Here is a 72,089-nt window from a genome sequence, read left to right on the forward strand (position 1 = left end):
CCAGGCCCACAAGCTAGAGCTACAAATAGAGATGCTTAGTATTAGACATGCCAGACTTATCAGAACTGTCTGAGACCCAAACAGCGAGACAGACACCCACTCTGCTCTCCCTCCACAGCGCTCTACATTCATCCATTCATTCATTCATCCATTCACACAATTTTCATTATCTTATCCTCTCAAAACTCTGTGTATGTATTATTTGCCACACACAAAAAACAAAGAAAAAAGGTGACAAAAAAAGGAACTTCACCCCTACATGTACAAATTACCTTGAATAACCTGTACCCCCGCACATTGACTCGGTACTGGTAACCCCTGTATATAGCCTCGTTATTGTTATTTTACTGTGTTACTTTTTACTTTAGTTTAGTTGGTAAATATTTTCTTAACTCTTCTTGAACTGCACTTTTGGTGAAGGGCTTGTATGTAAGCATTTCACGGTAAGGTCTACACTTGTTGTATTCAGCGCATGTGACAAATAAAGTTTGATTTGATTTGAACAAGAGGTATTTTTGTGCATTGCGTTCCGCGCCTGAACTACAAGTAAAAAGGACAGTACACTGCCTGTAACCCTTCCAATCAATGATAGAGGAAAACCAATGACATACCTATCACATTTGCATCATTTACCAGACACTCTTATCCTGTGTAACTTACAGGAGAAATTAGGGTTAAGGGCTTTGCTCAAGGGCACATCGACATATTTGATCAACTAGTCGGCTCGGGGATTCAAACCAGCGATCTTTAGGTTACTGGTCTGATGTTGTACAGGTTGGTTAACATGATAGGGAAACTCAAAAAACAACAACCAGGACTGTGTAATGAATATTTGTTGGTGTAGCTTACTGATGTACAAAATCAGGCCAAATAAAGGCATTAAATGCCTTACAGAAAATGCTTTATTAAACCAACCTATACTTAGTCAGCTAAAGCAAGCACACGTTTTCTTCAGAAAATGCACCTTTTCTAGTGATTATAAATCAGCATGTACAGAAAACATATGAGAAATAAATAAAAAAGCCTCATACAAATAGAAAGGCCTTACACTTGGGTTTGGCTATTTGGAGGTGGGACAATGGGCCTTCTCATCTGCCTGACCCTGTATATGCAGTTGAAGTTGGAAGTTTACATACACTTAGGTTGGAGTCATTAAAACTTGTTTTTCAACCACTCCACAAATTTCTTGTTATTAACAAACTATAGTTTTGGCAAGTAGGTTAGGACATCTACTTTGTGCATGACACAAGTAAGATTTCCAACAATTGTTTACAGACATATTATTTAACTTATAATTCACTCTATCACAGTTCCAGTGGGTCAGAAGTTTACATACACTAAGTTGACTGTGCCTTTAAACAGCAGAAAATGATGTCATGGCTTTAGAAGCTTCTGATATGCTAATTGGCATCATTTGGGCCGCCTGGGCCGCCCCCAGGTGGTGAGGGTAGGCAACAACATCTCCTCCCCGCTGATCCTCAACACTGGGGCCCCACAAGGGGGGGTACTCCCTGTTCACCCACGACTGCGTGGCCATGCACGCCTCCAACTCAATCATCAAGTTTGCGGACGACACAACAGTGGTAGGCTTGATTACCAACAACGACGAGACGGCCTACAGGGAGGAGGTGAGGGCCCTCGGAGTGTGGTGTCAGGAAAATAACCTCACACTCAACGTCAACAAAACTAAGGAGATGATTGTGGACTTCAGGAAACAGCAGAGGGAACACCCCCCATCCACATCGATGGAACAGTAGTGGAGAGGGTAGCAAGTTTTAAGTTCCTCGGCATACACATCACAGACAAACTGAATTGGTCCACTCACACAGACAGCATCGTGAGGAAGGCGCAGCAGCGCCTCTTCAACCTCAGGAGGCTGAAGAAATTCGGCTTGTCACCAAAAGCACTCACAAACTTCTACAGATGCACAATCGAGAGCATCCTGGCGGGCTGTATCACCGCCTGGTATGGCAACTGCACCGCCCTCAACCGTAAGGCTCTCCAGAGGGTAGTGAGGTCTGCACAACGCATCACCGGGGGCAAACTACCTGCCCTCCAGGACACCTACACCACCCGATGCTACAGGAAGGCCATAAAGATCATCAAGGACATCAACCACCCGAGCCACTGCCTGTTCACCCCGCTGCCATCCAGAAGGCGAGGTCAGTACAGGTGCATCAAAGCTGGGACCGAGAGACTGAAAAACAGCTTCTATCTCAAGGCCATCAGACTGTTAAACAGCCACCACTAACATTGAGTGGCTACTGCCAACACACTGTCAATGACACTGACTCTACTCCAGCCACTTTAATCATGGGAATCGATGGGAAATGATGTAAATATATCACTAGCCACTTTAAACAATGCTACCTTATATAATGTTACTTACCCTACATTGTTCATCTCATATGCATACGTTGATACTGTACTCTATATCATCGACTGCATCCTTATGTAATACATGTATCACTAGCCACTTTAACTATGCCACTTGGTTTACATACTTATCTCATATGTATATACTGTACTCGATATCATCTACTGTATCTTGCCTATGCTGCTCTGTACCATCACTCATTCATATATCCTTATGTACATATTCTTTATCCCCTTACACTGTGTATGACAGTAGTTTTTTTTGGAATTGTTAGTTAGATTACTTGCTCGTTATTACTGCATTGTCGGAACTAGAAGCACAAGCATTTCGCTACACTCGCATTAACATCTGCTAACCATGTGTATGTGACAAATAAAATTTGATTTGATTTGATTTGATTTGATTTGATTGAGTCAATTGGAGGTGTACCTGTGGATGTATTTCAAGGCCTACCTTCAAACTCAGTGCCTCTTTGCTTGACATCATGGGAAAATCAAAACAAATCAGCCAAGACCTCTGAAAGAAATTGTAGACCTCCACAAGTCTGGTTCATCCTTGGGAGCATTTTCCAAATGCCTGAAGGTACCATGTTCATCTGTACAAACAATAGTACGCATGTTTAAACACCATGAGACCACTCAGCCATCATACTGCACAGGAAGGAGATGCATTCTGTCTCCTATAGACAAACGTACTTTGGTGCGTAAAGTGCAAATCAATCCCAGAACAACAGCAAAGGACCTTGTGAAGATGTTGGAGGAAACGGGTACAAAAGTATCTATATCCACAGTAAAACAAGTCGTATATCAACATAACCTGAATGGCCGCTCAGCAAGGAAGAAGCCACTGCTCCAAAACCACCATAAAAAAGCCAGACTATGGTTTACAACTGCACATGGGGACAAATATCGTACTGTTTGGTCATAATGATTGTTATGTTTGGAGGAAAAAGGGGGAGGCTTGCAAGCTGAAGAACACCAGCCCAACCGTGAAGCTGTCACGTCCTGACCTTAGTTCTCTTTTCATGTCTCTATTTTAGTTTGGTCAGGGCGTGAGTTGGGGTGGGCATTCTATGTTTTCTGTGTCTGTGTTTTACCATACAGAACTGTTTCGGTTTTCATTTATTTCTCTTGTTCTTTTGTATTCAGTGTTCGGTGATATTTCATTAAAATATGGAAACTTACCACCCTGCACATTGGTCCGATCTTTCCTACTCCCCCTCAGAAGAGGAGCCAAACCGTTACAGAAGCGTGGGGGTGCTTTGCTGCAGGAGGGACTGGTGCACTTCACAAAATAGATGGCATCATGAGGGAGGAAAATTATGGGGAGATATTGAAGCAACATCTCAAGACATCAGTCAGAAAGTTAAAGCTTAAAGTTAAAGTTAAAGCTTTCGCAAATGGGTCTTCCAAATGGACAATGACCCCAAGCATACTTCCAAAGTTGTGGCAAAATGGCTTAAGCACATCAAAGTCCATGTATTGGAGTGGCCATCATAAAGCCCTGACCTCAATCCTATAGAAGACTGAAAAAGCCTGTGCGAGCAAGGAGGCCTACAAACCTGACTTAGTTACACCAGCTCTGTCAGGAGGAATGGGCCAAAATTCCCACAATTTATTGTAGGAAGCTTGTGGAAGGCTACCCGAAATGTTTGACCCAAGTTAAACAATTTAAAGGCAATGCTACCAAATACTAATTGAGTGTATGTAAACTTCTGACCCACTGGGAATGTGATGAAATAAATAAAAGCTGAAATAAATCATTCTCTCCACTATTTTTCTGACATTTCAAATTCTTAAAATAAAGTGGTGATCCTAACTGACCTAAGACAGGGAGTATTTACTAGGACTAAATGTCAGGAATTGTGAAAAACTGAGTTTAAATGTATTTGGCTGTATGTAAACTTCCGACATCAACTGTAGCTACAGTAGAGATCCTATTACCTATTTAGGGCACTATTTTTGAAAGAGGCCTATGGACTTAGTGGACTAAATAGGAAATAGGTTACCATTTGGGATGCATTCTGGATAGACAATCCCTTAGGTTCAACCCTCACAGAGAAAACCCTTTGATCAACTCAAACACTCTGACATAGGGGAGGGAGGGAAAAAGAGAATGAGAGAGAGAGAGAGAGGGGGGGGGGGAGAGAGATGGACGTATGAAAATAGGTCTCTGAGAGAAGGATGGAGGAATGACTGCAAGTTATATGTTGTTGACATACACAACGTACAATCACTACTAATGTTCCCGGGCTCCCGATTGGCACAGTGGTCTAAGACACTGCATCTCAGTGCAGGAGTGCTAGAGGTGTCACTACAGTCCCTGATTCCATTCCAGGCAGTATCACATTCGGCTGTGATTGGGAGTCCCATAGGGTGGTGCACAATTGGCCCAGCATTGTCCGGGTTTGGCCGGGGTAGGTAGTCAATGTAAATAAGAATTTGTTCTTAATTGACTTGCCTAGTTAAATAAAGGTTAAAAAAAAGAATACGCTCACTGAACGGGATCGCCGAGTGCTGAAGTGCATAAATATCATCTGTTCTTGGTTGCAACACTCACTACCGAGTTCCAAGCTGCCTCAGAAAGTAACCTGAGCACATGTCAGCACAAGAACACAAGCCTAAGATCACCATGCACAATGCCAAGTGTCAGCTGGAGTGGTCTTGGACTCTGGAGCAGTGGAATTGCGTTCTCTGGAGTAAAGAATAATGCTTCACCATCTGGCAGTCTGATGGACTAATCTTGTTTTGCCGAATTCCAGGAGAATGCTAACTGCCAAAATTCATAGTGCCAACTGTACAGTTTGGTGGAGGAGGATAAATGGTCTGGGGCTGTTTTTCATGGTTTGTGCAAGGTCCCTTAGTTCCAGTGAAGGGATATCTTAGTATCCGCTGAATTGCAGAGTGCCAAATTCAAATTAAATTACTAAAAATATTTAATTTTCATGTAATCACAAGTGCAATATGACAAAACACAGCTTAGCTTGTTGTTTATCCACCTGGTGTGTCAGATTTCAAAAAAGCTTTTCAACGAAAGCATACCAGGTGTTTATGTAAGGACATCTCTCTCAGCAGACAAAACATTACAAACAGCTAGCAGCCAAGTAGATTTGTTCACGAATGTCAGAAAAGCAATAAAATGAATTGATTACCTTTGATGATCTTCAGATGTTTGCACTCACGAGACTCCCAGTTACACAATACATGTTCCTTTTGTTCAATAAAGATTATTTTTATATCCAAAATACCTCCATTTGGTTGGCGCGTTATGATCAGAAATCCACATGCTCGAGTGGTCACGACAGGCCAGACGAAAATTCCAAATAGTATCTGTAAAGTTCGTAGAAACATGTTAAACGTTTTTATAATCAAACCTCAGGTTGTTTTTACAATATATAATCAATAATATTTCAACCGTACTGTAGCTTCTTCAATAGGAGAGAGAGAGAGAAAATGTCTGCTCCACTCTGTTGGCGCATGCAAAACGCTGCTGGCATCCAGCCATCCAATGACGTGATGTGATCTTTCTCGCTCATTTTTCAAAATAAAAGCCTGAAACTATGTCTAAAGACTGTTCACACAATCTGGAAGCCATAGGAAAGGGAATCTGGTTGATATCCCTTTAAATGGAGGATAGGCATGCAATGGAGAAGGAAGATTCGTTTCTCTTAGGTACTTCCTGGTTGGATTTTCCTCAGGTTTACGCCTGCAATATCAGTTCTGTTATACTCACAAACAATATGTTGACAGTTTTGGAAACTTTAGAGTGTTTTCTATCCTAATATGACAATTATATGCATATTCTAGTTTCTGGGCCTGAGAAAAAGGCAGTTTCATTTGGGTATGTTTTTCATCCAAACATCAAAATACTGCCCCTTCCACTCAAAAGGTTAACACTACAACATACAATGACATTCTAGATGAATCTCTGCTTCCAACTGTGCGGCAACAATTTGGAGAAGGCCCTTTCCTGTTTCAGCATGACAATTCCACCGTGAACAAAATAAGATCCGTGCATAAACTCACTAATGCTTTTGTGGCTGAATGGAAGCAAGTCCCCGCAGCAATGTTCCAACATCTATTGGGAAGCCTGTTATAGCAGCAAAGGGGGGACCAACTCCATATTAATGTCCATAATTTTGGAATGAGATGTTCGAGCACTTTTGGTCATGTAGTGTATTATAATGGCCAAGTTTGAGACATACGTCTAAGAAATGTTAGAAACTGTACTAGGATATGCAGGGCACATACACACATACACACACACACACATCTCTGTGTCTCTCTGTCTCTGCATTGCACGTGAACATGCACTTAGGGCTGTGGCGGTCATGACATTTTGTCAGCTGGTGATTGTCAAGCAAATAACTGCCGGTATCACGGTAATTGACCGTTAATTAACGTAAACACATTTAGCAGCTCCTGACTTCCACAAATAGCCTACAAGCCACTGATGCACATCTTTGGAACATCTACATGACCATTCAAAAGTTTGGGGTCACTTAGAAATGTCCTTGTTTTTGAAATAAAAGCACATTTTTTGCACATTAAAATAACATCAAATTGATCAGAAATACAGTGTAGACATTGTTAATGTTGTAAATGACTATTGTAGCTGGAAAAGGCTGATTTTTTTAAATGGAATATCTACTACAGAGGCCCATTATCAGCAACCATCACTCCTGTGTTTCCAATGGCATGTTGTGTTAGCTAATTCAAGTTTATTATTTTAAAAGGCTAATTGATCATTAGAAAACTATTTTGCAATTATGTTAGCACTGCTGAAAACTGAAGCGCTGATTAAAGAAGCAATACAACTGGCCATCTTTAGACTAGTTGAGAATCTGGAGCATTAGCATTTGTGGGTTCGATTACAGGCTCAAAATGGCCAGAAACAAAGACTTTTCTTCTGTAACTCATCAGTCTATTCTTGTTCTGAGAAATTAAGGCTATTCCAGTGAGAAATTGCCAAGAAACTGACGATCTGGTACAAAGCTGTGTACTACTCCCTTCACAGATCAGCGCAAACTGGCCCTAACCAGAATAGAAAGAGGAGTAGGAGGCCCCGGCTCACAACTGAGCAAGAGGACAAGTACATTAGAGTGTCTAGTTTGAGAAACAGACGCTCCACAAATCCTCAACTGGCAGATTCATTAAATAGTACCCACAAAACACCAGTCTCAACGTCAACAGTGAATATAGGCCGGGAAGCTGGGATGCTGGCCTTCTAGGCAGAGTTCCTCTGTCCAGTGTTTGTGTTATTTTCCCCATCTTAATCTTTTATTTTTATTGGCCAGTCTGAGATATGGCTTTTTCTTTGCAACTCTGCCTAGAATGCCAGCATCCCGGAGTCGCCGCTTCACTGTTGACTTTGAGACTGGTGTTTTGTGGGTCTATTTAACTCTGGGATATTCGGGACCGTAGCGTCCCACCTCAACAACAGCCAGTGAAAGTGCAGGGCGCCAAATTCAAAACAACAGAAATCCCATGATTAAAATTCCTCAAACTTACAAGTATTTCACACAATTGTAAATATAAACTTGTTGTAAATCCAACCGCAGTGTCCAATTTCAAAAAGGCTTTACGACGAAAGCACACCAAACGATTATGTTAGGTCAGTACCTAGTCACAGAAAAACAGCCATTTTTCCAGCCAAAGAGAGGAGTCACAAAAAGCAGAAATAGAGATCAAATTAATCACTATCTTCATCAGATGTCATCAGATGACACTCATGTTTAAAAATATATATATTTCACCTTTATTTAACCAGGTAGGCTAGTTGAGAACAAGTTCTCATTTGCAACTGCGACCTGCAACTGCGACCTGGCCAAGATAAAGCAGTTACACAATACATGTATGTTTTGTTCGATAAAGTTCATATTTATATCCAAAAATCTTAGTTTACTTTGGCGCGTTACGTTCAGTAGTTCCAAAACATCTGGTGATTTTGCAGAGAGCCACATCAATTTACAAAAATACTCATAATAAACATTGCTAAAAGATACAAGTGTTATGCATGGAATTTTAGATCGACTGCTCCTTAATTCAACTGCTGTGTCAGATTTCAAAAAAGCTTTACCGAAAAAGCAGACCATGCAATAATCTGAGTACAGCGCTCAGACAACAAAACAAGCCATACAGATATACACCATGTTGTGGAGTCAACAGAAGTCAGAAATAGCATTAGAAATATTCACTTACCTTTGATGATCTTCATCAGAATGCAATGCCAGGAATCCCAGTTCCACAATAAATGTTTGATTTGTTCGATAAAGTTCATCTTTATGTCCAAATACCTCCTTTTTTGTTAGCGCGTTTAGTAAACAAATTCAAACTCACGATGCGCGAGCAGACGAAAAGTCCAAAAGTTCCGTTACAGTCCGTAGAAACATGTCAAACAAAGTATAGAATCAATCTTTAGGATGTTTTTAACATAAATCTTCAATAATGTTCCACCCGGAGAATTCTTTTGTCTTCAGAAATGCAATGGAACTCAAGCTAACCCTCACGTGAACCCGCGTCACCAGCTTGTGGCACTCTGCCAAACCACTGACTCAAGAGCCCTCATTCCCCCCTCCTTCACAGTAGATGCATCAAACAAGGTTCTAAAGACTGTTTACATTCTGTTGGAAGACCTAGGAAGTGCAATATGTCCCCATAGACACTGTGTATTCGATAGGCCAAGAGTTGAAAACTACAAACCTCGGATTTCCCACTTCCTGGTTGGATTTTTTTCTCAGGTTTTTGCCTGCCATATGAGTTCTGTTATACTCACAGACATCATTCAAACAGTTTTAGAAACTTCAGAGTGTTTTCTATCCGAATCTACTGATACTATGCATATATTTATTAGCAACTGGACCTGAGTAACAGGCAGGTTACTCTGGGCACGCTTTTCATCCAAACGTGAAAATGCTGCCCGCTATTCCAAACAGGTTTTAAGACTTTGTGGAGGGTAGCGGCAGGAAGAACTCTCTAGCTAGCTGCACATTGTTACTACCTCCTGTAGCAATGCGACCCAATGCAATCAGATGGAAGCCATCAAAAAAGAGTGAGAATATCCCCCCCTAAATTGTATAACAATTTGTCACTAAATTAACTATTATACTGGCCAGCAACAAACAGTGTACATTTCAGTGTTCACCTATGGTTGAGACAAGTTCAATCCCACAGGGAATACATTGAGATGCAGAGGACTTTTCCACCCATCATGACATAGCAGTGAAGGAGGAGAGAGAGAGGGGGAGAAAGAAGGATAGGAAGACTGATTTCATGAAAGTAAATTAAAAGTGTAAAAGAGAAATCATGAGAAATGTCATTTGGATGTGATGTATATTTATTGAGGGCTCCAGTCATGATGCAGCCTGTTCCTGGAGCCTGTCTTCTATTGATCAGACCACTGTGGAGGTTGAGGCTGGGGCTGGCACCACTATCGGGCCATGGGAGCCACCACTTGATTTGGGGATGAGCTGAGCTGTGCTGGAAAACTCAAAAGCCTGAGGCTTAGGCTGACGCTGGAGAAGTGGGCTGGGGCTGGGTTGAGCAGTAATAGAAAGTTCCAAGGTGGGACTGGACTTGTCTTTGTCACACACACATGCACGTGCACACACACATGCACACAAACACACACATGCACACAAACACACAAACACACTCACACACAAACACACACACCGTCCCCTCATTACCATTGGTGTGACTGTAGACAGACAGCAGGGAGAGCGAGCGGCTCAACACTGCCTGATAATCAATGTTTTCTTTTCTATTTAACCATTATTTAACTAGGCAAGTCAGTTAAGAATAAATTCTTATTTACAATTGACTTATTATCAATGGCCTGTGTGTTCTGTTCCTCTACATCCCCCACACACACACAAGCGCACTCGCACAAACAAGCTCATTAGTGATCTCTGCTCCCTGTCTCCCCCAAGTGTCACCCCAAGTCTCACCCCAGTCTCTCACTGGCCCCTACTGCAGACACAGAAACACAGACATTGACTGCTGGATCAAAACACCTTTATCTAATACAATACAGGCCATGCATGGAATTGATTCAGGGGAGGAGAACTGTGGAGAAAAGCGGGAGGACAGGATTGAGAATTCCATACATGGATCAGGGCTTTCAGAAAGCTTAATTGTCAGTATGTCATTGGAGTTTGTGCTGCTGAGAAACAGACCTGCAGTGGAAATGTACTCCCGACTTCCTGCTCAGTTGGTAAAGCATAGCACTTGTAACGCCAGGGTAGATTCCCGGGACCACCCATACGTAAAATGCATGCAAACATGACTACAGTAAGTCATTTTGGATTAAAGTGTCTGCTAAATGGCATATATAATATAATATATTACATGAAACAGTAGAATTGTTGTGCTGAAAATTCTGTTACTCACTCAGTATGTGTTGTTGTAACATAAAGATGTTTAATTGTAACATACACTAGATAGGTGCAGTGAAATGTTTTGTTTTACAGGCTCAAACATAGTAGTACAGCATCCCTGGAGCAAATTCGTGTTAAGTGTCTTGCTCAAGTGCACATAAAGAGATTTTTCACCTTATCAGCTCAGGTTTTTCAACCAGCAACCTTTTGGTACCCTAAGCTAACTAGTGGCCAGCATAATGCTATATTTATTTGAAAGCGGATGTATTTCATAACTTTGTCATTCATAGTATCTCTCATGACTTCTTTCACATTGAAACAGATTCAATACAAATTGATATTCCATCACTCAGTCAGTACATATGTTGGTTCACCACAGACAATGAACTAAGCGGCCATGTAATGCCAGCTATTAATTTGAGCCGGGATGTGGCCAGCGTGGCAAGGCAGCCTGTGTGTGTATGTTTACCCCAAGCAGGAAAGTAGAGCCGTCCAGCGTAAACGATAGCAGGCCTCGGAGGGTACACATAAACATGGAAAGTGAGAGCGCAAGTCTATTGATTAAATCCACAGGGACAGATAAGCTGTCGCCACTCATGAGCCATCCCATAGGTTATATATCGGCTGGGGCTTAACATGGCCTGTGCCAGCCAGTGGACTGTCTGTACGATTGCCTATAACTAGGTTCATTTTTACTGTAGCATTTTATAGTTGTTTGACAGTTGCCCCATCCTTTTTTCCTCATGTAACATTGGATTCCAAATGTCAATACAAAATAAACTATACTACAGGGTCACCATGTCATAAGGTCTACATAATAGTGTCTCAATTATGACATGATCATAACAAATATCAAACAGTACAGTACTTGCAAAAGTATTCACCCCCTTTGGCTTTTTTTGTATTTTGTTGCATTACAACCTGTAATTTAAATGGATTTTTATTTGGATTTCATGTAATGGACATACACAAAATAGTCCAAATAGTGAAGTGAAATGAGAAAAATTACTTGTTACAAAAAATAATAACAAATAAAAAACAGAAAAGTTGTGCGTGCATATGTATTCACCCCTTTGCTATGAAGGCCCTAAATAAGATCTGGTGCAACCAATTACCTTCAGAAGTCTCATAATTAGTTAAATAAAGTCCACTTGATCTATCACATGATCTCAGTATATATACACCTATTCTGAAAGACCCCAGAGTCTGCAACACCACTAAGCAAGTGGCACCACCAAGCAAGTGGCACCATGAAGACCAAGGAGCTCTCCCAAGTCAGGGACAAAGTTGTGGAGAAGTACAGATCAGTGTTGGGTTATAAAAAATATCTGAAACTTTGAACATCCCATGGAGCACCATTAAATCCATTATTAAAAAATGGAAAGAATATGGCACCACAACAAACCTGCCAAGAGAGGGCTGCCCACCAAAACTCACAGACAGGCAAGGAGGGGATTATTCAGAGAGGCAACAAAGAGACCAAAGATAACCCTGAAGGAGCTGTAAGCTCGACAGTGGAGGTTGGAATATCTGTCCATAGGACCACTTTAAGACGTACACTCCACAGAGCTGGGCTTTATGGAAGTGTGGCCAGAAAAAAAGCCCTTGCTTAACTTCTTATGGCTGCAGGGGCAGTATTGAGTAACTTGGATGAAGAGGTGCCCAGAGTAAACGGCCAGCTCCTCAGTCTCAGTTGCTAATATATGCATATTATTATTAGTATTGGATAGAAAACACACTAAAGTTTCCAAAACTGTCCAAATATTGTCTGTGAGTATAACAGAACTGATATTGCAGGCGAAACCGTGAGGAAAATCAAACAAGGAAGTAGCTTCTATTTTGAAAACTCCATGTTCCATAGCCTGCCTTTGCTCCATTTAAAGGGATATCAACCAGATTCCTTTTCCTACCGCTTCCTCAAGGTGTCAACAGTCTTCAGACATAGTTTCAGGCTTTTGTTTTGAAAAATGAGCCAGAAAGATTACATCAAGTCAGGTGATCGCATGAGTTTTGCTCGCGCAACACAGTTTGGGCAGCCATTGCCTGTCCCTCTCCACCTGTACAACACCGTTGCTATTATATATTTTAAAAACAACCTGAGGATTGATTATAAAGAACGTTTGACATGTTTCTGTGGACATTACGGAAACTATTTGGAATTTGTCTGCGTTGTCGTGACCGCTCTTTCCTGTGGATTTCTAAACATAACGCGCCAAACAAATGGAGGTATTTTGGATATAAAAATAATCTTTATGGAACAAAAGGAACATTTATTGTGTAACTGGGAGTCTTATGAGTGAAAACATCCGAAGATCATCAAAGGTAAACGATTAATTTGATTGCTTTTCTGATTTTCGTGACCAAGCTACTTGATGCTAAGTGTACATAATGTTTTGTCGAGCGATCGATAAACTTACACAAATGCTTGGATTGCTTTGAAAAAAATAAGCAAACACGTTTGGTGTTCGACAAAAGGCATGTGGGAGACTCGACAAACATATGGAAGAAGGTACTCTGGTCAGATGAGACTAAAATTCAATACAGGGAAATAAATACAGGGAAATAAATAAATACCTGTTTCAGTCAGACTGGGACGGAGGTTCACCTTCCAGCAAGACAATGACCCTAAGCACACTGCTAAAGCAACACTTGAGTGGTTTAAGGGGAAATATTTAAATGTCTTGGAATGGCCTAGTAAAAGCTCAGACTTCAATCCAATTGAGAATCTGTGGTATGACTTAAAACTTCTTTGGGATAGGGCTGCAGGGCCTGGGTTAACCTCTACATCACTAGAGGTAAGAGTATGGCAGGTTTCTGGAATAGATTCAAGGCATAATGTACAGACAAAGGTATGGTAGGATGTGAGTACAGTGGAGGTAAGCCTAGGCATTTAGTGATGATGAGAGAGGTTTTCTCTCGAGGCACCATTTAAGTCAGGTGAGGTTACCGCATGTGTGGGGGGTAGGAACAAAGGGGCATATTGAGCAGGGCTGGAGGCTCTACTGTGAAATAAGACAAAAATTACTAAACAGCCATAGACAAGGTATATTGACATTAGGGAGAGGCATGTGTAGCCAAGTGGTCATAGGGTCCAGTGAGTAGCTAGGTGAGCTGGAGGCATGGCAATTCAGACAGACAGCAGTCCGGGGCTAGCAGGCTAGAAGGCTGTGCCTCAGGGGGACGTCGCAAGGAGCTGGGTGGAGCAGTTTTGCCTTGAAGAATGGGCAAAAATCCCAGTGGCTAGATGTGCCAAGCTTATAGAGACATATCCCAAGAGAATTGCAGCTGTATTTGCTTTATTGCTGCAAAGGTGGCCCTGCAAAGTATAGACTTTGGGGGGTAATAGTTATGCATGCGCAAGTTTTTTGGGGGTCTTATTTCCTGTTTGTTTCACAATAGAAAAGATTTTGCATCTTCAAAGTGGTAGGCATGTTGTGTAAATCAAATTATACAACCCCCCCAAAAAATATATTTTAATTCCAGGTTAAAAATGCCAAGCAGGGTGAATACCGTCGCAAGTAGTAGTTCATGGCTATGTGTAATCAACTCTGATAGTGTGTGGCCTGAGGGCTGAGGGCTGAGAGAGAGCTACACACACACCAGCTACACACAGACCACATTACATTTAACCACTAAACTGTCAATAAAAGTTTGAAAAATAAGTAAGAATCAAAAGTAAATGTAATTGCAAAAATATGCTTAAGTATCAAAAGTAAACGTATAAATAATTTCAAATTGCTTATTGCTTATATTAAGCACCATTTTCTTAGTAGTACTTTAAAGTGTTTTTACTTAAGTACATTACACCACTGGTCTGTGCTTAAACTTTTTATATTAAATTCCAGGTCATCAGTTTACATTGTGTTACTTTCGTCCCACCTGTCTCTCCTGTAACTGCTCCCGGGTTAACGCCTAAGACCAACTAGCATAAACTAGGTGAAATGTGTGTAAAAGACGTCATGCTGCTTGCTTAGCGAGTACCACTTCTTCCCGATTTGGCCCATACCTGGCATGACCTCTTCCTCACAAACACACGTGACTATCATCCCTCAGGTATCTTAGCCGATCACACCAACTTAAAAGCTAGATAATGACACGACGCAAGCGGGACACTTCTCTTCACACATCCCCATGGTCAGGCTATAAAATAGGGATGTTACTTTTGCCCCGGCTCTCCCCTATGTTTTCAGCAGGCATCCCGTAGTATGTTTTCATACTCTGAGGCTGATGTGAGCAGTGGCGACCCGTCATTCAGGACAGGTGGGACGGAGCCAAACCTGTTTTGAGCCCCACATTTTGTGCCAAATAAAACATGGCTTGACTGTTTTGCATGTTATTTTGGCATTATTACGTGTCACATATCAGTTTGCAAACAATGTAATGTATATATACTGCTCAAAAAAACAAAGGGAACACTTAAACAACACAATGTAACTCCAAGTCAATCACACTTCTGTGAAATCAAACTGTCCACTTAGGAAGCAACACTGATTGACAATAAATGTCACATGCTGTTGTGCAAATGGAATAAACAACAGGTGGAAATTATAGGCATTTAGCAAGACACCCCCAATAAAGGAGTGGTTCTGCAGGTGGTGACCAGACCACTTCTCAGTTCCTATGCTTCCTGGCTGATGTTTTAGTCACTTTTGAATGCTGGTGGTGCTTTCACTCTAGTGGTAGCATGAGACGGAGTCTACAACCCACACAAGTGGCTCAGGTAGTGCAGCTCATCCAGGATGGCACATCAATGCGAGCTGTGGGAAGAAGGTTTGCTGTGTCTGTCAGCGTAGTATCCAGAGCATGGAGGCGCTACCAGGAGACAGGCCAGTACATCAAGAGACGTGGAGGAGGCCGTAGGAGGGCAACAACCCAGCAGCAGGACCGCTACCTTCGCCTTTGTGCAAGGAGGAGCATATCACCTCCACACTACCTGACACCCTAGACCCACTCCAATTTGCTTACCGCCCAAATAGGTCCACAGACGATGCAATCTCAACCACACTGCACACTGCCCTAACCCATCTGGACAAGAGGAATACCTATGTGAGAATGCTGTTCATCGACTACAGCTCGGCATTCAACACCATAGTACCCTCCAAGCTCGTCATCAAGCTCGAGACCCCGGGTCTCGACCCCGCCCTGTGCAACTGGGTACTGGACTTCCTGACGGGCCGCCCCCAGGTGGTGAGGGTAGGCAACAATATCTCCACCCCGCTGATCCTCAACACTGGAGCCCCACAAGGGTACGTTCTGAGCCCTCTCCTGTACTCCCTGTTCACCCACGACTGCGTGGCCACGCACGCCTCCAACTCAATCATCAAGTTTGCGGACGACACAACAGTGGTAGGCTTGATTACCAACAACGACGAGACGGCCTACAGGGAGGAGGTGAGGGCCCTCGGAGTGTGGTGTCAGGAAAATAACCTCACACTCAACGTCAACAAAACTAAGGAGATGATTGTGGACTTCAGGAAACAGCAGAGGGAACACCCCCCTATCCACATTGATGGAACAGTAGTGGAGAGGGTAGCAAGTTTTAAGTTCCTCGGCATACACATCACAGACAAACTGAATTGGTCCACTCACACAGACAGCATCGTGAAGAAGGCGCAGCAGCGCCTCTTCAACCTCAGGAGGCTGAAGAAATTCGGCTTGTCACCAAAAGCACTCACAAACTTCTACAGATCCACAATCGAGAGCATCCTGGCGGGCTGTATCACCGCCTGGTACGGCAACTGCTCCGCCCACAACCGTAAGGCTCTCCAGAGGGTAGTGAGGTCTGCACAACGCATCACCGGGGGCAAACTACCTGCCCTCCAGGACACCTACACCACCCGATGTTACAGGAAGGCCATAAAGATCATCAAGGACATCAACCACCCGAGCCACTGCCTGTTCACACCGCTATCATCCAGAAAGCGTGGTCAGTACAGGTGCATCAAAGCTGGGACCGAGAGACGGAAAAACAGCTTCTATCTCAAGGCCATCAGACTGTTAAACAGCCACCACTAACATTGAGTGGCTGCTGCCAACACACTGACACTGACACTGACTCAACTCCAGCCACTTTAATAATGGGAATTGATGGGAAATGATGTAAATATATCACTAGCCACTTTAAACAATGCTACCTTATATAATGTTACTTACCCTACATTATTCATCTCATATGCATACGTACATACTGTACTCTATATCATCGACTGCATCCTTATGTAATACATGTATCACTAGCCACTTTAACTATGCCACTTTGTTTACATACTCATCTCATATGTATATACTGTACTCGATACCATCTACTGTATCTTGCCTATGCTGCTCTGTACCATCACTCATTCATATATCCTTATGTACATATTCTTTATCCCCTTACACTGTGTATAAGACAGTAGTTTTGGAATTGTTAGTTAGATTACTTGTTGGTTATTGCTGCATTGTCGGAACTAGAAGCACAAGCATTTCGCCACACTCGCATTAACATCTGCTAACCATGTGTATGTGACAAATACAATTTGATTTGATTTGATTTGATTTTGAGCAGGAGGAAAAAATTAGCTCCAGCAGGCCACAAATGTGCATGTGTCTGCTCAAACGGTCAGAAACAGACTCCATGTGGGTGGTATGAGGGCCCGACGTCCACAGGTGGGGGTTGTGCTTACAACCCAACACCGTGCAGGACGTTTGGCATTTGCCAGAGAACACCAAGATTGGCAAATTCGCCACTGGAGCCCTGTGCTCTTCACAGATGAAAGCAGGTTCACACTGAGCATGTGACAGACGTGAGAGTTTGGAGACGCCGTGGAGAATGTTCTGCTGCCTGCAACATCCTCCAGCATGACCGGTTTGGCGGTGGGTCAGTCATGGTGTGGGGTGGCATTTCTTTGGGGGGCCGCACAGCCCTCCATGTGCTCGCCAGAGGTAGCCTGACTGCCATTAGGTACCGAGATGAGATCCTCTAACCCCTTGTGAGTCCATATGCTGGTGCGGTTGGCCCTGGGTTCCTCCTAATGCAAGACAATGCTAGACCTCATGTGGCTGGAGTGTGTCAGCAGTTCCTGCAAGAGGAAGGCATTGATGCTATGGACTGGCCCGCCCGTTCCCCAGACTTGAATCCAATTGAGCACATCTGGTACATCATGTCTCGCTCCATCCACCAACGCCACGTTGCACCACAGACTGTCCAGGAGTTGGCAGATGCTTTAGTCCAGGTCTGGGAGGAGATCCCTCAGGAGACCATCCGCCACCTCATCAGGAGCATGCCCAGGCATTGTAGGGAGTTCATACAGGCACGTGGAGGCCACACAAACTACTGAGCCTCATTTTGACTTGTTTTAAGGACATTACATCGAAGTTGGATCAGCCTGTAGTGTGGTTTTCCACTTTAATTTTGAGTGTGACTCCAAATCCAGACCTCCATGGATTGATAAATTTGATTTCCATTGATAATTTTTTTGTGATTTTGTTGTCAGCACATTCAACTATGTAAAGAAAAAATATTTAATAACAATATTTCATTCATTCAGATCTAGGATGTGTTATTTTAGTGTTCCCTTTATTTTTTTGAGCAGTGTATATCATTGAGTTAACAAAGTCGCATACAAACATGGTCTCTTTTTTGTTTTCTTGAGTAAAGCAGCTCCAAATTGCAGGTGTTTCAGCCTAGCTCAGTGCTTCCTGCGGTGGTGGGGCAAGCCAGCAGAAAATGTGAAGTGTTACGCCGTGATTAGCTCAGTGTTCTGTCACTCATAGGTACACTATGTCACTGCCAAGTCTAAGGGGAGAGCTAGAATAGTCCAGTCCCTTGGGTGCTACCACAGAGTTACATTAGATGTTCCCATCCAAGAAGGCTCAAGGTCATTGGCACAGATAAAATGACAACCAAACACATTATATGTACAGTTGCTTTGAGTGGATTGATCATGTCAACATCATCATATTTTCAAAATCTTAGCTAGCAGTCATCATCATGAATCACGTTGACAATCCACAGGCAAATCATTTTTAATCATTGTCATATGATGAGAAATAATGAAGAGAAATTGTAGATAAAACATATTGTGCTCATCGACCATTGGACATAAACATTACACAACAGTTGGAAATCGCAAATTCAACAATGAGTGGTTTGGAAGGAATCAGTGACAGTGGCTAACGTTACTGCAAGCATTGCAAAGTGATCACTAACCTGCTATTCAGTGGAGTGGCTGTGTGGTCCCAAATCTGGGAATAGGGGGCTCTTTTCCAAGTTTAAAATGATAAACATTCAACATTGGCCATGTTGTCAATGAAGCATTATTTGTGCCGCGCTCAAAACAACTGTTAACCTCTTGATTCTAGCCAAACGTTCCCGTTTTAAACAAGATATTTTGTCACGAAAAGATGCTCGACTATGCACATAATTGACAGCTTTGGAAAGAAAACACTCTGACGTTTCCAAAACTGCAAAGATATTATCTGTGAGTGCCACAGAACTGATGCTACAGGTGAAACCAAGATGAAACTTCAAACAGGAAATGAGCAAAATTTTTGAGGCGCTGTTTTCCATTGTCTCCTTATATGGCTGTGAATGCGCCCTGAACGAGCCTACACGTTCTGCCGTTTCCCCAAGGTGTCTGCAGCATTGTGACATGTTTGTAGGCATATCATTGGAAGATTGGCCATAAGAGACTATTACCAGACATTTACCACACATTTACCAGGTGTCTGCCCGGTGTCCTTTGTCGAAATTGGTGCGTAATCTTCAGCTGCACACATTCATCCATGTGATTCAGAGGAGAGAGGAGACTTCCACGAACGATATATCATCGAAGAGATATGTGAAAAACATCTTGAGGATTGATTCTAAACAACGTTTACCATGTTTCAGTCGATATTATGGAGTTAATTTGGAAAAAAGTTTGGCGTTTTGATGACTGAATTTTCGTTTTTTTTTGGTAGCCAAACGTGACAAACAAAACGGAGCGATTTCTCCTACACAAATAATCTTTCAGGAAAAACTGAACATTTGCTATCTAACTGAGAGTCTCGTCATTGTAATCATCCGAAGTTCTTCAAAGGTAAATGATTTTATTTGAATGCTTTTCTTGTTTTTGTGAAAATGTTGTCTGCTGAATGCTAACGCTAAATGCTACGCTAGCTATCAATACTGTTACACAAATGCTTGTTTTGCTATGGTTGAAAAGCAAATTTTGAAAATCTGAGATGACAGTGTTGTTAACAAAAGGCTAAGCTTGAGAGCTAATATATTTATTTCATTTCATTTGCGATTTTCATGAATAGTTAACGTTGTGTTATGCTAATGAGCTTGCGGGATAATTACACTCCTGGATACAGTTTTTTTTCGTAGCTAAACGTGATGAACAAAACGGAGCGATTTGTCCTAAACAAATAATCTTTTGGGAAAAACTGAACATTTGCTATCTAACTGAGAGTCTCCTCATTGAAAACATCTGAAGTTCTTCAAAGGTAAATTATTTTATTTGAATGCTTTTCTTGTTTTTGTGAAAATGTTGCCCGCTGAATGCTAACGCTAAATGCTACGCTAGCTATCAATACTGTTACACAAATGCTTGTTTTGCTATGGTTGAAAAGCATATTTTGAAAATCTGAGATGACAGTGTTGTTAACAAAAGGCTAAGCTTGAGAGCTAGCATATTTATTTCATTTCATTTGCGATTTTCATGAATAGTTAACGTTGCGTTATGGTAATGAGCTTGAGGCTGTATTCACGATCCCGGATCCAGGATGGCTAGAATCAAGAGGTTAAAGACACAGAGAGCAGGCAATGGCATTACCATAATCCCTAGGCCGTGCCGAGTTCAATGAGATATCCCGCTTGACCGTAGCTCGCTCGGTCTAAGCGCAGCGACCATTAGAAAAGTAGGCCCAAAATGAAGCCTGCCCACAACGTCATTTGCTTTTGGGTGACAGTGAGAGAACCGTTAGGGTGAGAAGCACAATTCGACCTCAGGTAGTTTCCTGAGGTCCTCCCGATCCGCGCAAGGCTAACCTTGACCGTGTGGCATTAACTCTTAACAGTAAATCAGTTTTTTTTTTTTTATCTCACAGATTACAATGACTTCTCTCCCCATAAGAATACATTGCCTGCACCCCTAAATTCAACCTGAAGGCTATGTGGGTTATGAATGCCATATGAACCTGTCTTCGGTGACAGTCCATCAGGCCACTATGAGGTCTACCTGTGTTGATTCTAAGCTTCCTGGACCAACCGGAAGTGGTTATACCCTAAAAGTCACCCTAAAAGTGTATCTCCATACCCTGCCTGCAGTTTGAGGGTTAATTCAACCCTGTGTAAATCAGTCAGTTCTTAACGTAAAGACTTAAAACTCAGGATTCTGAGCATACCCCAATGAGGATATGTGTTTACTTATGGCCAACCGGAAGTGCGATAATTGGTGTCTCAGGGGCTGTTTCGAAGGGTTAAAATGTCAGATCTTTCCAAAACTTCATATGTGTGATTAGGCAACCCCCATGAACTGTAAATCAGTCATTTGTCCCATAAAATTTCAAAGGAAAACTAAATCACACACACACACAGCTTGGAAGGAGGGACACGTTGGGGTGCGTAGAGACATACACTGCCTGCATTAGTTAACCTTGTTGGAACTTTTAAAGAACCGTCAGACCTAGAGTTCCAAAACTTTAGAAACCTGTTCTAGACCTCAGGTCGATAGTGCGTGGTGAGTTACGTGGCTCTAGAAGGTTCTCGGACCGAGAAACAGCCTCGTACATTTGCAATGACTTCAATTCATTTTTGCATTACGTTAATGACGACATTTAGAAATGTCCCAGAGTCGCAAGACTAGGTGCATTGCGACCGTCTCGGCCCATATAGACGGACCCCAACGTTTCTGTCCGACAGCTCATTCAAGGACCCCGTAGCAAGTCATGGAAAAAAGTGGATTTCAAGCACCAATTAGGGTCTTGCTCGTACACCAAATGACCTATCAAGCCGAAACTTGGGATTCGGGGTCGCCTCACCTAGGCCTATACATAACATCAGAACTGGACCCGCAGCTAGAACGTAACTACGTGTTTTACATTTTTATTATGGTTTGAACAGAAGGCATTGTGAATTTTGGGCCAGCTCTGTAGTATGTGATAGTTGGCTACTAAACGAGTTGGAAAAAGTGGGTTTGGTGTCAGTTTTATCAGTTTGGTGTCAGAATGATATCTAATTGACTGATGGACTTGCTGGTGACTCTTGTCCATTCGCAATATGTTTAAACAGTGAGGTACCATCACCAAAGTGACATTCTGAAATCAACCCTAACGAGCGATGGAGAGGAACCAGAATCACTGCCAAGCCATCCCGAGTTCATCGGGCCAGTCAATTTCGCATTCCTGCAGGATTTTTGAGCATGCCAAATTCGTGATGGTAAATGCCCATTGAACCATATTGCAAATGCACAGTGAATTTGCAAAAGTGGGAAAACAATAAACAAATGGACATAATGAAATCAACACATCGAGCGATGGAGAAGAACCACTATCAATGCCCGGCCATCTTGTGTTCAACAGGCCAGTCAATTTTGCATTTCTGCAAGATTTTTGAGCATGACAAATTCGTGATGGTAAATGCCCATTGAAACATATTGCAAATGCACGTGCATAATACACATGATAATTCTGCTGCAGAATTATTTTCCTGCTGTATCAAATGGGTTCTAATTAAGATCCTACATATGTATATGGAAAATATGTTGCCATTTGGAACCCAGACAGGGCATTAGCAGCATCTGAGAATCCTAACCTGTGAAATCTCAAAGAAAAAGATAACTACTCTCAGAAAACAAAACCACACAGTCAGAGTTATTGACACCCTCCAGTTTCTATGAGAGTCTTTCACCACTTAGCCACACCAAAAACAGTCCTTTTGAGTGAGAAGACTTGCTGAAATCCAGACAAAAATGTTTATTATAATTACAGCATGTGTATTAAAACAAGGGGCCACTCCATAGGATCCTGTATTGGCTGCTCTCACAATTGCTGGGCTGCTCCCGATTCCCTTTATTGTGCACTACTTTTGACCAGGACCCATAGGGCTTTTATCAAAGTAGTGCACTATTGTCACGCCCTAGAGCTTTTTATGTCTCTATTTTGGTTTGGTCAGGGTGTGATTTGGGTGGGCATTCTATGTTCCCTTTTCTATGTTTTCTTATTTCTTTGTTTTGGCCGGGTATGGTTATCAATCAGGGACAGCTGTCTACCTTTGTCTCTGATTGGGAACCATACTTAGGTAGCTTTTCCCCACATGGTTTTTGTGGGTAGTTAATTTCTGTTTAGTGTTTTGCACCCTCAGGACTGTTTCGGTTATTCCCTTTGTTATTTTGTTATAGTGTTCAGTTTTAATAAAGAAAGCATGAACACTTACCACACTGCGCTTTGGTCCGATGATTCCTCTTCTTCAGACGACGAATACCGTGACAACTATAAATGGAATAGAGTGCCATTTGGGATGCAGCCTTGGTCACTTTGGGTTGTATTAGAGGGGATACATACAGTATCACACAGTTAATTGTGAGGCTCGACAATAGCAGAGATGGTGCTGATAGTCTTCATTATTCCTGAAAACTCACATATCAGTTTATTTTGTCCTTCATACTACAACTAATAGCCTTTTGACCTTTCTGGATATACACTGAGTAGTTTGTTTTGTTTACACAGTCACTCTTATGCCAGCAAGAGCCTTATGTAAATTATCTTGTGATCATTTAAAATTACCCAAGTTCACAGAAATCAACTAAGAGTTTAATAGTCTTCGTGAGTGCTTACTAATTCATAGCAGTATCGCTAAACATTCTCTTTGCTATGGATTTAGCCAAAAAATAACAAACAAAAGTGAAATAAACCATATCAAATGAACAGTAAACGTTACACTCACTCAAGTTCCAAAGGAATAGAGACATTTCAAGTGTCATTTTATGGCTATATACAGTGTTGTCACGATGTGCAAATAGTACAAAAGGGAAAATAAATGAACATAAATATGAGTTGCATTTAGAATGGTGTTTGTTCTTCACTGCCCATTTCTTGTGGCATAAGGTCACAAATTTTGCTGCTGTGATGGCACACTGATATTTCACCCAATAGTTTTGGCAGTTTATCAAAATTGGATTTGTTTTCGAATTCTTTGTGGGTCTGTGTAATCCGAGGGATATATGTGTCTCTAATATGGTCATTTGGCAGGAGGTTAGGAAGTTCAGCTCAGTTTCCACCTCATTTTGTGGACAGTGTGCATATAGCCTGTCTCCTCTTCAGAGTCAGGTCTGCCTACGGCGGCCTCTCTCAATACCAAGGCTATGCTCACTGAGTCGTTACATAGTCAAAGCTTTCCTTCATTTTGGGGTCTGTCACAGTGGTCAGGTAATGTGCCACTGTGTACTCTCCGTTTAGGGCCAAATAACATTCTAGTTTGCTCAGTTTTTTTCTTAATTCTTTCCAATGTGTCAAGTAATTATCTTTTTGTTTTCTCATGTTTTCTCTCTCTCTCACTCTCTCTTTCTCTCACTCTCTCCTTACACTCTGCACCTGCTCTGAGGTCTTGGTTTCCTTCCAATCCAACCTGGATTGTGTCACAACTAACACTCTATTTCCTTCAAAGTGCACATATTTTTACTAGGGCTTTGGTCAAAACTAGCCTAGTGCACTATATAGGGAATAGGGTGCCATTTGGGACGGAGCCTGGTCTTAATGGGTTGATTGTGTGTATAAATGCCAAACACAAAATTGTGTCATCCTGAAATAAATCAAATCAAATTGTAATTGTCACATGCACTGAATGTAGAATGTAACAGGTGTAGACCTTACAGTGAAATGCTTACTTACAGCCCTTAAGAAAATACATAAAAAAATATTGTTTTATAAAGTAAGAGAAGAAAAACAAATAATTAAAGAGCAGCAGTAATTAACAATAGCGGGGCAGGGGTACCGGTACAGGGGTACCGGTTCCGAGTCAACGTGTCAATGTGCGGGGGCACCGGTGTTGATGTAGTTAAGGTAGGGTTATTAATGTTGTTATGCATAGATGATAACAGAGAGTAGCAGCAGGGTTGGCGGGGGGGGGTGTGCAAATAGTCTGGGTATCCATTTGATCAGCTGTTCAGGAGTCTTTTGGCTTGGGGGTAGAAGCTGTTTAGAAGCCTCTTGGACCTAGACTTGGCACTCCGGTACGTGCGGTAGCAGTGAGTACTTTACAGTCTATGACTAGGGTGTTTTTTAGGGCCTTCCTCTGACACTGCGTGGTGTAGAGCTCCTGGATGGCAGGAAGCTTGGCCTCGGTGATGTACTGGGCCATACACACTACCCGCAGTTGCCATACCAGGCAGTGATGCAACCTGTCAGGATGCTCTCGATGGTGGAGCTATAAAATCGTTGTCGTGATCAGGCTGTTGTGTCATCAGTGATCAGTGAGTTTTCGATGATCAGGCTACCACTGTTGTGTCATCCGCAAACTTAATGATGGTGTTGGAGTTTTGCCTGGCCGTGCAGTCATGAGTGAACAGGGAGTACAGGAGGGGACTGAGCACGCACGCACCCCTTAGAGACCCCCGTGTTGAGGATCAGCATGGCAGATGTGTTGTTACCTACCCTTACCACCTGGAGACTGCCCGTCAGGAAGTCTAGATTCCATTTGCAGAGGGAGCTGTTTAGTCCCAGGGTCCTTAGCTTAGTGATGAGCTTTGAGGGCACTATGGTGTTGAACGCTGAGCTGTAGTCAATGAACAGCATTCTCACATAGGTGTTCCTTTTGTCCAGGTGGGACAGGGCAGTGTGGAGTGCAATAAATAATGACCTTGTAATGTGCTTAAATAAAATGTTTGCTAGAGTCAAAATATTGTCAGATATGTCCTGTTAATTATATGAGCTGCTTAGCCAGCTAGCCATGCAGCTAGGAAAAGGGGATAGCTAGTCAGTTGCACAACTGAACATTTTTAATTTGATTTAACCCATATTTAACCAGGAAGGGCTCATTGAGATTTAAAATGTATTTTTCAAGAGCGTCCTGGCCACGATAGGTAGCACCAAGTAATTGCAAAATTTACAGACAAACAACATGAAAAACTACAAGTAATTTACTGAAAACCATAGAATTCACAAGAGTATACCGAAATTTAAAAACAGCAAATTAAAAATATTGACAGGTCACAAGATCATTCATCACTTATTTAAAATACCAATCGGGACAAGTTCTTCCAGTTTAAAAGTATTTTGTAAGGCGTTCCAAGACGATGGCGCAGAGTACATAAAAGCCCTTTTACCAAATTCAGTTTGGACATTTGGAACAGTTAGCAGGATAAAGTACAATAACCGAAGAGAGTACCCACCACATTTCTGAACAATAAAAATGACCAAATTAAAAGGTAGTAAACCCAAAATGGCTTTGTAAATAAAAGTTTATCAGTTGCTGAGCCTACGAGTGACTAGAGAAGGCCAGCCAACCCTGGTATACAAAGTGCAGTTGTGCGTAAAGGTTTTGCAGTTTAAAATAAATCTCAAAGTGCCATGGTGAAGGGTGTCAATTGATCTCAAACACTGAGCGGAAACATTCACATATAAAATATCCCCATTGTCTAGTAAAGGCATAAATGTAGCTGATTACTAGCCTCCTTGCTTCAAAAGAAAAACACGCCTTATTCCTAAAATAAAAGAGAGTTTGCTGCACTGAAAGTGAAGGGGCTGAATAATTTTGCACGCCCAATTTTTCAGTTTTTGATTTGTTAAAAAAGTTTGAAATATCCAATAAATGTCGTTCCACTTCATGATTGTGTCCCACTTGTTGTTGATTCTTCACAAAAAAATACAGTTTTATATCTTTATGTTTGAAGCCTGAAATGTGGCAAAAGGTCGCAAAGTTCAAGGGGGCCGAATACTTTCGCAAGGCACTGTAGGGAACAGGGTGCCATTTGTGACACACACAGTGACTCCTGCTTGGCTCAGTTGGGTGGATTCCATCACAGCCAGCCCATACACTCCACCCACCCATCCTCCTCCTCCTTCCCTGGACAGAGAGACACAGAGAGGAGGAGAGACGATTGTATTGACAATCATTTCTGAGAGGCTGGCTCCAGCCAAATTAGATTGAGGGACTGAAAAACAAGTTATACCAATCCAATTAAATTAGCTTATGATCAGGGCTTTTGGGACGGTGTCTGTGTGTGTGCATGCTTGCATGTTTGTATTGTAGTGTGTGTGTGTGTGTTTGTCTACTGTACAAAGCCCTGGCTGTAGATCTGATGGAGCGACACTTGAACAGATGACTGTGTGGAGCAGAGACAGGCAGTGTCTCAAATGGCACCCTATTGTAAAGAGCTGCAATTGTAAGAGCTCCTACTAGCCATGATCTCGGCCATAATGTCGTGCACTAGTTTTGACCAGGGCACATAGGGCTGTGGTCAAAAGTAGTGCACTATAGGGAATAGGGTGCCATTTTGGGACACAAATACAAGGCCAGTGCTAATGCCTAGAGTAACTCAATAGAAAGAGCATCACTGACTCTATGGCTCTGAGGAACAGTATACAACATCATGTGGTGGACCAGTCCATTGCAATGGTAAAGAGATGGGAGGAAGTGGACCTGTGTGGCTCAGATGGTAGAGCAAGGCTTTTGCAGGATTGTGGGTTGATTCCCGCGGGGGCCACCCATATGAAAATATACAGTATCCACGCTACTACTGTAAGTTTGCTTTGGATAAAAAGTCTATGATATAATGGCATATAAAAATAATAATAATGATAATTATTATATTATTATTATTATAGATGGAAGTTTGTTTGAGTATCTGTAAGAAGGTGAAATTCCCCAAATATCAACTAATATCTTTCATTTTTAAAAATGAACTTTATTTGAATTGAATTGTGTGTTCTGTGCTCATCCTGCTTTTGGACTACAGTTTCTTAAACAGAAAGGGTCAGGCATACAGAGAGGGAGCAGCTGTCACGCCCTGGTCTAAGTATTTTGTGTTTTTCTTCATGTATTGGGTCAGGCCAGGGTGTGGCATGGGGTTTTTGTATTGTGGTGTGTTTTGTCTTGGGGTTTTGGTGTGTATGTATTGGGATTGTAGCTAGTGGGGTTATCTAGCAAAGTCTATGGCTGTCTGGAGTGGTTCTCAATCAGAGGCAGGTGTTTATTGTTGTCTCTGATTGGGAACCATATTTAGGCAGCCATATTCTTTGAGTTTGTCGTGGGTGATTGTCCTTAGTGTATTTGGTCCTGTCTCTGTGTTAGTTTACGCAAGTATAGGCTGTTTCGGTTTTCGTTACGTTATTTGTTTTATAGTGTTTGTATTTAGATTCGTGTTACATTTGTTGAATAAACATGGATCGCAATCTACACGCTGCATTTTGGTCCGACTCTCCTTCACACCTAGAAAACCGTAACAGAATCACCCACCACCAACGGACCAAGCAGCGTGTCAACAGGCAGGAGCGGCCCAAAGAGGAGATGCGCTATAAGGATTTCTGGACTTGGGAGGAAATCCTAAACGGAGAAGGACCCTGGGCTCAGCCTGGAGAATATTGCCGCCCCAAAGAAGAACTGGAGGCGGCGAAAGCGGAGAGGCGCCGGTATGAGGAGGCAGCACGGCGACTCGGAAGGAAGCCTGAGAGTCAGCCCCAAAAATTTATTGGGGGGGGGCTCAGGGAGAGTGGCAGAGTCAGGAGTCAGACCTGAGCCAACTCTCCCTGTTTATCGTGAGGAGCCAAGGAGGAGACCAGAACCAGAGCCGGTGTTGGAGGTGAGCGAAACAGAGACTGTGAAGGAGTTAATGGGGAAATTGGAGGAGAGAGAAATGAGGGAGTTGCTGTGTTGGTGCTTTTTGCATGGAATTCGCCCGACGGAACGTGTCGGGGATTTGATGGCACCTGGGTTAGCGCTCCATACTCGTCCTGAGGTGCGTGTTAGTCGGCTGGTGAAGTTGGTGCCAGCCTCACGCACCAGGCCTCCTGTGCACATCCCTAGCCTTGCACGTCCTGTGCCAGCACTGCTCTCAAGATCTCCAGTATGCCTTCACGGTCTAGCCCATCCTGTGCCACCTCCACACTCCAGCCCTCCGGTAGCAGCTCCCCGCACCAGGCTTCCTGTGCGTGTTCTCGGTTCAGTACCACCAATACCAGCACCACGCATCCGGCCTACAGTGCGCCTCGCCTCGCCAGCGCTGCCTGAGCCTTTCTCCGCTACAGCGCTGCTGGAGTCTCCCGCCTGTTCAGCACAGCCAGAGCTGCCAGCCTGCATGGAGCAGCCAGAGCTGCCAGCCTGCATGGAGCAGCCAGAGCTGCCAGCCTGCAAGGAGCTGCCAGTCTGCACGGAGCCGCCAGAGCTGCCAGTCTGTAAGAAGCCGCCAGAGCTGTCAGCCTACATGGAGCAGCCAGAGCCGCCAGTCAGCGTGGAGCAGCCAGAGCCGCCAGTCAGCATGGAGCAGCCAGATCTTTCAGTCTGCCAGGATCCGCCAGTCAGCCAGACTCTTCCAGATCTGCCAGTCAGCCAGACTCTTCCAGATCTGCCAGTCAGCCAGACTCTTCCAGATCCGCCAGTCAGCCAGACTCTTCCAGATCCGCCAGTCAGCCAGACTCTTCCAGATCCGCCAGTCAGCCAGACTCTTCCAGATCCGCCAGTCAGCCAGACTCTTCCAGATCCGCCAGTCAGCCAGACTCTTCCAGATCCGCCAGTCAGCCAGACTCTTCCAGATCCGCCAGTCAGCCAGACTCTTCCTGATCCGCCAGTCAGCCAGACTCTTCCTGATCCGCCAGTCAGCCAGACTCTTCCTGATCCGCCAGTCAGCCAGACTCTTCCTGATCCGCCAGTCAGCCAGACTCTTCCTGATCCGCCAGTCAGCCAGACTCTTCCAGATCCGCCAGTCAGCCAGACTCTTCCAGTCAGCCAGACTCTTCCAGATCTGCCAGTCAGCCAGACTCTTCCAGATCTGCCAGTCAGCCAGACTCTTCCAGATCTGCCAGTCAGCCGGGATCTGCCAGATCCGCCAGTCAGCCGGGATCTGCCAGAACCGCCAGTCAGCCGGGATCTGCCAGTCGGCCGGGATCTGCCAGTCGGCCGGGATCTGCCAGTCGGCCAGGATCCGCCAGATCCGCCAGTCAGCCAGGATCTGCCAGTCAGCCAGGATCTGCTGAAACCACCAGCCAGCCAGGATCTGGTAGATCTACCTACCTGCCTGAGCTTTCTCTCACTCCCAAGCTTTCTCTCACTCCCAAGCTTTCTCTCACTCCCGAGCTTTCTCTCACTCCCGAGCTTCCCCTCAGTCCCGAGCTGTCCTTCAGTCCTGATCTGCTCCTCAGTCCAGTGGGTTTCTGGGTGAGGACTACTAGGCCATGGTCGGCGGCGAGGGTGGACTATCCAGGGACGCGAGGAGAGGGGACTAAGACATTGACTGAGTGGGTTCCACGTCCCGCGCCGGAGCCGCCACCATGGACAGACACCCACCCGGACCCTCCCTATTGTTTTGAGGTGCGTTCGGGAGTCCGCACCTTAGGGGGGGGGGGTTCTGTCACGCCCTGGTCTAAGTATTTTGTGTTTTTCTTCATGTATTGGGTCAGGCCAGGGTGTGGCATGGGGTTTTTGTATTGTGGTGTGTTTTGTCTTGGGGTTTTGGTGTGTATGTATTGGGATTGTAGCTAGTGGGGTTATCTAGCAAAGTCTATGGCTGTCTGGAGTGGTTCTCAATCAGAGGCAGGTGTTTATTGTTGTCTCTGATTGGGAACCATATTTAGGCAGCCATATTCTTTGAGTTTGTCGTGGGTGATTGTCCTTAGTGTATTTGGTCCTGTCTCTGTGTTAGTTTACGCAAGTATAGGCTGTTTCGGTTTTCGTTACGTTATTTGTTTTATAGTGTTTGTATTTAGATTCGTGTTACATTTGTTGAATAAACATGGATCGCAATCTACACGCTGCATTTTGGTCCGACTCTCCTTCACACCTAGAAAACCGTAACAGCAGCTGACTTACCAAGGTCACAGGGGCCCGGGGGTTTGAATTCAATTTCTGCATCCCAAATAGTACCATGTTCACCATGTAGTGCACTACTTTTAACCATGGCTCATAGTGCTGTCTACTGTTGATTCAAGTTAAATTAACACTGAACAGAGTTAAATTAACATTCAGTGGTGTAAAACAGGGTTTCCCAAACTCAGTATTAGCACTAAACTTGATGATGAACTGGTTATTTGAATTTGAATCACCTGTGTAGTACTAGGGCAAAAACCAAAACGTGCACCCAGGGGGAGGAGGTGGGAGTGTTAATAACCAAAGTTGAACCAAAACCACGACCATGATTATCATATTTCCCAGCATGTTCTATTGCAGGTAGATTTTTTTTATATATGTTTTTGCATGTACGTAGATTCATTAATTACTGGTTATTTATGTATACTTCTAAGATCACTCTAGCACCGCCCTAAAAACCCGATTCAAATTCGACACAAACCTTCAAATAGGTATGTAATGACACATTATATAAACTCTTTATATTGTTTCATTTACATTTTAGAGGCGATAAGGTGATAAATTGGACAGATCGAGTGAAAAAAATTAATTTTCCCACACATCTCTCCTTCTCACTATCATGCATTAGTTTTGCTTCCCCACCCGCCATTTTTAAAAAGACCCGAAGGGGCTCATTGCCTGCTTGAATTATGCAGAAACGGGCAGCACTTAGGTCATGTAATTGATTCTGTTGGAAAGGGGAGAAATTGTGCTTTACAATGGGATTGACATTACAGTTGATCTGGAAGTATTACGTTTTGGGGCGCTAAAATAAGGGCAATTGTACGGACCAAGGCGATGTACGAGTTTACGTGAGTTTACGTTAGATATTTTGTTTAAAAGCCTGTTGTCATTCATTGGTTGTTTCATTAGAGCTAGCTAAGCTAACACTAGCTAGCTAGGTGGATAATAATGTGATGTACAGTAGGTTACAATACCGTTAGAGTATTAGTGAATGATAAACTCCATATAGCCTTGTCCCTACTAGTTTGCAAGTTGGTTGATATGTGGTGCAGTAGGCTACAGTACAGCATTACTAAATGATAACAAAGTACCCTTGTGACCAGCTATTATTTGGTTGATGGGGTTGGGTACAGTATACAGCAGCAATAGCTGCTTTGTTATTGTCACGCCCTGACCTTAGTATTCTTTGTTTTCTTTATTGTGTTGGTTAGGTCAGGGTGTGACATGGGTGATGTATGTGTTTTTGTACTGTCTAGGGGTTTTGTAGGTTTATGGGGTCGTTTACTATCTAGGTGTTTATGTATGTCTATCGTTGCCTAGATTGGTTCTCAATTAGAGGCAGCTGTTTATCGTTGTCTCTAATTGGGAACCATATTTAGGCAGCCATTTTCTTTGGGTATTTTGTGGGTTACTGTCTAGTTGCCTGTGTCTGCACATTTGTAGTATAGCGGCACGTTGTTTTTGTAGTTTGTTTAGTGTCCGTCTTCATTAAATATATAACATGTATTCAAATCACGCTGCGCCTTGGTCTCCTCCATTCGACGAACGTGACAGTTATTCATTGGTCATTGGGTCCCTTGACAAAATTATGTTATTTTTTACTTGGTAAAATAAGCTGATGGTTGTGTGCACTCTCACTAGATAGAATTGTGTGATTTGGTGTCAGTATTTCAAAAGAAAATAGACATACAGTATGTCATCATCAATTCTCAATCAGATGAGATACACAGCTAACCAATATTGAATTTCATTCATTCATAAATATGGACACTAATTATTGTTATTTTTCCAATTCTCTAGGCCCTCGATTCCCAAACCCTGTCGCCAGGAGGAAAGACCAGGTAAAAGTGTTGGCTTAAGGTACAACTTCCTATTGAGGAAATGTAAGACAACTCAATGTCATATTTAGATATAGAGTTATTGACATGAAAAGAAGCATATACAAGCAATCTATCAAATGTTTTTCATAAAGCCCCTCTTACATCAGCAGTTGTCACAAAGCGCTTATACAGATACCCACTTGTCTGTCCAGATCTGAATATTTGATGTGCTTTTTACTGTACACTGTTGATAGTAATTTTTTTCCAAAGCTAATCACTGAATGTACTACTACAAGGATGGAGTCAGGTTGACACTTCTAAGTCATAAAAACACAGAACACACACACACACATCAGATTGCAAGGGTAAGTACAATGAGTATTTGGGAAAATGAAGTATGCTGCGTGAGTTGCCAGATACACACACAAACTTAGTTAATTTGTTGTATTTTGTCCAGCTAAATTATTAAGGCAGTTATACCAATTTCTAAATATTACAATACATTCAAAACACAAGTGTGTGCCCTCAGGCCACTATTCTACTACCACATATCTACACCACAAAATCTGTGTACGTGTGTGTACAGTGCGTATGTTATCAGTGCGCATGTATACACACATGCACATTCTCCCTCACTTGAGGCTCTACTTAATCACATCTACTTTAACCGACATCCGCATAGTGGTTGTTTTGGTGGTGTCTGAGGTAGAACTGTGTTAGAGCTGTGACAATGATCATGAGCTGCTGCCTACTGATATGAAAGATCCAACACAGTTACACCTCAGACACCGCTAAGAAATCAGCTATGCGGGTGTCTGCTATCGCCAGTTAACGCTTGATCTGATAGTTGTATGATTATTGCCAGTTAAGGAAATTGTACCTCTCTCTTTTTGATGCTGTGGTATTTAATTTACCAAATGCACCAGGTCCTACTACACTGGCGGTGAAAGGGGGAAACTTTTGATGATTCCCAGATGGATACAGGTTATTCAGAATTATTTTGCATATGCTCACACCAGCAGATCTACACAAAGACATGTTGTTGAGCTGTACACTTACTGTCACATTGTGCATCTCTCTTTCAATCTGCCACACCCTCCACCACTGCCTGACAGCCTCACCCAGAAGTGCATACACTGGGCCTGTCAGAGATGGGAGGCTGACAAGGAAAAATAAAACATGCACACACTCACACACATTATCCATAATGTAAAGACGTTGTAATTACTTTGGATTGGAGATATCTACTCCTTCATATCCATTCTCAATATCTACATAATTCCTCTAAATATCTATCAAATCAAAGTGTGATTGATACTATTGTAAAAGACTATGGCTTAATGTGTACAGTATGAGTAAAATTCTGTGTGCTTTTTTCATGAGTTGAAAAACATACCTCCCTCACACACACGCACGCATGCACGCACGCACGCACACACACACACACACAGATATTAGACCCGACGTAAATATACTTTAATAACTTGTCAATTTTATGTACAGTTGAAGTTGGAAGTCTACATACACTTAGGTTGGAGTCATTAAATCTCGTTTTTCAACCACTCAACAACATGTCTTGTTAACAAACTATAGTTCTGGCAAGTCGGTTAGGACATCCACTTTACATGACACACATAATTTTTCCAACAATTGTTTACAGACAGATTATTTCACTTATAATTCACCCTATCACAATTCCAGTGGGTCAGAAGATTACATACACTAAGTTGACTGTGCCTTTAAAACTTGGAAAATTCCAGAAAATTAGGTCATGGCTTTAGAAGCTTCTGATAGGCTAATTGACATCATGTATTTCAAGACCTACCTTCATCATGGGAAAATGAAAAGAAATCAGCCAAGACCTCCCCCCCCAAAAAAAGTTGTAGACCTCCACAAGTCTGGTTAATCCCTGGGAGCAATTTCCAAACACCACGTTCATCTGGACAAACAATAGTACGCACGTATAAACACGATGAGACCATGCAGCTGTCATACCGCTCAGGAAGGAGACTCATTCTGTCTCCTTGAGATGAACGTACTTTGGTGCAAAAAGTGCAAATCAACCAGAACAACAGCAAATGACCTTGTGAAGATGCTGGAGGAAACAGGAACAAAAAAATCGAAATCCACAGTAAAAACGAGTCCTATATCGACATAACCGCTCAGCAAGGAAAAAGTCACTGATCCAAAACCTCCATTTAAAAAAAAGCCAGACTACGGTTTGCAACTGCACATGGGGACAAAGATTGTACTTTTTGAAGAAATGTCCTCCGGTCTGATGAAACAAAAATATAACTGTTTTGCCATAATGACCATCGTTATGTTTGGAGGAAATCTCAGATATCTGGCTCATTGCAAGCCGAAGAACACCATCCCGACCGTGAAGTAAGGGGGTGGCAGCGTCATGTTGTGGTGGTGCTTTGCTGCAGGAGGGACTGTTGCACTTCACAAAATGGATGACATCATGAGCAAGGAAAAGGATGTGGATATGTAAATAATTGTAGACTTCCAAATGTCTGGTTCATCCATGGGAGCAATTTCCAAACGCCTGAAGGTACCATGTTCATCTGTACAAACAATAGTACGCAAGTATAAACACTATGGGACCACGCAGCAGTCCTATCGCTCAGGAAGGAAGTTCTGTCTCCTAGAGAAGAAAGTATTTTAGTGCAAGAAGTGCAAATCAATCCCGCAACAACAGCGAAGGACCTTGTGAAGATGCTGGACGAAACAGGTACAAAAGTGTTTATATCCACAAGTCCTATATCAACATAACCTGAAAGGCTGCTCAGCAAGGAAGAACCCACTGCTTCAAAACCGCAATTAAAAAGCCAGACTACGCAGTGCAACTGCACATGGGGACAAAGATCGTTCCTTTTGGAGAAATGTCCTCTGGTCTGATGAAACAAAAATAGAACTGTTTGGCCATAATGACCATTGTTATGTTTGGAGGAAAAAGGGGGAGGCTTGCAAGCCAAAGAACACCATCCCAACCGTGAAACAAGGGGATGGCAGCATCATGTTGTGGGGGTGCTTTTATAGAGGGGGGACTGTTGCACTTCACAAAATAGATGGCATCATGAGGTAGGAGAATTATGTGGATATATTGAAGCAACATCTCAAGACATCAGTAAGGAAGTTAAAGCTTGGTCGCAAATGGGTCTTCCAAATGGACAATGGCCCACAGCATACTTCCAAAGTTGTGGCAAAATGGCTTAAGGACAACAAATTCAAGTTATTGGAGTGGCAACCATCACAATGCCCTACCTCAATCCTATGGAAAATTTGTGGGCAGAACTGCAAAAGCGTGTGCGAGCAAGGAGGCCTTACAAACCTGACTCAGTTACAGCAGCTCTGTCAGGAGGAATGGGCCAAAATTCACCCAAGTTAAACAATTTAAAGGCAATGCTACCAAACGCTAATGTTGTGTATGTAAACAGCTGACCCACTGGGAATGTGATGAAAGAAATAAAAGCTGAAATAAATGTTTCTCTCTACGATTATTCTGACATTTCACATTCTTAAAATTAAGAGTTGATCCTAACTGACTTAAGACAGGGAATTATTTACTAGGATTAAATGTCAGGAATTGTGAAAAACTGAGTTTAAATGTATTTGGCTAAGGTGTGTGTCAACTTTCAACTGTATTCTCTTTTTTATTTGGGAAAATAGCTGCAATAAAGTGCATTTACAGTTAAAGCAATGTCTTTGGTTTATTGGATATTTCTCCGAATACAATGTGTGACCAGAAGGAAGTCGTCAGACCTGCAACCCTTGGACAGGGCAGGTTTTGTCATCTGGAGCTGAAAAATAGAGACTTGGGGAGAAACAGTGCAGTTTAAAGGTTTATCATTAATGTCATGAATACATATGAGAATAATAATATAATATTGTGATTGTTTAGTGTTTTATTTACTCAATCAAGTAGTGCCCCAAGGAGGGATGTCTCAAAAGCAGCAGAAAAGGTCAAATAAGGTCACCAAAAATTCCATTATGGAACACAACTGGCCACCACTTCGCTACCTGCTATTGGTAACGCAAAAGTTCACTCGAAAGGCACCCTGGGATATAATATGGCTTAAAACCCTACAGCAGGGCTATTCAATTCTGGTCCTGATGGGCTGAAACATTTCTGGTTTTGGATTTTTGTATGGTTCTTCAGAGACCCTAAAATGGTTCCCTTATAGCATCGCTCTCAAGAACCTTATTTGGTCCCAACTTGCCCCTTTTATGTTTAGAGTGTAGCATGGGGCTAATCGTCTCCAGTGTTGGGTAAATATTGAGTTTGTGGCTGTAAATTTAAGGATTTTCCCTTCTAAAACAAGATTGCATAGAGTTGCCGGGAGGCACAGCGAATTTAACACTGGAGAGCAAACAGGGCCGTCTCTCCCTAGCGACGGTAAACATGATTAAAAGATAATTAAAACTGAAATTACTTCTTATTCATCAACAGGCATTGCCGAGATCTGAAAAGGTTATATAAGGTGATTATATGATGCAGAAGGCCTATGGTGCAATGTACTGCAATGATGCAGTGTCTCTAGAAATGGGATGGGCTCAAGACAGAAATGGGATGGGCTGTAATTTAGCAGGAGGAGGAACTGTGTATGTGGTGTGATGCAAAGTAGCTTACAAAAAGGCAGCCTGAGAGAGAATAAGGTTTTTGTAGGTCTATGTAATGTAGTCTACGTGACATGAAAACCATGGCTAAACACAGCTCCAATTATATCTCCAACATACAGCAACAGCCAGGTCCCTCTCTCTCTCTCAATTTTTCAATTCAATTAAAGGTTTAATTGGCATGGGAAACATATGTTAACATTGCCAAAGCAAGTGAAGTAGAAAATAAACAAAAGTGAAATAAACAATACAAATGAACAGTAAACATTACACTCACAGAAGTTCCAAAAGAATAAAGACATTTCACATGTCATATTATGTCTATATACAGTGTATACCATGTGCAAATAGTACAAGGGAAAATAAATAAACATAAATATGGGTTGTATTTACAATGGTTTTTGTTCTTCACTGGTTTCCCATTTCCTGAAGGAACAGTTCACAATTATTGCTGCTTTGATGGCACACTGTGGTATTTCACCCAGTAGATATGGGGGTTTAATCAAAATTGGGTTTGTTTTCGAAAACCTTTGGCATACATTTGGCAGGAGGTTAGGAAGAGCAGCTCCGTTTCCTCTCTCTCTTGCTCTTGATCTCTTCCACCCTATTGTCTGCTGCTCACAGATCAGAGAGGATTTATAGGCTAGTGTGAAGGATGAGGAAAAAGAAAATGTCCAGAAAATGTCCTCTCTCTCAGAAATGTGGTTCCTAATGTTTACTGCCCAATCCAAGTGGTTTCTATGCTGCATATCCTCTCTCTCTCCCAGTCTTGCTCTCTCTGCCTGTTGTTCTTTCTGTCTCGCTCTTCCTCTTTTTCTGTTGCTCTTTCTACCAGTCACCCTAATTTTCGCTCATCTCTTTCAATCTCTGAAAGCACCTCATTAACTCTCTCTTTCTCTCCCTTGCACCCTCTATCCTTCTCCCCAATCTCTCTCTCTTCCTCCTTTCTCTCTCAGCTGCAGTCCATATGATCTCTCAGTCAGTCTGTGTAAGATTGTGGCTTCTCTAACTCGACTATGTTTTCAAAGGACTCATTACAGCTAATTTTTATTTGAGCTGACTCCTGAACTTTGTCATGTAAAAAGACAATTACTTGGACAACTATTCAGTGGAACTAAGCCTGTCTGGGAAATTAAACAAATCACTGCATAGACCAAATTGTTGGATAATTGCTGGAGTCACTCAAACACTCTCAGACAGACACTACAGAGGTAAGCGCACATGCACACAAACGCACAGACACATGTACATACACACACACAGTCCAACAACAGAGTTAAATCTTGTGTGAGGCTCCTGGGAACCCAGTGGATGGAAGGATGTTGTTTCCTTCTTTCCATCTTTCCAGTTTTCAGCTTGGAGTTGGAGCGCACTTCAATTGGGTGGTGAATCATATGCTTGTTCTGCATTTCCAGGGATGTGTATGGTTCATTAGACAGGCCCAGAGAACATGAGCTACCCTCCCCAAAAAATCCCTCCTCGACCTACCCTCTGGCCCTAGTGGTGTTGGAGTGTGGGTGTGATGTCTGCCAGATGCCCATGGTTACAAGGGTAATGTTTTTGTGTATGCAAGTGTGTGTGTCTGTGTATATTTGCATGCTGGTGAAGAGATGGATGACATGGGTAGTTAAGGCCTCCCTAACTAGGTCTGTAAGGTAGTAAAATAAAAGTTATTTAAAGAGTCAGTCCATTGGGAATGAGACTGCAGCTACTTAACCCTACCATTATGACCAGAAGAAGCCACGTTGGTGTCAGTTAATAAACTGTATTAAAACTTCTGCTCTGTGACTTCTGATGGGACTGTTTCTACCCAAACACAATGGCCCATGCCCAGTGGCGGAACTAGAGTTTTATACATGGGGTGGTCAAGGCTACATCAGGGGGTCCATAGACCATGACCTGGCATCTCATAACCTGGCATCTAAGGAGCATGAATGAATCCTATGATTGCTGATTAGAGGTAGAAGTGATAATTCCCTAAACCCGGAGTTCTTCAATGTTGGCAGATAGTGTGGTCCAAAAGGGTTACTTCACTAGAATTCTCACTCTCTGTTGTCATCTACTGTATGCATAGTCACTTTAATAACTCTACCTACATGTACATACTATCTCAACTAACCGGTGCCCCTGCACATTGACTCTGTACCGGCACCCCCTGTATATAATATTGTTATTTTTTACTGCTGCTCTTTATTTACTTGTTACTTTTATCTCTTATTCTTATGCGTATTTTTTGGAAACTGAACTGTTGGTTAAAGGGCTCGTAAGTAAGCATTTCACTCTAAGGTTTACAACCTGTCGTATTCGGCACATGTGACTAATAACATTTGATTTGAATAGTCTGTCTCTCTCTCCCTCTCTCTCTCCCTCTCTCTCTCAGTACTGTACTCACAATCTGGAGAGACTTGGGTCACTGTTTTCTAAGCTAAGATATAATTTGTGTGTTACATAAATTGCATTGGTTATTTACAAAAGAGTACATTCTCAAAAAACACTGCGATTTGACATACCAGGTATCAAGCAGAAATGGATTTGAAAAATATTAATAATTTTGGTGCCCATCAACATAGCAAATTTTACAGTATCATATTTATGCTCATATATATTATGTTAATGAATAGCAAAGAAAAGTTTTGGAATTGGCCTAATCAAGACAAAATGAAATCTGTGTGACAAGTTACCCTTTGGATTTATCATTTTAGAATTGTCAGTGTACTAGCTAGTACACAGTACAGATTTGAATCATGACCAGAGAGACCGCCTAAGTGCTAAATTATCCTAGGTAGATTTAAAAAATAATAATTCTGCGGTTCTGGTGAGAACTGGCTGAATGTTTCACAAACTCATACATGTTGAGGGAGCATGCCCTCCTTGACTCAACTCTGAGAATTCCAAGTTAACTTAACCTGTCATCAACCATTCTTGTCCTAAGGTGGGTTTGAAAACCTCTTTGGGTTAGCTCCCCACCTCGACAACATCCGGTGAAATTGCAGTGTAAAATTCAAAATACAAAATTCGTAATATTAAACATTCATGAAAATACAAGTGTCTTGCATCAATTAAAAGCTTAACTTCTTGTTTATCCAGCCTCTTTGTCAGATTTCAAAAAGGCTTTATGGCGAAAGCATACCATGCGATTATCTGAGACGTCATGAAAGTCAGAAATAGCGATAAAATAAATCACTTACCTTTGAAGATCTTCCTCTGTTTGCAATCCCAAGGGTCCCAGCTACATAACAAATGGTTGTTTTGTTCGAGAAAGTCCTTCTTTATATCCCAAAAAAGTCTGTTTAGTTGGCGCGTTTGATTCAGTAATCCACCTGGTTCCCTCGTTCAAAATGCATACAAAGGAATCCCAAAAGTTACCAATAAACTTCGTCCAAACAAGTCAAACAACGTTTCTAAACAATCCTCAGGTATCCTAATATGTAAATAAACAATACAATTTAAGACGGAGAATAGTATGTTCATGACCAGAGATAAATAACGAAGTGCGCACCCTCATCCATGCGCGACACAATACTACAGTCAAAATGAGAGCCGCCTAGAAAAACTGCGAAAGTCTGAGAAAAATCCCATTCGGAAGTGCCTCATGTTTTGAAAGCGCTGCGTTCCAATGAGTCCCTATTGAGCAGTGAATGGGCTATCAACCAGATTACTTTTACTCCGTATTGCCCAAGGTGTCTACAGCATTGTGACGTAGTTTTCGCATTTATGTTGAAGAATACCCGTAAGCGGCTACATTGCGCAAGTGGTCACCTGATGGCTCTCAGAGTGATTCTCGCGTAAATTACAGAGGTAGCCATTATTCCAATCGGTAAACGATTTAATTTGATTGCTTTTCTGATTTCCGTGACCAAGTTACCTGCTGCTAGCTGGATAAAATGCTATGCTAGGCTATCGATAAACTTACACAAATGCTTGTCTAGCTTTGGCTGTAAAGCATATTTTGAAAATCTGAGATAACAGGGTGATTACCAAAAGGCTAAGCCGTGTCTCAATATATTTCACTTGTGATTTTCATGAATAGGAATATTTTCTAGGAATATTTATGTCCGTTGTGTTATGCTAATTATTATCAGTCGATGATTACGCTCCCGGACCCGGGATGGGGAGTTACTAGAGTTGAACAGTTTTAGAAACGTCAGAGTGTTTCCTATACAATACTACCAATAATATGCATATCCTAGCTTTGGGCACCTCAGTCATCTGAACTTCCGAATACTGCCCCCTATCCCGAAGAAGTTTTAATCAGTTTTAAAGCTGAAGCACTGCTGACTGGTGTAACAACAGAAATGTTACGAAGTCGAAATAGCTCATGGAAGACCTCTTTATAAGGTTCTAGCAACACAACAAAGTCAAGGAGAGTAGACCGTCTGTCCCTTCCACTTTTCTCTCTCCTATCAAGAAGCTGCTTGGTTTGATGAACCTCATGCTTGAGGCCCTCTAAATCTCGAAGGACTGAGCGAAGGAAAACATTAACCCTTGCATTATCTCACAGTTCTTCTTTGAAAAACGCCTCTGCAGCTCAGCTGTGAGACTGGCAAGCACCTGATAAAAGATAGCTCTTTGGAAGCTCTCACCATCACTTTGGTCACTGTGTTTCTGTCCTACAGTGCTCATCTGCAATGAGTTGTGAAATCTGAAGCTTGTTTAGGCTGTCTTTTACACACTGTACACTTATTTTGCAGTGCTCTGCAATCTGTTCAACCTCTTTCCATAGTTCTCCAAAGTAACCCTCACTTCTGTAGTCCTGTAATGTGTCTGTAAGGGCACCTACCAGATCCACAGCCCTTTCTAGGTCACCACTATCTATCACCACTATTTTCAAGTGTGATATCCTGTAGCACTATGAGAACTGCTGGAAGCCTGTCCCTCAGATTACGGCATGCCATGTATCTGCATACCCACCTTACATCCATAAATCTCTGTAGTTCCCTGGGCTGCTGCTGTGGATACAGCTCTTTCAGAACTGTAAGCCACTTGAGATGAACGTATTAGCCAGATACAAAGTTATAAAGCTCCTGCAGGAGAGCAAAAAAGTTGACTGCCTCAGGCACTGATTTTACAGCATCGATAAGAACCAAATTCAAACAATGTGCATTACAGTGCACATAAAATGCGATTCTTGCACTGTTCTTAATCCGTGCAGACACCAGAATGCTTTCCACTCACGACGGATGCACCGTCGTAGCCTTGCACCACAAGATTATAACTGTAGTCCAGACCATGTTTTTCAAGGCAATCAATTATAATTTTTGTGAGACCTGCTGCATCTAAGCTTTCAGCTGACTGAAAGTATAAAAAGCTTTCGTGGATGGCCCCGTTGTAATAGTACCTCACAACTAACGACATTTGTTATTTTGTCTTTAAATCTTTGGTTTTCATCTGCAATTACACTAAAAACGTAACTTTCTTTTACTTCTCTTATTATTTCACTTTGTATCGTCTCAGCTAAGCCCTCAAGAACTTTGTTCTGGATTTGGTGGCTTGTGTACTTAGCATTGCCTCGTGCATTCATCTTTTTCTCTTTGAGATGGTCATGTTTTGCTAATTTTCTAAGATTGTCAAAAATTACCCTTGTGAGAGTCATCAGACTCTCGATAACCTCTCTGCTCTATATTTTGAGTGGCAGTTAACAGGCGCACATCTGCAATTGTTTTAATGTAAGTACAGTTTTCCTCCACTTTTTTTCCCCGGTCCTCATTTATGACATCTAACATTGATGAGTTGCTGTCAATAGCCCTTTTATACTGATTACAAACATACATAGCATTGACATGATGCTCTGCCTTCGACTAGAGCTAAAAACCCAGAATCTTTAAACAGCACCCTTTTCCAGTTACATAAACCTGACTTTGATGTGAAGGCAGATTCAGGTGTATTGGGCAGAGAAAAATGCCTACAGGCGAAACAATAAGTCGAATCTTGACTTACAAAATATTCAAGCCATGAATTGTCTTTATACCAGGAACTGTTGAAAGCCCTTTACCTAGTACCATGCTGAGTTCTGGGAAATGTTTTCAAACACGGCTGTACAGGACCCTCTTCTCTGGATCTTGAAATGTCTGAAATACACGTTAAATAATGTGTCATATCTCTATAGAAATGTATAATTAAGGGATCCACAAGATTAGATACTAACAGCTGCTACCTAAAATGTGTAGTTTAAAGTATAGGCCTGGCCTACCATTGGGTCCTTTTGGAACAGCATATCTGGTGTTTGATGCAGTTGGGAGGGGCTCGATGACATCTCCTGGCAGCTCTGGCTCACCGTCTTGCTCAGAGCCAGAGGTTTCTGTGTCATCCCTATTACATTAAAATAACACAAGAACCATCCATGTATAATCACAATACAAATGCCACAGCCATCAAAACAACAACTAACATTTTAACGTGAGGCTTAATCTGACAGAATCATCTAGATGCTCTGACCTGGTGGTGGTAGACTTGTGAAGTCTGACCACATTGACTCTAACTAGCCTCAGGTAGGGAGCTGCTCTGGGGTCCGGTGGTGATGCAAGGGCTGGGGTCTGTTTGCACCTGATCTGCCTGGTTATGCTTTCTTTAAAAAAGTATCTTCCTTTCTTTTCATGTTTAATTGACCCTATGCAAAAATAAGACTATGGTTACATCTAAGCATCCAATTAACCACATTTTAGTCCAATCTCAATCTTAATTACACTTCCCCATTATTATTAACTGTACCTTAAAATCAACTACCAGCCTAAGTTACTAGTTAGATCATGACTAGCACTACTCTGCAGTAAGCTAGCTATAATTTCTTACACCTTTACGATAGCAAACAGGCTATCGGCAAATTCTGGTAATCTTTTGACTAACTTTAACAGATTGATAATAACAATTGTTTGTTTTGAGTTCAAGTATGAAAATCTAACTGAGTTAGTGGATTTCAAATGGCTTGAATGTTAACTTGCTGAACACTGACAGCTTGTAGCCTACTAATTACCCCACATTAGCTAAACATTCATATACTGAAACTTACGAATCTGCGCTGTATATGCGTGTATTACTAGCACAGATTTAAACATAATGTTAGGCTAAATTGGGAACTGATCTCTCTTATCTGATTAACTGTCTGTTAATGGAGTCAAAGGTCTAACGTTAACTTTCGTAAAAGTTGTTCAGGAAACCTAAACCCGATGCTGAACCTTAAAACTGATTTCAAATATGATGCTTTTGCCAATTGCAAAAAGAGCTTGTGAAATATTCTCTCTTCTTCTTCTATATGTTCTTCTTCTTATTCTTCTGTATCTCACAACCGACGTCAATATTCTCTCTTCCTTGTCTTCGATTTGAAAAATGACTGCTGAAAGTCAAAATGAATGCTTCTTTCAAACTTCTTGATGCACCCACCCCGTTAGCGGGATCATTTTCTTCAACATCTGCTGAATTGTAGAGCGCCAAATTCAAATTAAATTACTAAAAATATTTAATGCTCATGAAACCACAAGTGCAATACAGCAAAACACAGCTTAGCTTGTTGTTTATCCACCTGGAGTGTCAGATTTCAATAAAGCTTTTTGGCGAAAGCATACCAAGGACATCTCTCTCAGTATACAAAATATTACAAACAGCTAGCAGCCAAGTAGATTTGCCACGAAAGTCAGAAAAGCAATAAATTAAATCGCTTACCTTTGATGATCTTCGGATGTTTGCACTCACGAGACTCCCAGTAACACAATAAATGTTCCTTTTGTTCCATAAAGATTATTTTTATATCCAAAATACCTCCATTTGGTTGGTGCGTTATGTTCAGAAATCCACAGGCTCGAGCGGTCACGACATCGCAGATGAAAATTCCAAATAGTATCCATAATGTTTGTAGAAACATGTCAAACCTTTTTTATAATCAATCCTCAGGTTCTTTTTACAATATATAATCGATAATATATCAACCGGGACTGTGGCTTCTTCAATATGAGAGAGAAAATGGCTGCTCCAAGCTGTTGCGCATGCAAAATGCTGCTGGCACCCAGCCATCTCCTTACGCAATGTGATCTTTCTCGCTCATTTTTCAAAATAAAAGCCTGAAACTATGTCTAAAGACTGTAAAAACTATGGGGAAGCCATAGGAAAAGGAATCTGGTTGATATCCCTTTAAATGGAGCGAAGGCAGGCTATGGAACATGGAGCTTTTAAAATAGAAGCCACTTCCTGGTTGAATTTTCCACAGGTTTTTGCCTGCAATATCAGTTCTGTTATACTCACAGAGAACATTTTGACGGTTTTGGAAACTTTAGAGCATTTTCTATCCTAATCTGACAATTATATGCATATTCTAGATTCTAGGCCGGAGAAATAGTCAGTTTAATTTAGGTACGTTTTTCATCCAAACATCAAAATACCGCCCCCTACACTCAACAGTTTAAATGCCTAAGGCAGTGTGTGTGTGTGTGTGTGTGTGTGTGTGTGTGTGTGTGTGTGTGTGTGTGTGTGTGTGTGTGTGTGTGTGTGTGTGTGTGTGTGTGTGTGTGTGTGTGTGTGTGTGTGTGTGTGTGTGTGTGTGTGTGTGTGTGTGTGTGCGTGCACGTGTGATAGAGACAGTGAGAGACATAGAACAATAAGCAATCAATTTGCAAACTATTAAAATATTGCAACACAAGTTTAGAGTGAAATTATGGAATTGTCACATCCATGCTGATGTTATTTTTGGTTATATAATTTCACTTGAGTTGAATTAGTCTGTGTATAAAGACCAAGGTTGCATCATGTCATAAACATAAAGTGACATCACAGCCCTCGTACAGTACTCTTTCATCAACCTCTCCTTAATGTTTAAAAACATCACTTCCCTGCAATAGGACAGTGTGCTCGTAAGGCTTATTACCTTGATAAACAGCTTATTTTGTAAGGCATTCAAGCACCCAGTTCTGGACACAGATGAACACGTACATATCACAGAAACCAAGAGAAACAACCTCTCTCACACACACAACTCCCGCAATTATTGCGTAGGGAAAAGTATTTGATGGTCATGTTGTTGTCAGGATTCAACATCCACAATCAACCAAATTAACAACAAACTAACTAGTACTACATTGCATGTCACTATACTCTATACATGGGCCGTGTGCATTTTCTGCTGGTGTATCCTGAGGTAGCTCCTCCCAGAGAACCTCTTCCGCATTGCAGTTATAAAGTTAAGTTTGGAAAAAATGTGAAAGAATCATTGAAAGTCAATATATATAAAAAATATTTAAATTGAAAGTCAATATATATAAAAAAAAAGTCAATATATATAAAAAATATTTAAATGAATATAATCATTAAAATCCGCACAGAAAATATTTACACAAGAAGCAATCTAATATCACACAGTCAAAACTCTCCGTCGTTTAGTTAAGTTCGCCATTCTGCGATTCTCACTGTTAATAAACATCATAATTTGCGATTTTCATGAATAGGAAACGTTGCGTTATGGTAATACGCTTGAGGCTATGATTACGCTCCCGGATACGGGATTGCTCGTCGCTAGAGGTTAATGCAACCGCTCTGTCAGATTAACCAGAATTTGATAACAAGGAGCCATATAGTGATATTCTCAAGGTTGCATCATGTCATAAACATAAAGTGACATCACAGCCCTCGTACAGTACTCTGTATAGGTAGAGGTACAGTTGAAGTCAGAAGTTTACATACCCCTTAGCCAAATACATTTAAACTCAGTTTTTCACAATTCCAGACATTTAATCCTTGTAAAAATTCCCTGTTTTAGGTCAGTTAGGATCACCACTTTATTTTAAGAATGTGAAATGTCAGAATAATAGTAAAGATAATTATTTATTTGAGCTTTTACTTCTTTCATCACATTCTCAGTGGGTCATGAGTTTACATACACCCAATTAGTATTTGGAAGCATTGCCTTCCACAAGCTTCCCACAATACGCTGGGTGAATTTTAGCCCATTCCTCCTGACAGAGCTGGTGTAACTGAGTCAGGTTTGTAGGCCTCCTTGCTCGCATATGCTTTTTCAGTTCTGCCCACACATTTTCTCTGGGATTGAGGTCAGCTTTGTGATGACCACTCAAATACCATGACTTTGTTGTCCTTAAAACTTCTTAGGGCTGCAATCCCGTTAACGGTGATGATCTGACAACAGCCAGTGAAAGTGCAGGGCGCCAAATTCAAAACAATAAAATTAAAATTCCTCAGACATACATGTATCTAATACCATTTTAAAGGTAATCTTATTGCTAATCCCACCACAGTGTCCGATTTCAAATATGCTTTACAGCGAAAGCATCACAAACGATTATGTTAGGTCACCACCAAGCCACAGAATAAACACAGCCATTTTTTCAGCTAAATATAGGATTCACAAAAAGCACAAATAGAGATAAAAATTCATCACTAACCTTCGATGATCTTCATCAGATGACACTCATAGGACTTCATGTTACACAATACATGTATGTTTTGTTTGATAAAGTTCATATTTATATAAAAAAATCTGAGTTTACATAAGGCGCGTTACGTTCACTAGTTCCAAAAACATCCAGTGATTTTGCATAGCCACATCGATTCAACAGAAATACTCATCATAAATGTAGATGATAATACAAGTTATACACATGGAATTATAGATATACATCTCCTTAACTTCTTGGATATAGGGGGGCGCGCTATTTTCATTTTTGGCTGAAAAACGTTCCCGTTTTAAACAAGATAGTTTGTCACAAAAAGATGCTCGACTATGCATATAATTGACAGCTTTGGAAAGAAAACACTCTGACGTTTCCAAAACGGCAAAGATATTGTCTGTGAGTGCCACAGAACTGATGTTACAGGCGAAACCCAGATAAAAATCCAATCAGGAAGTGCCGCATTTTTTGAAACCGCCTCATGCCAATGACTCCTTATATGGCTGTGAATGGGCCACGAATGAGCTTAGGCTTTCTGTCGCTTCCCCATGGTGTAGACAGCATTGTGACGTATTTGTAGGCATATCATTGGAAGATTGACCATAAGAGACTACATCTACCAGGTGGTCGCTTGGTGTCCTCCGTTGCAATTATTGCCTAATCTCCAGCTGCAGTATTTTTCCGTTCACTTCTGTTGAGAAACCAACTGTCAAAACTGATATATTATCGAATAGATATGTGAAAAACACCTTGAGGATTGATTCTAAACAACGTTTGCCATGTTTCTGTCGATATTATGGAGCTAATTTGGAAAAAAGTTTGGCGTTGTAGTGACTGCATTTTCCGGTCTTTTTCTTAGCCAAACGTGATGAACAAAACTGAGCTATTTCGCCAACACAAATAATCTTTTTGGAAAAAATTAACATTTGCTATCTAACTGAGAGTCTCGTCATTGAAATCATCCGAAGTTCTTCAAAGGTAAATGATTTTATTTGAATGCTTTTCTTGTTTTTGTGAAAATGTTGCCTGCTGAATGCTAGGATTAATGCTATGCTAGGCTATCAATACTCTTGCACAAATGCTTGTGTATCTTTGGTTGAAAAGCATATTTTGAAAATCTGAGATGACAGTCTTGTTAACAAAAGGCTAAGCTTGTGTTTGAATATATTTATTTCATTTCATTTGCGATTTTCATGAATAGGAAATGTTGCATTATGTTAATGCGCTTGAGGCTATGATTACGCTCCCGGATACGGGATTGCTCATCGCTAGAGGTTAATAACCTCTTGAAGCTAGGGGGCACTATTTTTATTTTTGGAAAAATAACGTTCCCAAAGTAAACGGCCTATTTCTCAGGACCAGATGCTAGAATATGCATATAATTGACAGCTTAGGAGAGAAAACACTCTCAAGTTTCCAAAACTAAAAATATTGTCTGTGAGTATAACAGAACTGATATTGCAGATGAAAACCTGAGGAAAATCCAATCAGGAAGTGACTCTTATTTTGAAACCTCTGTGTTTCTATGCATACCTATTGACCATTGAAAGGGATATAAACCAAATTCCTTTTTCCGTGGCTTCCCTAAGGTGTCTACAGCCTTTAGACGTAGTTTCAGGCCTTTATTTTGAAGAATGAGCGTAAACGTCCACATTGTGTAAGTGGTCAGTTATTGGCTCTCAGTGTGATTTTTGCGCAAAACAGAGAGGTAGCCATTTTTCCTCCCGGTCCTAGTGAAAAGCCAACTGTCCCGGTTGATATATTATCGAATAGATATTTGAAAAACACCTTCAGGATTGATTATAAAAAAGTTTGCCATGTTTCTGTCGATATTATGGATATAATTTGGAATTTTTGTCTGCGTTGTCGTGACCGCAATTTCCGGTGGATTCCTGGGCATAACGCATCAAACTAACGGATGTATTTGGATATGAGAAATATCTTTATGGAACAAAAGGAACATTTGTTGTCTATCTGGGAGTCTCGTGAGTGAAAACATCCGAAGATCATCAAAGGTCAACGATTAATTTGATTGCTTTTCTGATTTTCGTGACCAAGTTACCTGCCGCTAGGTGTACATAATGTTTTGCAAGGATATCGATAAACTTACACAAACGCTTGTATTGTTTTCGCTGTAAAGCATCATTTCAAAATCTGAGACGACAGGGTGATTAATGCACATCAATCAACATTTCTACAGAGGGTAAGGTTTATTTGATTTTACCAATGAAAGGTTTGTACCTTAACTCAAGATTTACAAATATGTTGAATCTGAATCCACTGCGTGTACAATACCAGCAGACTTACGGCAACCTGATCTTTTTGAGGGTTAACAATGTGATTGCATTAGCAGGCCTGGAAGCTAGTAGACAGCCATTCATTGTGGTTCGGATGAATTGTTGCCTCCTCTAACTTGGTCCTGTAGAATACTTTCCTTGTCATTCTGTTGAAGCACAGATCTCTTAAATCTTACATTACTGTTAAATGGGCCCACTGTGTTTTTTAGAACAGTTATAGGATTTAGGTCAATCCAGGCAAATGTATGAAGCATGTTCACCTCAGCTGTGTTCGACTCATGTAACCCAGAACTGGATCAACATCAACACCAACAGTAACCTAACCCCACAATAGACACACCGGCTCCCTCTCTCTATGGCGAGTCAGTCAGAAAGAAAGAAGGGGCTCAGGGAGAGTGCATGCATGTGTTCTCGCCAGTTAAAAGACCATGCTCCAACTGCCATTAGCCTTGCCCTCTACTGCACCTACATAGCCATTGGCTCTTATTACCAGCTACCCTGACTAAACTGCAGGACAGCGACATTATGGAATATCTTATCCCTACTGGCCATTAGTCGCCATGGCACTATCATCCAACTTTATGATAACACTGCGGTTGAAGCTTGAAGAAGAAGCGGTAAATGGTGCGCCACGCTGCAGGATCATTGATAATTTGAAAATATTTAAGCTTCTCCTTGGCTCCAGCTTTATTTATCTACCGATAAGGATTTATTGCTTTTATGGCTGGGGCCAAAATCAATTCTAAGATCCAGAGATCCAGGGCAAACAACCTGTGAAGCACTACTAGCTGTATGGCCACTTCAAGGGCTGGATTTATACTATGCCTCAGTGTTAGTTGTCATGCCTGCTCCCGTTCTCCCCCTGTGGCGCTCAAGGGCGCCAGGCTGCCCTACATTACGCACACCTGTTACCATCATTAGCGCATCAGCGCTCATTTGACTCACCTGGACTCCTTCCTTTTGTGGATTAACCCGTCTATAATTGTCTGCCTCCCCATTTGTTCCCCGTTATGTGTTCATGTTCAGACGCTGTTCTGTTTCATATTCATATTTCATTAAATGTTCATTCCCTGTACCTGCTTCTTGTCTCTAACATCATCAATTCTTACAGAATGCTGACACCACTATACGAAGCATCAGGAACGTTTTTGTTTTCTGACGTCATGTCCGGATAACGTCGCCGATGGAACCAGGGGTGCCTCAGCTAGCTCGCCGGGCTTCCACATCTTAGCTGGCATGAGAAGTCTTCTTGCCCTGGTTGGGTCAACAGGTTCCCATCCCACATCATGCCTCAGCCAGCTTGTTGGGCTTCCACGCCTCAGCCGGCTCACCAAGCTCCCACGTCTCAGCAGGATCGTCAGGCTTTCACGCTTCAGCCGGATCGTCAGGCCCCCACACCTCAGTCAGCTCGCCAGGCTCCCACGCCGCTGCCAGCTCTTCGGGCTTCTACACCCCAGCAGGCTTGTCCAGCACCCATGCCTTGGTCGGCCCGTCAGGCTCGCTCAGGTGGGATGCCGGGTGGCGCCCCTAGAGGGGGGTGTACTGTCATGCCTGTTTGGACTCACCTGGACTCCTTCCCTTTGTTGATTGCCTCATCTATAATTGTCTGCTCCCCGTTTGTTCCCTGTGTCAGCATTAATGTCTTTGTGTTCATGTCCAGACGCTCTCCTGTCCTGTTTTATGTCCGTATATCATTAAATGTTTACTCCCTGTACCTGCTTCTCGTCTCTACCAGCGCCAATACTTAGAGTTAGTAAATACTAGTGCTTAGCAATTAGTGCTTTTTGATGTCAGATCGGTTTCGGTTCAATTACAATAGAATCACAATTTTCGATTTCGAGAGAGAGAGGAAGAGAGGGAGAGAGAGAGAAAAAGAGATATACACCCTTCTCTCTTGTTGCTCTACTTAAAATACATGGAAGCTCTCATGGGTGATATGGACAATATACTGAGTGCTCTTGTGTATTTATCCAGATTGATGGAGTGGCAGGGCTTTATGGTAAAGTGGAGGCTGAGGAGGTTCAGGGTGGTGATGCCTCTCTGTGGCAACGGGCAGCTGGTGGGAGCATGGGAAGGATGGTATTAACTTCACTTAATCACGTATTCTGAGTCATTAAGTTCTGGGTCCATATGTGTTAGAAACTGGGATTTCTGGTTGGCGAAGTCTCCACCCCCAAAAAGAAAATCAGTCCCTGATTATAGTGGAACAATGATAAAAAGCAGTGGAACTGGCTGAAAGGAAAAAGGAAAAATCCACTCAAAAATGATATTTTTCGTATTTTTTTCAGTACACTGTTAATACAGTCCCAAAATGTTTTGCATGCCAGTAGTCATATTTAAAAGATATTGGACTTTAAAGAAGCAAAGTGTCACTTGCCACATCATCATGCTTCATGACAATCTTATGTCTTCAAAACTTGACTGCAGACATGCAACACATTTGTCCTTTCAGCAGCATCAGGTACTGCTGGAATGTCTACCAATGGCATGTCCATCTTTTTGCGAGAAATTGCACTGGTCACTCAAAACATTTCTAAAGTATTTCTAAAGTATAAATAGCCCATGCTAAATACTTAACTAATGATTAGTAAATGGGTTATAAAGACCTATATTAAATACTAATAAAATTGTTAAACATCTTACGAATGAAGTCATGAATAAACAATTCACTAATCCATTATAAATGCTTTATTACGTGAGTTATTATAAAGTGCTACCAAGCTTTAATTTATGTCTTTTTAACTTTCATTCAGAACCTAAAATGAACCTAACTTCACCGTCTGGAAGTCTTTTCAACATAAGTTTGCGTACCGGGATAAGCAACACTTGCCATTTAAAACATAATAGTAGCGAGGCGGGCGAAGGAGGAGTGCCAAGAAGATGTGGCAGCTTCCTCTGTACAGCCTTCCATTCCAGCCCAAACTGGAGACAAGACCAGCAATTATTTTTATTCTTGGTGATTTTGGTTTTGGGTAGCAAAAAGGGGGGTTGGTGAGGGAAGGAGTTTGGTTGTCTAAATATAAAATGTATGAAAGAAAGCATGCATTATACAAAGCTTCCATCTCTCCCATGAACCCGAAAGACACATGCATATGATCGTTTGTTCTACTAAACAACGAAGCACAGAGCACCAGGGTTGCACATGAAACCTAAACTGTGTTATGTCTGCCGACTCTTATTTGTTTATTTGTGACGTCCAGTCATTTGAATTTATGACAGGTGGACTCCAATCAAGTTTTAGAAACGTCAATGATGAGCATTGGAAACGGGATGCACCTGAGCTCAATTTTGAGTCTCATAGCAAAGGGTCTGAATACTTATATAAATAAGGTATTTATAGATTTTCTTTTTCAAAATGTGCTAAACAATCTAAAAACCGGTATTTGCTTTGTCATTATGGGGTATTGTGTGTAGATTGATGAGGTGAAAAAATATTTAATCTATTGAAGAAGAAGGCCTTAAAGTAACAAAATATGGAAAAAGTCAAGGGGTCTGAATACTTTCCAAAGGCACTGTATGCTATTGCAAGAATTATAAGGTTTTATATATGGTTTTGTTTATGTTGCTGTAGGCTATATTACAATTATGAAACAGGACTCATACGTGTTGGAACACGGTAACAGCTTGTTTTTATAACAATAAAATAAATAAAATACCCCAACCAACAAGATGCACAGTCAGCAAGACGCACAGTCAAATGATGAAAACATCAGTAGCCTAAACATAATTTTAAGTGCCAAGTGTGCTTGATAAATAGTGAAATTCAGCACAAAAGCAATAATGACATTATAATTAATATAAGTGTTGATATGAAAGCAGTAAAAATAGTAAATTGTTGTCAGCTCGTGCTTACATGATGTGCGTATTCACGCAATGGAATTAAATCAACAACAGTTTGATTTAATTTAGCTGTCCAGTCGACACAAATCTTCACCACTTTCACTTGCTTAACACACTTCCCACAAACGCGTCTCTTGTAGGTGACACAGGTGCCTTAGGTTCTGGCAACCTGGCACTGTCCTCTCAGGGGAAGCGTTCCGCAATTTGGGTCATGGCTCGCATGGGATCTTTACTGCTTCCTTGGCTCTCATATGCCTCTCACATAGCCTGTGTGCCAGACACATGATGAAGTCTCTCCTGAGCATGGTGTTGTTTATTCACTGCTTGAACAAAACGTATGCTTTGATAGCAGCCAAGTCAAGCATGTTGTGGAACACAGCAACAGGCTAGAGGCGGATGCCTCCTTCACTGAGTACAGCCATGCCATCTGATCAAAAACATCCACAACGACCTATGGAACAGAATAGAGTAGAAAACATTAGGATTATTTTCTTATAAGAAAAACAACACGTGTGATAAAGAACAGCGTAATGCATTGCACACGTTTATCTACAGTGTCTTTAGAAAGTTTTCACACCGGTTTACTTTTTCCACATTTTGTTGTGTTACAGCCACAATTTAAAAATGATTAAATTGAGATTTTGTGTCACTGGTCTACAAACAATATACCCGGAAATGTCAAAGTGGAATTATGTTTAAAAACATGTTTACAAATTTATAAATCAAATCAAATCAAATTTATTTATATAGCCCTTCGTACATCAGCTGATATCTCAAAGTGCTGTACAGAAACCCAGCCTAAAACCCCAAACAGCAAGCAATGCAGCTGTAGAAGCACGGTGGCTAGGAAAAACTCCCTAGAAAGGCCAAAACCTAGGAAGAAACCTAGAGAGGAACCAGGCTATGTGGGGTGGCCAGTCCTCTTCTGGCTGTGCCGGGTGAAGATTATAACAGAACATGGCCAAGATGTTCAAATGTTCATAAATGACCAGCATGGTCGAATAATAATAAGGCAGAACAGTTGAAACTGGAGCAGCAGCACGGCCAGGTGGACTGGGGACAGCAAGGAGTCATCATGTCAGGTAGTCCTGGGGCATGGTCCTAGGGCTCAGGTCCTCCGAGACAGAGAGAGAATTAGAGAACGCACACTTAGATTCACACAGGACACCGAATAGGACAGGAGAGGTACTCCAGATATAACAAACTGACCGTAGCCCCTCGACACATTAACTACTGCAGCATAAATACTGGAGGCTGAGACAGGAGGGGTCAGGAGACACTGTGGCCCCATCCGAGGACACCCCCAGACAGGGCCAAACAGGAAGGATATAACCCCACCCACTTTGCCAAAGCACAGCCCCCACACCACTAGAGGGATATCTTCAACCACCAACTTACCATCCTGAGACAAGGCTGAGTATAGCCCACAAAGATCTCCGCCAAGGCACAACCCAAGGGGGGGGCGCCAACCCAGACAGGATGACCACATCAGTGAATCAACCCACTCAGGTGACGCACCCCTACCAGGGACGGCATGAGAGAGCCCCAGTAAACCAGTGACTCAGCCCCTGTAATAGGGTTAGAGGCAGAGAATCCCAGTGGGAAGAGGGGAACCGGCCAGGCAGAGACAGTAAGGGCGGTTCATTGCTCCAGAGCCTTTCCGTTCAACTTCCCACTCCTGGGCCAGACTACACTCAATCATATGACCCACTGAAGAGATAAGTCTTCAGTAAGGACTTAAAGGTTGAGACCGAGTTTGCGTCTCTGACATGGGTAGGCAGACCGTTCCATAAAAATGGAGCTCTATAGGAGAAAGCCCTGCCTCCAGCTGTTTGCTTAGAAATTCTAGGGACAATTAGGAGGCCTGCGTCTTGTGACCGTAGCGTACATGTAGGTATGTACGGCAGGACCAAATCAGAGAGATAGGTAGGAGCAAGCCCATGTAATGCTTTGTAGGTTAGCAGTAAAACCTTGAAATCAGCCCTTGCTTTGACAGGAAGCCAGTGTAGAGAGGTTAGCACTGGAGTAATATGATCAAATTTTTTGGTTCTAGTCAGGATTCTAGCAGCCGTATTTAGCACCAACTGAAGTTTATTTAGTGCTTTATCCGGGTAGCCGGAAAGTAGAGCATTGCAGTAGTCTAACCTAGAAGTGACAAAAGCATGGATTAATTTTTCTGCATCATTTTTGGACAGAAAGTTTCTGATTTTTGCAATGTTACCTAGATGGAAAAAAGCTGTCCTTGAAATGGTCTTGATATGTTCTTCAAAAGAGAGATCAGGGTCCAGAGTAACGCCGAGGTCCTTCACAGTTTTATTTGAGACGACTGTACAACCATTAAGATTAATTGTCAGATTCAACAGAACATTAAAACATGTAAACCTGAAATATCTTGACTCAATAAATATTCAAACCTTTTGGTATGGCAAGCCTAAATAAGTTCAGGAGTAATATGTGTCTAGAACCTCGGATACACCTCTTTTTTTCAATTGTTCCCTAAAATGACATACTCAAATCTAACTGCCTGTAGCTCAGGCCCTGAAGCAAGGACATGCATATTCTTGGTACCATTTGAAAGGAAACACGTTGACATTGTGGAAATGTGAAAGGAATGTAGTTAAATATAACACATTAGATCTGGTAAAAGATAATAACAACTGTTATTTTTTTGTTTTTTGTACCATCATCTTTGAAATGCAAGAGAAAGGCCATCATGTATTATTCCAGCCCAGGTGCAATTTATATTTTGTCCAGTAGATGGGGCAGTGTATGTGCAAAGTTTTAGATGGATCCAATGAACCATTGCATTTCTGTTAAAAAATGTAGCATCAAGACTGCCCAAATGTGCCTAATATGTTTATTAATAATAACTTTTCATGTTCAAAATTATGCACTCTCCTCAAACAATAGCATGGTATTCTTTCACTGTAATAGCTATTGTAAATTGGAGAGTGCAGTTAGATTAACAAGAATGTAAGCTTTCTGTCAATATCAGATATGTCTATGTCCTGGTAAATATTCTTGTTACCTGCAACCTCATTCTAATCACATTAGCCTACATTAGCTCAACCGTTCCATGGAAGGGAGCCCGAAGATTAACCTCTCTAGTATAGATGGGAGGCTACCGTCCCACCTGACCAACATCCAGTGAAATGGCAGAGCACCAAATTCATATTAAATTACTATAAATATTAAACTTTCATGAAATCACACATGCAATACACCAAATTAAAGCTACACTTGTTGTTAATCCAGCCAACGTGTCAGATTTCAAAAAGGCTTATCGGTGAAAGCAAACCATGCTATTATCTGAGGATAGCACCCCATCAAACAAACACAAGACAATCATATTTCAACCCGCAAGGCGCGACACGAAACTCAGAAATAAAGATATAATACATGCCTTACCTTTGACGAGCTTCGTCTGTTGGCACTCCAATATGTCCCATAAACATCACAAGTGGTCCTTTTGTTCGATTAATTCCGTCGTTATATATCCAAAATGTCCATTTATTTGGCGAGTTTGATCCAGAAAAACACCGGTTTCAACTCGCGCGACATGACTACAAAATATCTCATAAGTTAACTGTAATTTTTGTCCAAACATTTCAAACAACTTTCCTAATACAACTTTAGGTATTTTTTAACTTAAATAATCGCTCAAATTTAAGACGGGATAAACTGTGTTCAATAGCGAATAAAAACAAAGTGGAGCGTGCTTTCAGGTCACGCGCCTCTAACAAACAGCACACTTCCTCGACCCTCGTTCTGAATAGGGCTACTTCTTCATTTCTCAAAGGAAAATCATCAACCAATTTCTAAAGACTGTTGACCTCTAGTGGAAGCAATAGGAACTGCAAGCAAGTGCCTTAGAATTCTAGATTCCCATTGAACACACATTGAAAAGAGAGTGACCTCAAAAAAAAGATCCTGGATGGTTTGTCCTTGGGGTTTCGCCTGCCAAATTAGTTGTGGTATCCTCACAGACATCATTCAAACAGTTTTAGAAAAATTCCAAATAGTATCCGTAAGGTTCGTAGAAACATGTCAAACAATGTTTATAATCAATCCTCATGTTGCATATCCTAGCTTCTGGGCCTGAGTAGCAGGCAGTGTACTTTGGGCACGCTTTTCACCTGGACGTGCCCCCTAGGCCAAAGAGTTTTTAAGGGATTAGAAATCCAGGGCTTTAAAACAAAGGTGTCATTGTACACTGATGTTTTCTTTTAAATCCACAATTAGAATCCCTCCAAAGCCTCAGAGAAGATCTAGATACTTTTTCATACCTCGCTGGATTGAAACCATATTATATAATGGATCACTAAAAAATACAACTTTTCCATTACCGTGTAGTTTACCAATAAAATGGTCTGGCAAGGATTTGGACACATTCTGTATACATATCCCGGAAGAAAGAAATTATCTCACTCTAATAAATTTGAATAGAAAGTTAGAAAAATAGATAAGATTTTGCTACTATGGAAAGGAAAATACCTGTCTATTTGTGGAAAAATCACCCTGATTAATGCTTTACCAATTTGCTTATGGTTTTGCCTAAACCTTGCGACCTGTTTATTAAATTAAATGAGCAAAAAATATTCAATTATATTTGGAATGGCAAGCCAGACAAAAATAAAAATGCCTATTTATATAATGAATATGAAGGGCAGATATTATTAAATATTAAAGCATTAGACCTCTCACTAAAGGTGTCAGTCAAGTTATACTTAAATTCGAACTGGTCCTCTAGCAAATTAGTTAGAATGTCTCAACAATGTTCAAGAACGGCCATTTTCCTTTTATTCAGATTAGAACTGCTCACTTTCGGGGATTGGAAACAAAATCATCTCCACAATATCGTTATTTTTTTTAAAGCCGTAGAAAGTTGGTTGCAATTTCAATCTAATCCACCAGAAAAGACAGAACAAATAATACAACAAATATTGTGATTAAACTCAAATATACTAATTGATAAAAGAAAAGTGATTTGTTGATAAAAAAAGTATAATCTTTGTAAATTATATCATAAATAGGATGGGTGGAGTTATGTTACACATGCAGCTAACAGAAATACATGGAAATGTCTGCTCTACCCAAAATTACAACCAACTAAAGTGCCTTGCAAAAGTATTCATCCCCCTTGTCATTTTTCCTATTTTGTTGCATTGCAACCTGTAATTTAAATAGATTATTATTTGGATTTCATGTAATGGACAAACACAAAATAGTCCAAACTGGTGAAGTGAAATATAAAAAAAATAAAATAAAAAAATAAAACTGAAGAGGTGAGTGCATAATTATTCACCCCCTTTTCTATGAAGCCCCTAAATATGATCTTGTGCAAACCAATTATATTCAGAAGTCACATAATTAGTTAAATAAAGTCTACCTGTGTGCAATCTAAGTGTCACATGATCTCACCTGTTCTGAAAGGCCCCAAAGTCTGCAACACCACTAAGCAAGGGGCACCACCAAGCAAGTGGCAGCATGAAGACCAAGGAGCTCTCCAAACAGGTCAGGGACAAAGTTGTGGAGAGGTACTGATCAGGGTTGGGTTATACAAAAATATCAGAAACGTTGAACATCCCACTGAGCACCATTAAATCCTCTTAGAGGTTAGGGTGCATTTTTTCAACTTTTTGATAAAAAGCGTGCAAAATTTCAACGTCCTGCTACTCATGCCAGGAATATAGTATATGCATATGATGTGGATGTGTGGATAGAAAACACTCTGAAGTTTATAAAACTGGTTAAATCATGTCTGTGACTATAACAGAACTTGTGTAGCAGGCAAAACCCCAAGGAAAAACTGTTCAGAATTCTTTTTTTATAATCCCTACGCCAGTTCCCTGTATTGTCTATGTCAAGGGAAATTAGATAGCGCCCAGTTTACAGTTCCTACAGCTTCCACACGAGTCACCGGTCTTGGGAATTGGGTTGAAGTTAATCTTTGGTGAAATGAAGAATAGGCACTTCCTGTCAGAGGTTACACTGTGGATAGTTATGAAGGAGAGAAAATCTTCCATGATTTGTTGACTTGCTGCTATTGAATACAGATCGCCCCGTCATCAATTTGATCGATTATTAACGTTTACAAATACCTAAAGTTGGATTACAAAAGTAGTTTGAAGTATTTTGGCAAAGTTTATAGGCAACTTTTAAATTTTTTTGTAATGACGTTGCGTTTTGGAAAGCTGTTTTTTTCTGGATCAAACGGGCTTTATAAATCGACATTTTGGGTATACAGGGATGGAATTAATCGAAAAAAAGAACCAATAGTGATGTTTATGGGACATATTGGAGTGCCAACAAAGAAGCTCGTCAAAGGTAATGCATGTTTTATATTTTATTTCAGCGTTTTGTGTAGCGCTACTCTAATTATTTTGTTTACGTCTCGTTCAGGTATTTCGGGGGGTGCATGCTATCAGATAATAGCTTCTCATGCATTCGCCGAAAAGCATTTTTAAAATCTGACATGTTGGCTAGATTCACAACGAGTGTGGCTTTAATTGAGTACCCTGCATGTGTGATTTAATGAAAGTTTGAGTTTTATCTCGTACTATTTGAATTTGGCGCTCTGCATTTCCCCAGGCTATTGGCCAGGAGAGACGCTAGCGTCTCTATAGCCGTAAGAGGTTTTAAGAAATGGAAAGTATATGGCACCACAACAAACTGGCCAAGAGAGGACGTGCCCACCACCAAAACCCACGGACCAGGCAAGGACGGCATTAATCAGAGAGGCAACAAAGAGACCAAAGATAACCCTGAAGGAGCTGCAAAGCTACACAGTGGAGATTGGAGTATCTGTCCATGGGACCACTTTAAGCTGTACACTCCACAGAGCTGGGCTTTACTGAAGAGTGGGCAGAAAAAAAGCCATTGCTTAAAGAAAAAAATAAGGCCAAAAGGCATGTAGCAGACAAACATATGGCAGAAGGAACTCTGGTTGGATGAGACTAAAATTTAGCTATTTATCCATCAAGGAAAATGCTATGTCTGGCACAAACCCAAAACCTCTCATCACCCAGAGAAAACCATGAAAGCATCATGCTGTGGCTATGTTTTTCATCGGCAGGGACTGGGAAACTGGTCAGAATTGAAGGAATGATGGATGGAGCTAAATACAGGGAAATCCTTGAGGGAAACCTGTTTCAGTGTTCCAGAGATTTGAGACTGGGATGGAGGTTCACCTTCCTGCAGGGCAATGACCTTAAGCATACTGCTAAAGCAACACTCGAGTGGTTTAAGGGGAAACATTTGGGGTATGTCTCGGAATGGCCTAGTTAAAGCCCAGCCCTCAATCCAATTGAGAATATGTGGTATGACTTAAAGATTGCTGTACACCAGCGGAACCCATCCAAGGAGTTGTAGCAGTTTAGCCTTGAGAAATGGGCAAACATCCCAGTGGCAAGCTTATAGAGACATACCCAAAGAGACTTGCAACTGTAATTGCTGCAAAAGGTGGCTCTATAAAGTATTGACTTTGGGGGGTGAATAGTTAAGCATGCTTAATTTCTCAGTTTTTTTGTCTTGTTTCTTGTTTGTTCCACACAAAAAAATATTATGCATCTTCAAAGCGGTAGGCATGTTTTGTTGTCTCTACTCACAGGCAAAGCCCTGGATTGGGCCACCGCCATATGGACTGCCAAAGGCACAGAACTCGGATCCGAGACCCATTTCCACACCCTCTTCAAAGAGGTATTCGATCACTCTCCTTCCGGTTGTCATATAGGAGACCTCCTCGTAGAACTTCAACAAGGACGCAATTCAGCTGCCAAGTACTCCCTCGAATTTCGCACCATGGCTGCAGGGAGTGGATGGAGTGAGGCTGCTTTACCGGAGCTGGCCTGTAGAGGTAACCATCAGGATTTAAATCGATACATATGTCCATCTCTGTTGACCACCTCATCGCCGACCACCGAAGAACTCTGCCACCCAGGAAACCAAAACCTTCTCTTTCCATGATTCTGTCATCCCGTCCAAGTCTTCCAGAACCCATGTAGTTGGGCCATGCTCCTCTCCCGTGTATCAAATGTCAAAGGTGGATCCAAGAAGGGTTCTGCTATACTGTGGCGGGAAAGATGGAAAGATCATCTACTCAGCCATTGCCCTGTTTGCCCCCCATGGAGAGAGCATACTCTGCATGCCACCACCATTGAGGACTCTGCCTCTGCAATGCCACCCATCATACCATCTGAATATGCCCAGTACAGCAATGTCTTCAGCAAAATCAAGGCCTCCACTCTGCCACCACATCGCCCAGGGGACTGTACTATTAATTTGATCTATATTTCTGCTTTTTGTGACTCCTCTCTTTGGCTGGAAAAATGGCTGTGTGTGTTTTTGTGACTTAGCTCTTTGTGACCTAACATAATCAAATGTTGTGCTTTCGCTGTAAAGCCTTTTTGAAAACGGACACGATGGGTAGATTAACAAGAAGTGTATCTTTCATTTGGTGTATTGCACTTGTTATTAATGTATGTAAGGGAACACCCCCCTGAAATGGACAAAAATGAATGGGAAGTCATTGGCACCGTACGAAACATATACATGGTGTCCAATACCACTCAATTCGGCATTGTTTCATTCAAAGTTAATTGCAAATGTGTCAGGAGATTTCTAATACTCCTGTTCATTTACCAATTCAATTAAGTTACCCTTAGTCTGTTATATCAGGATTTGTAAGATACTGATAGAAAGGAAAACAGACTGAGGCCCAGTCTACCAAAGTTAAATGTTTATTCACGGAACGTTCTCCTGTATTCAGTACAGGACCTTCAATTTATAGTGACACACATACTTCCACACCAACCATCAAATCCACCTGCCAATAGAGCCTAGGGGAGTACATGAGAATAGTGTCTTCCTATCCTCCCCTAAGATAGGGAGAGATCTGGGACTGGGAAGTTCTCAGTCCCAGCCAAGGTCTCCCCGTTTCTGGCCCAGACAGATAGTCTGTTCTCGAAACACTAGACACATTATTTCCAAAATGTTGATTCTGACTAAAACCACACACAGTATTATAATATAATCATTGAATGAGTCTAACACTTACACACATGTATTATTATCTAATGATTCAAATTAATTTCATACAATCACATGGTATCAGACCTATGGTTTCAGGACTGTAACATTCTAATCATTTATTAAAACACATTTCCTTATCAAAATGCCATATGGCAAATGCCAAGTGTAACACTCCAAAAATCCAACAGATGGCGAGTGTGCTCCACCGTGATTTTTCATATTGCAAATGTAACACAAGTCAAGACCCAAGAGTAAGACATCAGAGGAGAACCTGCCTATGCCATTCAGGCCATCCTTGATTCCAAACGCCTAAGAAGTTGCTTCCACTATCTAGTGGACTGGGAAGTTTATGGGCCTAAAGACTGGTCTGCGTCCCCGACCAGATCCAGAGAGGATTCAAGCATTCCACCGTAATCGTGGAAGCAACCTCATAGGCGTCCCGCTCCCCAACCTCGGGGTTGACCCCCAAACAGACTCACTGGCCATCAGCCTCGACGCAGAACGTCAGGTCAGTCCACGACCTTGTTGAACCAGCCTGCAGGACCTCACCCCAGACTGCCTCTGCCCACAAGCTCCACCCTCCAGTGCCATTGGGTCATCAGGAGCCTCCCTTGGGGGGGGTACTGTAAGGTTCTGTATTTATTTTCTTAGTCAACCTTGTGTTCTGTTTCTTTGTGTTCTTGAACGTGTCTTTCATTTTTGTTCATTGATTTCATCTGTTTTAGTTACTCACCTGGTCCTTTTTTGTGCCTTTATGATGTATTGTTCGTTTTGACTCTACTAAACCTTTTCCTAGCTCGTTTGTGAGGACCAGTTATAGCCTTCAGTCCTAGTTTTGATTCAGTTTTCTGTTTGCCTACCTGTGTATGACCATTGCCTGCCTGTGACCATGATTCCTGCCTTCTGCTAAGCGAAATAAACTCCTGCCGTGCTCTGCGTGTGAATATACACCTTTTTCTTCCTGAGTATTCATTAACACAAGTGGAAGGGGGGAAAGGTAAGGAACTTGTCTGTCGGCCCTGCATTAAAGACCAAAACTGGTTAAAGAAAATTGTGGTAAATAAAAATATATGGCAGTTTCATTTCACGACCAAAAAATGAACAGCTGTGCCATATAGATTGCAAAATAGTTGGGAAGAGATTTTCAATGGTTTATGAATTGACACGCAATTGACACCAGATTCAATACTCAAATTTCTCAATATAAATTATTATACAAAGTTCTTGCAATGAATAGAATTTTATATATACAGTGGGGCAAAAAAAGTATTTAGTCAGCCACCAATTGTGCAAGTTCTCCCACTTAAAAAGATGAGAAAGGCGTGTAATTTTCATCATAGGTACACTTCAACTATGACAGACAAAAGCCACTCCTTTGTTGCCCGGGCGGTGTGTTTGGGATCATTGTCATGCTGAAAGACCCAGCCACGTTTCATCTTCAATGCCCTTGCTTGATGGAAGGAGGTTTTCACTCAAAATCTCACGATACATGGCGCCATTCATTCTTTCCTTTACACGGATCAGTGGTCTTGGTCCCTCGGCAGAAAATCAGCCCCAAAGCATGATGTTTTTACCCCCATGCTTCACAGTAGGTATGGTGTACTTTGGATGCAACTCGGCATTCTTTGTCCTCCAAACACGACGAGTTGAGTTTTTACCAAAAAGTTATATTTTGGTTTCATCTGACCATATAACATTCTCCCAATCTTCTTCTGGATCATCCAAATGCTCTCTAGCAAACTTCAGACGGGCCTGGACATGTACTGGCTTAAGCAGGGGGGCACGTCTGGCACTGCAGGATTTGAGTCCCTGGCGGCGTAGTGTGTTACTGATGGTAGGCTTTGTTACTTTGGTCCCAGCTCTCTGCAGGTCATTCACTAGGTCCCCCCGTGTGGTTCTGGGATTTTTGCTCACCGTACAAATTCCCTGTCTTAGGTCAGTTAGGATCACCACTTTATTTTAAGTCAGGTTTATAGGCCTCCTTGCTCTCACATGTTTTTGCAGTTCTGCCCACAAATGTTCTGAGATTGAGGTCAGGGGTTTGTGATGGCCACTCCAATACCTTGACTTTGTTGTCTTTAAGCCATTTTGCCACACCATTGGAAGTATGCTTAGGGTCATTGTCCATTTGGAAGACCCATTTGTGAACAAGCTTTAACTTCCTGGCTGATGTCTTGAGATGTTGCTTCAATATATCCACATAATTCTCCTACCTCATGATGCCATCTATTTTGTGAAGTTCAACAGTCCCCCCTCTATAAAAGCACCCCCACAACATGATGCTGCCATCCCCTTGTTTCACGGTTGGGATGGTGTTCTTTGGCTTGCAAGCCTCCCCCTTTTTCCTCCAAACATAACGATGGTCATTATGGCCAAACAGTTCTATTTTTGTTTCATCAGACCAGAGGACATTTCTCCAAAAGGAACGATCTTTGTCCCCATGTGCAGTTGCACTGCGTAGTCTGGCTTTTTAATTGCGGTTTTGAAGCAGTGGGTTCTTCCTTGCTGAGCAGCCTTTCAGGTTATGTTGATATAGGACTTGTGGATATAGACACTTTTGTACCTGTTTCGTCCAGCATCTTCACAAGGTCCTTCGCTGTTGTTGCGGGATTGATTTGCACTTCTTGCACTAAAATACTTTCTTCTCTAGGAGACAGAACTTCCTTCCTGAGCGATAGGACTGCTGCGTGGTCCCATAGTGTTTATACTTGCGTACTATTGTTTGTACAGATGAACATGGTACCTTCAGGCGTTTGGAAATTGCTCCCATGGATGAACCAGACATTTGGAAGTCTAAAATTATTTTTCTGAGGTCTTGGCTGATTTCTTTTGATTTTCCCATGATGTGAAGCAAATAAGCACTGAGTTTGAAGGTAGCCTTGAAATACATCCACAGGTACATCTCCAAATGAATCAAATTATGTCAATTAGCCTATCAGAAGCTTCTTAATCCATGGCATCATTTTCTGGAATTTTCCAAGTTGTTTAAAGGCACAGTCAACTTAGTGTATGTGAACTTCTGACCCACTGGAATTGTAATACTTTGAATTATAAGTGAAATAATCTGTCTGTAAACAATTGTTGGAAAAATGACTTGTGTCATGCACAAAGTAGATGTCCTAACCGACTTGCCAAAACTATAGTTTGTTAAGACCTGTTGTGACTAGGGGGCAGTATTTTCATTTTTGAAAAAAATAAATAATATTTTATCAGGACAAGATGCTAGAATATGCATATAATTGACAGCTTAGGATAGAAAACACTCTAACGTTTCCAAAACTGTGAAAATATTGTCTGTGAGTATAACAGAACTGATGGTGCAGGTGAAAGCCTGAGAGAAATCCAGTCCGGAAGTGCCCCAAGTTTTGAAAGCGTTGCGTTCCAATGAGTCCCTATTGAGCAGTGAATGGGCTATCAACCAGATTACTCTTTCTCCATATTCCCGAAGGTGTCTACAGCATTGTGACGTAGTTTTACGCATTTATGTTGGAGAATACCCGTAAGCGGCTATATTGCGCAAGTGGTCACCTGATACTGCCAGAGAGATTCTCGCGTAAAATACAGAGGTAGCCATTACTCCAATCGGTCCTACTGAAAAAGTAATTGTCCCGATGGATAAATTATCGAATAGATATTTGAAAAACACCTTGAGGATTGATTATAAACAACGTTTGCCATGTTTCTGTCGATATTATGGAGCTAATTTGGAATATTTTTCGCTGTTTTCGTGACTGCAATTTCCGGGCGATTTCTCAGCCAAACGTGAAGAACAAACGGAGCTATTTCGCCTACAAAAATATTTTTGGAAAAGAGGAACATTTGCTACTAACTGGGAGTCTCGTGAGTGAAAAACATCCGAAGCTCATCAAAGGTAACCGATTTAATTTGTTTGCTTTTCTGATTTCCGTGACCAAGTTACCTACCTGCTGCTAGCTGGACAAAATGCTAGGCTATCGATAAACTTACACAAATGCTTGTCTAGCTTTGGCTGTAAAGCATATTTTGAAAATCTCAGATGACAGTGTTGTTAACAAAAGGCTAAGCTTGGGTGATTAACAAAAGTATAAGCTGTGTCTCAATATATTTAATTTGTGATTTTCATGAATAGGAACATTTTCTAGGGCTATTTATGTCCGCTGCGTTATGCTAATTAGTTTGAGGCTATGATTGCGCTCCCGGATCCGGGTTTGAGAGTCACAAGAAGTTAAAAGCTTAAAACCAGTTAGAGATAGGGGGCAGTATTTCCACTTTGGATGAATTGCGTGCCCATAGTGAACTGCATCAAAATCTGTCCTAAATTGCTAATATATGCATATTATTATTAATATTGGATAGAAATCACTCTGAAGTTTCTAAAACCGTTTGAATTATGTCTGTGAGTATAACAGAACTCACAGGGCAGGCAATCTTCCAAACAAGTTTTGAAATCCTGAAAGTTGGGGCAACTTTGACGTCATCGCCCCCTCCCTTCCCAACAAGTTATGGATCTGGAAACACTTCTTACGTCTTCCACTAGATGTCCTCATTCAGAAGAAAGTGTAATGGAGCATTTGCTGTGAACTTTGACCTAATGGGAAGGAAAGTAGTTGGTGTCGCAAAAGGATGCCATTTTGTTGAGGCGCGTTTGCCTTTGAGTGCTTCAGCTGTTCCAATCAGCCCCAGATGAAAACAAATGTTCCGGTTGGAATGCTATTGGATATATATGATTATAACATCCTGAAGATTGATTCAGCACTTAGTTTGACCAGTTTCTTCAACCTGTAATATGTCATTTGGAAGTTTTGATGCAAAGTTATCCTGGACCAGAAGTCATTTTTTGGGCATTTGAGCTGAAAGTGGTAGCAAATGCTGCTACTTGGACACTAGAATTGAACATTATGAAACAAAACGATTTATTGTTGAACTAGGACTCCTTGCACTACAATCTGATGAAATATCATCAAAGGTAAGGGAATATTTATGTTGTCATTTTGTATTTCTGTTGACTCCAACATGGCGGAGAAATATTGTTACGTCTGAGCGCCGTCTCAGATTATTGCAATGTTAGGCTTTTTCCGTAACGTAAAAAAAAATGTGACACAGCGGTTGCATTAAGAACCAGTGTATCTTTAATTATATGTAGAACATGCATCTTTAGTCAAAGTTTATGATGAGTATTTATGTTATCTGGCGTAGCTTTCTATAATTCCTCCGGATATTTTGGAGGATTTTCTGAACATGGCGTCAATGTAAACCGAGATTTATGGATATAAAATGCATATTATCGAACAAAACATAAATGTACTGTGTAACATGTCATATGACTGTCATCTGATGAAGATTTTCAAGAGGTTAGTGATTTATTTATTTTTTTTATCCTGCTTTTGTGATTTTTATCTTTTGCTGGAAACAATGGCTACGTTTTTTCTTTGGTTTGGTGGTGGTCTAACATAAATGAAGTTGTGTTTTCACTGTAAAACATTTCAAAAATCTGACACGCTGGGTAGATGAACAAGGTGTTTATCTTTCATTTGAGGTATTGGACTTGTTAATGTGTGGAGGTTAAATATTTCTAAAGAATCTTTTTGCATTCCCTGTGCCACCTTTTCAGCTGAACGGGGGGATGGAGTTCCTGAATCAAGCGCTCCAACTAAACAGACATTTTTGGGATATAAAGAAGGACTTTATCGAACAAAATTAACATTTGTTGTGTAGCTGGGACCCTTGGGATTGCAAACAGGGGTAGATCGTCAAAGGTAAGTGATTTATTTTATCGCTATTTGTGATTTTGTGTCACCTGTGCTCCAAAGTATTTTGGTGTGGGGTGCTGTCCTCAGATAATTGCATGCCATGCGATTTGGAAAAACCAGAAGCAACTTTAATATATGGAACACTAATCACTTTAAAAATGCCACTTTAATAATGTTTACATATCTTGCATTTCTCATCTCATATGCATATACGGTATTCTATACTATCTATTGCATCTTAGCCTATGCCACTCTGTCATTGCTCATCCATATATTTCTATTTATATATTCTTATTCCATTCCATTCCTTTTTCCATGAGGTATTTATTTATTTATTTATTTTTTCACACCTTTATTTAACCAGGTAGGCTAGTTGAGAACAAGTTCTCATTTACAACTGTGACCTGGCCAAGATAAAACATAGCAGTGTGAACAGACAACAACACAGCGTTACACATGGAGTAAACAATAAACAAGTCAATAACACAGCAGAAAGAAAAAAGAGTCTATATACATTGTGTGTTGTGGAATTGTTAGATATTACTTGTTAGATATTGTTGCAATGTCGGAACTAGACGCACAAGCATTTCTCTACACTCGCAATAACATCTGCTAACCATGTTTGTAACTGTGTATGTGGCCAACAACATGTCATTTGATTTGAGCTGTTTGAGAAGGCATGCAAAATTTACAAAGAATAGGGAGATTTGATTATCCAATGTCAAGTCATAGCTGACGTAGCTCAGATAAACCCCCTTCCCCTGAAACACACACGCTGGTCCTCCGTTGTGACCATTTTCTGAAGTATGTCTATGCAGTCAGACCTTTGATTATTTTGTTCCAACAAGGCCACAATAATTTGCCCCCTCTTTGATTGTCCAAGGGTTGCCAGCAATGCAACCACTTGGGTGGGGTCACCCCACCAGAATTCCCACTGGCTTCGCATTGGCAGCTTTGAGAAATTCCTTGTATATTATACTCACCCATCTGGGGGCTGTGGCTTTGTCGGACCAACCCTGCCAGGCAGGCTCAGAGTCTTGAGGGGGCGGTGCTGCTTTAGTGGGTCTCTGAATATATTTATCTTTCTGTCTTGGCTGCATATAGGCTACTTGCAGTAGGTCTGTAAAACAGATAAGGACTTAGTGTATGTTTCGCTCAGGTTGGTGTCTAGAGTATAGGGTTGGGGACCGTTCCATCATGATAGGACAATAAATAAATGAACTGCATTCATAATTTATTTTGAAATGTATATCCCATATCTCCACAAAATTTTAAGCTCTCTCTGTCACAACTCCTGCTCGTAGACACACATGGGCTCTGGCATTTACAACCATTTTCTTTTTCCACCCACTTAACTCCACACTTTTCCAAACACAAAAACATCCCTCCCCACCTTCCATCACAATATACCCACACAAACCCACATACTGTGCCTTCTATGTCCTCTGTTTGCTGTGTTTTTATCCCTACTGTGATTTGGTTGATTCCTAATTTCAGGCTTTTGAGTTACTTTTGTGTTCCAGGGGCTCGCGAGTGGCGCAGCGGTTTAAGGCACTGCATCTCAGTGCTAGAGATGTCACTACAGACCCTGGTTTGATTCAAGGCTGTTTCACAACCGGCCGTGATTGGGTGGCGCACAATTGGCCGCGTGTCGTCCGGGTTACGGCTTGGCTGGGGTAAGCCATCGTTATAAAAATGAATTTGTTCTTAAACCAGTTATGCATTAGGGCATGGGTGTCAAACTCTGGCCCGTGGGCCAAATTTGGCCCGCGGGGTAATTATATTTGGCCCGCGAGACAATACCAAATTACTACTAGAGCTGGCCCGCCGGTATTATACAGCGCATTCACCACTAATACTACGAATCCCATAATGCTCTGCTGTTTTCACGCGCCAATCAGGACAGGACCCAGAAACGCTCTCTCCTCTGTGACAGTAGTCATAGCAACATAGTGTGGAGTTACAACTGTCAGCGAGCTAACCCTTCCCAAAAATAGCGAAAAGAAAGGCAGAAAACAGGAGCTTTCTGGACAAGTGGGAGGCAGAATATCTGTTTACATATGTAAAAGACAAACCTGTTTGTCTTGTTTGTGGAGTCAACGTGGCTGTAAGTAAGGAGTACAACATTAGACGACACTATGAAACGAAACACCATGATAAATACAAGGACCTGGACATGACTCAAAGGAGCCAGAAAGTAGAGGAGATGAAAAGAAGTTTGGTTTCACAACAGAATATGTTTAAAAAAGCCACATCACAAAGCAAGGCTGCTGTAAAGGCTAGTTATATAGTGGCAGCAGAGATCGCAAAATCAGCCCGGCCCTTTAATGAGGGAGAGTTCATGAAAAAGTGCATGATGAAGGTTTGTGACCTCGTATGCCCAGAGAAAAAACAAGCATTTTCAAACGTGAGCCTGAGCAGGAACACAGTAGCTGATCGCACATGTGATCTTGCCACCAATCTGTATGACCAGCTGATGGAAAAGGGAAAAGATTTTGTTGTGTTCTCCCTCGCTGTGGATGAGAGCTGCAACGCATCTGATACTGCTCAGCTGTCAGTCTTCATCCATGGAGTGGACTCAAATCTGTGTGTTACGGAGGAGCTATTAGGATTCAAATCAATGCATGGCACAACCACAGGAAAGGAAATCTTTGAGGAGGTTTCCAAATGTGTAACTGAAATAAAGCTGCCGTGGGATAAACTCGTTGGATTAACGACAGATGGTGCGCCAGCGATGTGCGGTAAAAAGAGTGGACTGGTGGGCATGGTTCGGGAGAAGATGCGGGAAGAGAACTGTACAGGTGAGCTAACTGTTTACCACTGCATCATACATCAGGAAGCACTGTGTGCCAAAGCCCTAAAGATGGAACATGTTATGACCACAGTAACACAGGTAGTTAACTTTATAAGAGCCAAAGGTCTAAATCACCGCCAGTTTAAATCTTTTCTGGAGGAGTGTGGTTCGGAATACGCAGACGTGCCGTATCACACAGAGGTGAGATGGCTAAGCAGAGGAAAAGTACTGAACAGATGTTTCGAGCTGCGTGAGGAAATATGTCAATTCCTGGAAACCAAAGGGAAGGATACAGCAGAGCTCCGGGAGCAAAAGTTCCTGTGTAAGCTGGCCTTTCTCTGTGACATCTCGAGCCATCTCGATGCGCTGAACCTGCAGCTTCAGGGGCGGGGGCACATCATCACAGACATGTAAGCTGCAGTGAGGGCCTTCAAAACTAAACTGTGCCTGTGGGAGAATCAGATGCTGCAAGGAAACCCTTGCCATTTTCCCTGCTGCCAATCCATAAAAGCGCAGATCTCTACCGCCGTGTTCCCATGCGCACAGTTTGCTGAAAAACTCAGTGTTCTCTGAGTTTAGCTCCGCTGAGTTTAGCCGGCGATTTGCCGACTTCGATGCCCAGAAATGTAAGTTTGAACTGCTTAGTAATCCCTTCGCAGTTGATGTGGAAAATGCACCAACCAACATCCAAATGGAGCTGATTGAACTCCAGTGCAACGACACGCTGAAGTCAAAGTATGATGCTGTGGGCGCCGCACAGTTTCCACGGTTCATCCCTGACACAATGCCTCAGCTCCGCACCCAAGCTGCTCAGATGCTCTCCATGTTCGGCAGGA

This window comes from Oncorhynchus tshawytscha, linkage group LG29 (genome assembly GCF_018296145.1).
Source record: "Oncorhynchus tshawytscha isolate Ot180627B linkage group LG29, Otsh_v2.0, whole genome shotgun sequence".
NCBI classification, from domain to species: Eukaryota; Metazoa; Chordata; class Actinopteri; order Salmoniformes; family Salmonidae; genus Oncorhynchus; species Oncorhynchus tshawytscha.